The following is a 67,908-nucleotide window of genomic DNA, read 5'->3' on the forward strand; positions in this document are numbered from 1 at the left end:
TGTGGCATCTGGCCATTCAGATCACACTGTACCAGCGAACCAGTAGGAGCCAGTCTTTCATCTATCTGCTTGCTGTGGAAACTGTGTTTGTGTCAGGGCCACATGCTGGGATGTCAATCACTCATCCCCCCCCCCTCATTCCCCATTGGCCCCTCAGAGCAGATTTACACCCTTGCCAAAAAGCCTTACGTGATAATGCCTGTGTGGCGTGCCTGCTAAAACAGCACTCATGACTGATCAGTGAAATATGAGGAGAGTGGAGCCAAAGAGTGTGGTCAATTCCATTTCAACTCTGTTAGCGCTAGTGGAATTAACTGAGGTTCAATTGATCAATGTGACATTTCCTCTGTTTTTCCAGTTCACCAGCTGCATTTAAATTCTTCGTAAATCGATTGGAATTCAAATGGAATTGACCTTAACTCTGGGGCAAAACGATGCACTCCTACAGCTTTCCATATACACTGACTATACAAAACATTAAGAACAACTGCTCTTTCCATGGCAGACTGACCAGGTGAATCCATGTGAAAGCTATAATCCGTTATTGATGTCACTTGTTAAATCCACTTCAATCAGTGTAGATGAAGGGGAGGAGACATGTTAAAGAAGGATTTTCAAATCTTGAGACAATTGAGACATGGATTGTGTATGTGTGCCATTCAGAGGGTGAATGGGCAAGACAAAAGGTTTAAGCGCGGAGGGATCACATGACCCTTGAACGAGATGGCCTCGTGAACTAAGTAGTTTTGTTACACCTGCATTGCTTGCTGTTTGGGGTTTTAGGCTGGGTTTCTGTACAGCACTTTGAGATATCAGATGATGTACGAAGAAGGGCTATATAAATAAATTCCTAATCTTACCTCCACTTCAAGTTCAAACTCATTTAGCTTTAGTCAAAAAGTCATGGCGGCTACAGAAGGCGACATTACAGGTGACATTTTTACCCGGACTCGAGCATTAGCGACGGAAAAAGCCTCCAAGAAGAAGCTAGCTTCAGAAAAAGCTAGCGCCATTAGCCAGGAGCAAGAGGACCCGTTCCCCCCCCGAGGCCCAACGAATGCCAACCTCGCACTCTGTCGAAGACATCCTTTCTGAGTTGAGATCCCAACGTGGGGGTAATAGATCCAACGGGATGTGTCGAGTTGTTTGGGAACTCGGCTGGGGTGTTCAGAGATTGTTATTTTATGTACACCATTTATTTTCCTTTTATGTGAACGCAGCTGGAACTATTATCCACTTTTACCCAGCGATGACTTGCACTAAAGTACCATTACTGTTCGATGACGACGACTAGCACCTTAAATCTATTGACATGGAACTGCCATGGTCTAGGGATGCAATAAAACGGAAAAAGAGACTATGTGCTCTATAAAAGGAAAAAGCAGGCATCGCGCTATTACAAGAGACACACATCTGTGATGCTGAACATGCCAGACTCCCCAGAGCTTGGGTGGGACAGGTGTATTTCTCATCTTTCAAATCAAACAGTAGAGGTACAGCCATACTTATCCATAAGAATGTTCCATTCATAATTGACAAAAACATATCTGATCCAGAGGGGAGATTTATTTTGATAACTGGGTCACTGTATGGTCAACCAATTACTATCTTAAATATATACACCCCTAACACAGATACCCCTGCTTTCGTGTAAAAAATGATAACCCTGTTCAATGAGCATTGTGTTTCCTTTGGCGTGGTGGCCGGGAGATTTTAATTGTATCCTTAACCCAACCCTAGACAAATCATCTCAAGTCCCCACCACAAATCCTAGATCTGCAAAGATGTTGAACTCTTTACTAAACAGAAATACCATGAGTATAGTAATAGGCCTAGTAGATTGCTTGCTTAGCAATTAAAAAAAGAGCAGTCAGAGCATACAATCATGGCTATCCGAACAGCAGAGGACGAGGTCACATATGACCCAAAAATATCAATTTACTGCAAACTATATACCTCTGAGAGAAAACACACGGAGGCAGAACTCCACTCCTTCCTAGAGGGAATCTCGCTACCTAAGCTATCAGAGACCGACCAAGAAGATCTCAACTCCCCCTTCACTCCTGAGGAGATCCTGGAGGCAATTACCTCCATGCCACCTAATAAGTCCCCAGGCCCAGAAGGATTCCCCAGAGTTCTACAAAGCTTTTTGGCCCCAGCTCAGCCCTATCTTCATGCCAATGCAGGAGGATTTTTGCATAAACTGAGTTCTCCCACACTCAAGACAAGGACCCTCTATCCTGCTCGTCCTTCCAGCTCATAACCTTGCTGGATTTCGACTACAAAATAATTACCAAATTGCTCGCCAAAAAACTAAACACTCTTCTTCCCAAAATGATTTATTAGTGACAGATACTCTTCTGATAACATTCGCCGTATTTTTTATATTATTGATCAAGTAAACGCACAGACGCACTCTGTCCTGCTGGCTTCACTGGATGCTGAGAAGGCGTTTGACAGGATGGAGTGGAGCTTTCTGTTTTCAGTCTTAGAAAAGTTCAATATGGGCCCAAATTTTATTAAATGGATCAAATCACTATACTCTCATCCAAATGCCATGGTGACTACTAATGGACTGAACTCTGACAGATTCCCTCTGGAACGGGGCACAAGACAAGGGTGCTCGCTGTCCCCCCTGCTCTACTTGTTGGGGACGGAGCCTCTGGCAGAGTTGATAAGGAGCAATCCAAGTATTATGGGTGTCTCTGCAGGCGTCCTGTAGCACAAGATTTCACTTTACGCGGATGATGTCTTGCTCTACATATCCAACCCTGAGAAATCCCTCCCTCCCATTTTAGACAGATCTCCAAACCTGGATCTCCCTCCCAATTAGCTTAGTAGGAAGAATTAATGTCATCCATATGAACATCCTCCCTAGACGGAACTATTTATTTCAGATGCTCCCATGCTATCTCCCAGTTTCCTTTTTCAAAACAACTAACCAAAGCATCACCAAATTTATATGGGGCAATAAAAAACTTAGGATCAAGTTCTCCACTCTGTTCTTGCCCTTCCCTCCATTCAATTGTACTACTGGTCTGCCCAAATCCGCAACATGCTAACATGGATCACAAACAGACAAGAGTCAACGTGGATTCAGATAGAAGCCCAATCCTGTGGTTCATTGCCCCTAAGCTCAATCATATTCATTAATAACTTTAGTGAAGTGGGCAACATAGCCAAAACCTTTGTGATTTACTGCACCCTACTAGCACAGAGGGACTGTAAGAAATACCTGGGCATTTCCTCCCAAATGTGTTCTCACTCGCCTATAGTAGGCAACCCAGACTTGCCAAAAGCCCTGAGGGATGCCAACTTTAATCTTTGGCATACTCTAGGAATCAGGACCTTTTCAGACCTATTTCATTAGAAAATAGGTACACTCTGCAGTGAATTCAATGTGCCAAGATCCCATTTTCTTTTAAATATCTGTCACACCCTGACCTTAGTTTTCTTTGTTTTCTTTATTATTTTGGTTAGGTCAGGGTGTGACATGGGTGATATGTGTGTTGTTGTCTCATCTATGGGTGTTTCTACTGTCTAGGGGTTTTTGTAGATTTATGGGGTTTCCATCTAGGTGTTTATATAGGTCTATGGTTGCTTAGATTGTTTCTCAATTAGAGGCAGGTGTTTATCGTTGTCTCTGATTGGGAACCATATTTAGGCAGCCATATTCTTTGGGTATTTTGTGGGTGATTATTTCCTGTGTCAGTGTTTGTGCCACACGGGACTGTTTCGTTTCCATTTACTTTGTTATTTTGTATTTGTGTCATGTTCAGTCTTTTCTATTAAAACATGGACACTTACCACGCTGCGTATTGGTCCAATCCTTGCTACGGAAATCCGTTACAGAATCACCCACCAACCAAGGACCAAGCGGCGTAGTAACGGGCAGCAGCAGCAGCAGCAGCAGCGAACACAAGACTCCTGGACTTGGGAGGAGATATTAGACGGCAAGGGATCATGGGAACAGCCGGGTGAATATCGGCGTCCCAAGGCAGAGCTGGAGGCAGCGAAGGCAGAGAGGCGCAGATATGAGGATGCAGCACGGCAGCGCGGCTGGAAGCCCGAGAGGCAGCCCCAATCATTTCTTGGGGGAGGCACACAGGGAGTGTGGCGAAGCCAGGTAGGAGACCTGCGCCAACTTCCTGTGCTTACCGGAGAGAGAGAGGGAACGGGCAGGCACCGTGTTATGCGGTGGAGCACACAGTTTCCCCAGTGCGTGTGCATAGCCCGGTGCGGTACATTCCAGCTCCTCGTATTGTATTGGCCGGGCTAGAGTGGGCATCGAGCCAGGTGCCATGAAGCCGGCTTTACGCATCTGTTCTCCAGTGCGTCTCCTCGGGCCGGCGTACACGGCACCAGTTTTACGCATGGTTTCCCCGGTTCGCCAGCACAGCCCAGTGTTGGCCCAGTGCCCAGTGCCCAGGGCACTGGTCGGGCTACGGGGAGCATCCAACCAGGTAAGGTTGGGCAGGCTCGGTGCTCACGAGCTCCAGTGCGCCTGCACGATCCGATCTATCCAGTGCTACGCACGCACCAGCCCTCCGATGGCAGCCCCCCGCACCAGACTGTCTCTCCGTCTTTTGCCTACAGGTGCTCCCGCCTGTCCAGCGCTGCTAGAGTCTCCCGCCTGTCCAGCGCTGCTAGAGCCTTCCTCCTCTCCAGCGCTGCTAGAGTCTCCCGCCTGTCCAGCGCTGCTAGAGTCTCCCGCCTGTCCAGCGCTGCTAGAGTCTCCCGCCTGTCCAGCGCTGCTAGAGCCTTCCTCCTCTCCAGCGCTGCTAGAGTCTCCCGCCTGTCCAGCGCTGCTAGAGTCTCCCGCCTGTCCAGCGCTGCTAGAGTCTCCCGCCTGTCCAGCGCTGCTAGAGTCTCCCGCCTGTCCAGCGCTGCTAGAGTCTCCCTCCTCTCCAGCGCCGCCAGAGTCTCCCGTCTGTCCTGAGCTGCTAGAGTCTCCCGTCTGTCCTGAGCTGCTAGAGTCTCCCGTCTCCCACTTACCACGCAGCGTATTGGTCCGATCCTTGCTACACTTCTTCAGATGAAGAGAAGGAAATACGTTACAATATCTTCAAATTAGACATGTGTAGGATCCCTTGCCATTCAAGATGTCCTCCCATGTCCATTCCTCCTTTCCACCACGCTGCTTGGTCCTTTGGTGGTGGGTAGTTCTGTAATGGCCGTTGGTGGAAGAAGGTGAGGACCAAGGTGCAGCGTGGTATGTGTTAATCTTTTATTTATGAACTGAACACTGAATGGGAAAAAACAACAAAGGAGTATGAACAAAACCGAAACAGTTCTGTCTGGTACAGAACACAAAAACAGAAAACAACTACCCACATACACAGGTGGGAACAGGCTACCTAAGTATGGTTCTCTAATCAGAGACAACGATAGACCGCTGCCTCTAATTGGGAACCATACCAGGCCAAACACAGAAATACAGAACCAAACATAGAATGCTCACACCCTGACCAAACCAAAATAGAGACATAAAAAAGGAACTAAGGGCAGGATGTGACAGAGCTAGGTCTGACTATCAGTGATGAGTTATGGGCGGAGGTTTGCAACAGGGTATACTGCTCCTCTACTAATGTAAAAGTGAAAATCTAATTACACATTTTTGTGCAAATTTTATTACACTCCTTTGAGACTCCATAGAATGAAAACAGGCATGTCTCCTAACTGTAAAAGATGTACCTCTGAAAGTGGAACCTATATGCATGTATTTTGTAGCTGTAGAGAGATTGCCAGATTCTGGCAATCTATACGTACTGCTGCACAGAAAATACTAGCTGTACAGTTTGATATGACCCCGTGTATCTATTTTCTTAATGCCCAGCAGGACTTTGTTCTTGATCCTGACAGAGAAAATTTGCTTATGACTATTACATACTTTGCTAAGAAATTTATTATCCTATTGTGGGCCTCTAATACCTCTCCTACATTTAAAATCTGGGGTGACCAGATTGTTGACTTTCTCCCTCTTGAAAAGCTCACTTATGACCTCCACAAGAGACAACCCAAGCTTTATAGACTCTGGTCTCCACTACTCAACTGTATTTCAAATTGGACAGAGTGAATGGGGAGATTAGGGAAATGAGCAGATACATTGCGTAAGGTGCTGTAAAATCTAAAAACTAATTATTGGCTCGCCGTCTCAGCGAAGGCTGGAAATAGCTAATAAGAACCTTGATAGTGCTGCTGCAAGTTTTATATGTATGTTTATTTTTGTTCTTTGTGCGTATGTGTATGTACATGTATGTAGGATGTGTGTGTGTGTGTGTATATATATATATATATATATATATATATATACTGCTCAAAAACATAAAGGGAACACTTAAACAACACAATGTAACTCCAAGTCAATCACACTTCTGTGAAATCAAACTGTCCACTTAGGAAGCAACACTGATTGACAATAAATTTCACATGCTGTTGTGCAAATGGAATAGACAACAGGTGGAAATTATAGGCAATTAGCAAGACACCCCCAATAAAGGAGTGGTTCTGCAGGTGGTGACCACAGACCACTTCTCAGTTCCTATGCTTCCTGGCTGATGTTTTGGTCACTTTTGAATGCTGGCGGCTTTCACTCTAGTGGTAGCATGAGACGGATTCTACAACCCACACAAGTGGCTCAGGTAGTGCAGCTCATCCAGGATGGCACATCAATGCGAGCTGTGGCAAGAAGGTTTGCTGTGTCGGTCAGCGTAGTGTCCAGAGCATGGAGGCTCTACCAGGAGACAGGTCAGTACATCAGGAGACGTGGAGGAGGCCGTAAGAGGGCAACAACCAAGCAGCAGGACCGCTACCTCCGCCTTTGTGCAAGGAGGAGCAGGAGGAGCACTGGCAGAGCACTGCAAAATGACCTCCAGCAGGCCACAAATGTGCATGTGTCTGCTCAAACGGTCAGAAACAGACTCCATGAGGGTGGTATGAGGGCCCAACGTCCACAAGTGGGGGTTGTGCTTACAGCCCAACACCGTGCAGGACGTTTGGCATTTGCCAGAGAACACCAAGATTGGCAAATTCGCCACTGGCGCCCTGTGCTCTTCACAGATGAAAGCAGGTTCACACTGAGCACATATGACAGACGTGACAGTCTGGAGACGCCGTGGAGAATGTTCTGCTGCCTGCAACATCCTCCAGCATGACCGGTTTGGCGGTGGGTCAGTCATGGTGTGGGGTGGCATTTCTTTGGGGGGCCGCACAGCCCTCCATGTGCTCGCCAGAGGTAGCCTGACTGCCATTAGGTACCGAGATGAGATCCTCAGACCCCTTGTGAGACCATATGCTGGTGCGGTTGGCCCTGGGTTCCTCCTAATGCAAGACAATGCTAGACCTCATGTGGCTGGAGTGTGTCAGCAGTTCCTGCAAGAGGAAGGCATTGATTGATGCTATGGACTGGCCCGCCCGTTCCCCAGATCTGAATCCAATTGAGCACATCTGAGACATCATGTCTCGCTCCATCCACCAACAGACTGTTGCACCACAGACTGTCCAGGAGTTGGCGGATGCTTTAGTCCAGGTCTGGGAGGAGATCCCTCAGGAGACCATCCGCCACCTCATCAGGAGCATGCCCAGGCGTTGTAGGGAGGTCATACAGGCACGTGGAGGCCACACTCTACTGAGCCTCATTTTGACTTGTTTTAAGGACATTACATCAAAGTTGGATCAGCCTGTAGTGTGGTTTTCCACTTTAATTTTGAGTGTGACTCCAAATCCAGACCTCCATGGGTTGATAAATTTGATATCCATTGAACATTTTTGTGTGATTTTGTTGTCAGCACATTCAACTGTGTAAAGAAAAAGGTATTTAATAAGAATATTTCATTCATTCAGATCTAGGATGTGTTATTTTAGTGTTCCCTTTATTTTTTGAGCAGTATATATATATACACACACACACACACAAACAGTGGGGCAAAAAAGTATTTAGTCAGCCACCAATTGTGCAAGTTCTCCCACTTAAAAAGATGAGAGAGGCCTGTAATTTTCATCCAGAAAAAAAATCCAGAAAATCACATTGTAGGATTTTTTATGAATTTATTTGCAAATTATGGTGGAAAATAAGTATTTGGTCACCTACAAACAAGCAAGATGTCTGGCTCTCACAGACCTGTAACTTCTTCTTTAAGAGGCTCCTCTGTCCTCCACTCGTTACCTGTATTAATGGCACCTGTTTGAACTTGTTATCAGTCCTCCATTTGCTATTTAAGTGCATAGATGACATGTATTTTTTCCCGCTGCCCCTGCTTCGAGACAGGTGCATGATAATGGTCCATTCTAAATCAAAACAAATTTCACACAAATGTTATTTAGTAAATGTAAAGTGTGAATTAATGATATATTATCACTTGTGAATGATGCCCAGCATAAGGCAAGATACAGCACATGCTTTTTTTTGTGACTTTTTCAAATCATAGTTTGAGAATGTTTTATTAGCGGGAAAATACCATTTGCGCTTATAGCCTACTGCCGTGTGTGCATTACTGCGCTCATAATGTGAAGAAATAGCCTAATAGTTTATCAACATTTTAAGCTGTTGTGTCAGGCTCATTGCTTAAAACTGTTTTTCTAATGCTAGTGGTTCTATTAATTTGGCATCTATCGTATCTGTCCCAGTCTATGTTTGGAATATTTATTTCTCGCACAGAATAGGTCAACATTTGTACTATGGGGGATAGTAGATTGACATAGTCTAGTGATTTTGCTGTTCGTTAGGCCTTCTCATTTTGTTGGCTGACGAAAAGTACATCTGGACAGTTCTTCCAATATCTTCAATATGCGCAGTTGCGTCCCCGATGTGTCTGTCTTCACTTGTATCAGGTGAGAAAGACCCGATCACATTATGGAGAGCCATGTGAGCGAGAGGTGCTTCAGCACGCAGCTGGGAGAAGGGAATTATAATGATTATGTTCAGTCCAAGGGCACAATGGCTACTAGCCACAAAAGGCATGGATTTTTTAGGGGGCATTACGGCCACACAAAGGGGATGCAGCCGGGAAATTCGAGGCATTATCACACTGATGAAGTGTGTACAGCCTGCACAAAAAAACAAAGCAGAAATCATGGCTTCCATGGAACTTTTTTTTAAATCAACATTAGTCGCATCATGCAGCCTCAGAATGTATTAAAAATCAGAACCTATACCACAACATTTGTATCACAACTAAAGTTACATAAATACATAAATATCAGGAGTACCTGAGTACCTGTTTCTTTGTTAACCCATCAACATAGAATAGCCGCATGTGCGGACTCCCTAAAATTGTTTGGAGAAAATATCCTTTCTATGTTATTCAGCTTTTTTCAATTGTATTCTTCATACTATAAAATAATGCTATGGAATTCTAAGCAAATCTTGTCTTCTAAATGAACTATTGTAGCCCACAGCCATATGGCATACCACATCAGTATCTAACCTAAGGACAACTCAGAGTATGCTATTCTGTTCTTCTGAAATAGACTACATTTTCTTCATATCTTATCATGTTTCTTTAGATTTACTGTGAAGGTGTAGGCTATATTAAATGGATTTGTTATACTTTTTTAAAATGTAGATGTTCCAAAGGTCTGCATCAGTGGCTTGTATGTTATGCGTGGAAGCCAGGAGATGCTAAATGCGTTTGTCACACCCTGATCTGTTTCACCTGTCTTTGTGATTGTCTCCACCCCCCTCCAGGTGTGTCGCCCTTCTTCCCCATTATCCTCAGTGTACTTTTACCTGTGTTCTCTGTTTGTCTGTTGCCAGTTCATTTTGTTTCGTCAAGCCTACCAGCGTTTTTTCCCGTACTCCTGTGTAACGTCCCGACCTTAGTTATCTTTGTTTTCTTTATTATTTTGGTTAGGTCAGGGTGTGACAAGGGTGGTTTGTGTAGTTGTATTGTCTAGGGGTTTTTCTATGTTTATGGGGTTTTTCTAGTCTAGGTGTTTATATGTCTATGGTTTTCTAGATTGGTTCTCAATCAGAGGCAGTTGTTTATCTTTGTCTCTGATTGGGGACCATATTTAGGTAGCCATATGCCTTGGATAGTTTGTGGGTTATTGTCTATGTGTAGTTGCCATTGTCAGCTCTCGGTTTATATAGCGTCACGTTCGTTTTGTTATTTTGTAAGTTTGTTTAGTGTTTCTTCGTTTATTAAAGAGTATGTATTCATATCACGCTGCTCTTTGGTCTCCTCCTTATGACGAACGTGACATCCTGTCTGTCTCTAGTTCCTATTTTCTAGCTTTCCCGGGTTTTTAATCATTCTGCCTGTCGGTCTGTACCTTGTTATACCACCCTGGATTACTGTCGAAACTGTCTGCGTCTTGGTCTTCTCCCGAGCCTTGATAATTTATGTTAATTAATGGTCAATTACCGTGAGACCAGCAGTTATTTGCTTGACAATCACCGGTTGACAAAATTTCATGACCGCCACAGCTTAGATGCAACTCAATGTTAGGAAGGTGTTCCTAATGTTTGGTATACTCAGTGCATATGTAGGCTTTTGAGAAAACCAAAGCAACCTAATGGTCACCTGAAAAGACAAAGGAAGGCTCATACTGGATATTGTATCAACTGGAGCTGTTGCACTGTGGCACATTGGCTCATGATAACTAACAGTGGATGACTCTGTAAAACACCAAAAGCCCCGTTTTGCGTGGTAACTCCTGTGGGTTACTGCTGCTAGGTTAACAACACCCACTTCCAGGGAGGTCTGGGAGACAAAGAGCCATCTCCCCAAACATGCTAATCTGGGCTGAGATCCAAGACAGTGTTAGGTGGATTCTCTCTCACTCTCACCCGTACATTCTCAAGGTCCATGTCTATTTTTTATTCCATATTTAACACAGATGTCTGCTCTTCCCCGGTCGATTCTCTGTCAGGCACGCAGAATAATAAATAAAAAAACGTACAAGGAATCCAATGCCGCCTTCTCTACCACATTTATCACTGTTTTGTGGGACTGGGGGTAAGGGAGAGAGGGACATTCGAACGATGTCTCGCTGCCTGGAACATGGACTGGAATCACCCACCAAGTGGCTAATAGGGTCTTAGTGACTCTAAAGTCATTTGAAGGTGACAGGGGAAACAGGGGAAAACAATGCAGTATAGCCCTGCACTCAAGACCCCAATTACACATCTCATCAGCAATATAGACAACAGTGATGATTGGGAGGTATTATATACAAAATTAATCACACACTTTCACCAACAAGAAGAACTTCCACTCCTTATCCATTGTAAAGCTACTAGACCACAGCACACAGTCTATGAATGATGAACTGTGAATTGCTCTGAAAGGACTAGTATTAATGAGGTTAGATTGAGAAGCTGATTAAGTTAATTGGGTGGCTGTGGGAGCGTAGTGAAAGCCTCAGGGCACTCTATGACCATTGCAGAGCAGCCCCAAATCCTTGTGGGCTAATTCCTCTTCTTAGCACGGCACTTAGTGAAAGAAATGGCCTTTCCTCTGGTGCTCCGTATACAGTATAAGTGCGAAGCATGAATTAAATCGGGAGCATAGTGCATGCACTTAATGCCTGCAGGGGGCTTTCAAGGAAGAGTTATACTGTGGAGATATAGCTATTTGTTACGCCTTCTCAAGGCCGAATTAATGTCAATGGGCTGATCAAATACTAGGCGGCAATAACAATTCACTCACATTGACAATTCCCCTAAGATAGACTAAAACTATAATAGATTAACATTCTCAAAGGGTGCTCAGAGAATAGAGTCCTGCATTTATAATTTGTTAAAACTATTCTTGAATTCTGAGCCTTTAAATGAGATATAGGGGAGATGTTGGGTCAGATGTAATACCACAACCGGTATCAAGAAATGGAACCATCGTCCTGGTGTAACATGTAGTGTCCATTATGATGTTCCAGTAGCAAATGAAAGTCTTACCAGTCTACCACCAGTGGTCCAGTGCAGGCACGCCAAAACTCCTTTTGGCCCAGTTCAGAGTCTCCACGTCACAGCGCTCTCCAGCCAAGAAAAGGCTCTTCAATCTGGAGGAGCAGAGAGAGCAGTCAGGCTCTATAGGCCAGGACAGTGTAATAGAGTAGTGGCAGATCTATAATGAAGCAATAAGGCCTGGGGGGGTGTGGTATATGGCCAATATACCATGGCTAAGGGCGGTTCTTATGCATGACGCAACACGGAGTGCCTGGATACAGCCCTTAGCCGTGGTATATTGGCCATATCCCACAAACCCCCGATGTGTCTTACTGCTAATATAAACTGATTACCAACATAATTAGAACAGTAAAAATAAATGTTTTTGATACCCATGGTAGACGGTCTACGGCTTCAGCATTCACAGTTCGAACCACAAAGTTCATAAAAAACTATTTAACAGCCAAGGAAGGTTACAACTGTGTTTTCAAGTTATATTAAACTGAGTTGTGCCAGTAGCAAGGTGAAAAAAAGCAATAAACTGGAGTTTTCCCATTAGACTATAATTGCCTTACGAGTCTCAGACAAACTTGCACAAAAACGTGTACACAAAACAGTCCATATGGTTTCTGTTGATCTGAGTAAAAATCCCCCTCTAGCTGTGGTTATATACAGTTGAAGTCGGAAGATTACATACATTTTAGCCAAATACATTTAAACTCAGTTTTTCACAATTCCTGACATTTAATCCTAGTAACAATTGCCTGTTTTAGGTCAGTTAGGATCAACACTTTTTTTTAAGAATGTGAAATAATAGTTGAGAGAATGATTTTTTTCAGCTTTAATTTCTTTCATCACATTCCTCCAGAGGGTCAGAAGTTTACATACACTCAATTAGTATTGCCTTTAAATTGTTTATCTTGGGTCAAACGTTTCGGGTAGCCTTCCACAAGCTTCCCACAATAAGTTGTGTGAATTTTGTCCCATTCCTCTTGACAGAGCTGGTGTAACTGAGTCAGATTTGTAGGCCTCCTTGCTCGCACACGCTTTTTCAGTTCTGCCCACAAATGTTCTATAGGAATGAGGTCAGGGCTTTGTGATGGCCACTCCAATACCTTGACTTTCTTGTCCTTAAGACATTTTCTTGCTGAGCGGCCTTTCAGGTAATGTCGATATAGGACTCGTTTTACTGTGGATACAGGTACTTTTGTACCTGTTTCCTCCAGCAGCTTCACAAGGTCCTTTGCTGTTGTTCTGGGATTGATTTGCACTTTTCGCACCAATGTGCATTCCTCTCTAAGAGACAGAACGCGTCTCCTTCCTGAGCGGTATGACGGCTGCATGGTCCCATGGTGTTTATACTTGCGTACTATTGTTTGTACAGATGAACGTGGTACCTTCAGGCGTTTGGAAATTGCTTCCAAGGATGAACCAGACTTGTGGAGGTCTACCATTTTTTTCGGAGGTCTTGGCTGATTTCTTTTGATTTCCCCATGATATCAAGCAAAGAGGCACTGAGTTTGAAGGTAGGCCTTGAAATACATCCGCAGGTACACCTCCAATTGACACAAATGATGACAATTAGCCTATCAGAAGCTTCTAAAGCCATGACATCATTTTCTGGAATTTTCCAAGCTGTTTAAAGGCACAGTCAACTTAGTATATGTAAACTTCTGACCCACTTGAATTGTGATACAGTGAAGGATAAGTGAAATAATCTGTCAGTAAACAATTGTTAGAAAAATGACTTGTGTCATCCACAAAGTAGATGTCCTAACTGACTTGCAAAAACTATAGTTTGTTACCAAGAAATTTGTGGAGTGGTTGAAAAACAAGTTTTAATGACTCCAACCTAAGTGTATGTAAACTTCCGACTTCAACTGTAGATAAAGCCATGCTAATCTTCACTCGGGGACCTTGACATGGTCTGATAAAACAGAGAAGACTTCATTTGCTGCCAAAACGTCTGAGGCCATACAGTTTCCATGGCCTCCTGCCACACATAACAACTCGAGGAATTCTAATTCAAATAGGCCTCAGAGGAGGCTGGTGGGAGGAGTTATAGGAGGACAGGCTCATTGTAATGGCTGGAATGGAATCAATAGGACATTATCAAACATTTCCATACTTTATATTCTCTTCCGGTAATTACAATGAGCCTGTCCTCCTATAGCTCCTCCCACCATCCTCCTCTGATTGGTCTGTTATCTGGGTCAGGGTGAGGGTCTTGGTGTAATCTGAATGAGAATGGGTAGAAGAAGCAGGGTCACAGAACTACAGAACATCCAGAGAATCACTCTGCTGATCTTTTCTCCGTATTCTACACAGCACACCACTTAAATTTAAATCTCACTCGTGACACCTTGCCCTGTGTTCCCTGCTCCTACTTTGGAACAATCTGACTTCAGATTTTGGGAGAAGGGGAGAGACAGGCAGCCATGGATGGTTGGATCTGTGTGTAATTTATGCAAGTGGGTGGGTGAAGGCCAAGCACATTTCTCCATATCTTCAGAGGCCCAGATTCAGCCTTGGACAGGCAACAATAGTCCCACAGTACTATACCTAACATAGTCCCAACTGGGGAAGTTTGTGTCTCATTAGCAAGAATGAGAGAGGAAACATTCGCCCCCATAATTGCATTTAGTATGCATGTGCTTGTGTGTGTCTGTATGTGCACCTTGTACGTGTCACCTTGCAATGAGAAGGTATATCAATTGTACATATATTCCTTGAAAGATGGCACATGACATCCCAGATAATGGATGATATAAATCCTGCAAATGTTAAACAAACAGGCAGAGTGAGTCACAAGCCAAGCTTCCTGGTGCTACAAGCTGGAAATTGTTATTGGCTGAAATCATGAACGTTGTCCCCCATAAGTAAAAGTCTGCTCTGCCTGTGAGCATTGAGTTAGTGCTCCGGGCTATGTTAATAAGGGCTATGAAATGGTGCTTGCTCCATGGTGCTGTGATTGTTCCTCTGAGTGGGTTGAACGGTAGAGCTAGACGCGACTCCTACACCAGAGAGCTCCAAACCCGCTTTTCTATTACTTTTCTGACATCTGGGGTGACGAGTGAAATTGCTCAAGCTCGCTGATAATGCTCCAAGGCCATTACAGGAAGCAACTCATGTGTTGTAATAACAATAGTCATCGTGAAGTACCCAGCGAGAATGAAATACGGGGCTGAAAATGGCAATTTTGTGGTTTTGGCACGTCTGCACCTTTCAACACTTGGAAAGTGCTACACAGGAAAATCAGATTTTCTGAAAATCAGCACATAGGAAAGTGCATTCATAATGACTTTGTGGCACTGGAGGAGGCAAGCCCTCTTGCCGTGCCCTTCCAGCGCCTTCTTCTTCTTCTTTAAAAAATGTTTGCGAATCGCAACCAACTGACAGGTGCATACACCACTACCTACTGTACTGGCATGTGAGGCCGGTCACGACCTATCTATCCTTCCAGCAACTTTCCGGCACTTTCTCTGTTGGGAGGCTAATGGATAATAAGTCAATCAAGTGTGTGATTGGCTGGACAATCAGCCCCGACAGTTGATTAGGCTGCTGCTGCTCACATTCGAGGGAGAGGACTGGAGATACAGTAGCAGCCGACAGTTTGGGGCTGAAAGGTTATCTTAAACTGAGAGTCTTTGTTATTGGAAGTTATACTTTAAGAGTTTTATTTGTAAGCATTTTTGTTGGTAAGTGATGTAATAAAGCCTGATTTATGTTGGTAAGTGATGTAATAAAGCCTGATTTCTGTTGGTAAGTGATGTAATAAAGCCTGATTTCTGTTGGTAAGTGATGTAATAAAGCCTGATTTCTGTTGGTAAGTGATGTAATAAAGCCTGATTTCTGTTGGTAAGTGATGTAATAAAGCCTGATTTCTGTTGGTAAGTGATGTAATAAAGCCTGCTTTCTGTTGGTAAGTGATGTAATAAAGCCTGATTTATGTTGGTAAGTGATGTAATAAAGCCTGCTTTCTGTTGGTAAGTGATGTAATAAAGCCTGATTTCTGTTGGTAAGTGATGAAATAAAGCCTGATTTATGTTGGTAAGTGATGAAATAAAGCCTGATTTATGTTGGTAAGTGATGTAATACAGCCTACGTTTGAAGCGTTCACTCTGCCTCACTGACCCTCTGTACCTGGAGACCCTCTGGTCCATGGCAGTGGCTTCTCCCCAGGCTCTGTCACGAGCGGCAATAGTTGTTATGGGCTCTGTGGTATATTTTAGCACAGGATTTGGTGCAATTAGCTACCCATGTGGTGTTACTGAGCTAGGAGCTGAGAAGAGGCTACTGCAGTGAGCTTATCAGAGAGATCGTGATGAATATTTCATATGCTATCCACCCACATCATATTACTACCAAAATGTCTATGACCTACTGATAACGGTGCCATACACTGAGGAGATGCCAGCAACAACCCGTTCATAGGAGTAACCATCCACACGTGAACTAAGGCGTTTTAGTGTCTTAATGCTTAATAAAGTGTTCTCAAAACGCTTGCCTTTCAAACTACAAGTTCATAATCAATTCATGACAAAGAGGGGAAATAGAGTTGACGTTTTAATTGACATGGATTGCTATTGTATTCAACTTTCCTGGATTGCGTTATTTTTACATTCACTGAGAACATCCTATTTCCTGAGCTGTAAAATTACACGTCTAGTGTCTGCTTCTTGACTGTTAACATTGCTAGTAGAGAAGGGAGAATAATAGTTTTGATGGTTGTCTGTTTTGTCTCCAGGCAAGGAAACAAAGGTCAACCGGATGTTCGACTACTGTCTGAGTCTGTCTGGATTCTGGAAACGTCTTACATTGTGGTTGTTGTGTTTGTGCATCAATTCTCTCTCAGTGAATTGCTGTAGTCTTTCACTAACCTGAAAGACAGTCATGGAAAGATGCTGCATGGCACATGACGAAACCAACAACTGAAGCATAGTCCATCATAACAACTAGCAGAAAGAATGTCATGTTATAGTCCAGGGAAAACAATGAATTCAATCCCTTTGGGATTTGTGTCTCAGGTCTGCCTGGAGCAGTCGAGGCAAAACACGGTTCACCAACAGCACACAAAATACCTTCAAATTCCCCACATTCAGATTATTCCACGGCAAACTATGACCAAAGATCAAAGCCCCTGTTCTATGACGCAGGTATGGAGAAAAATCTAAATAAGTGGAGTTACCACCACTCCCCCTCTATTTTCACATTATACCTGATCAACTGTGATTCTGTTTCAAAATATTAAGGAACCAAAACTGTACCTTCCACAGATGCATTATCAATATAAATGATGACATTTCCCATGGGGATAACAATCACTCCAGTCCCTGGAACCAGGCACCATCAAAGATGGCATTGCCTGAGGCTCTCTACAGCACTCAGTGATTCCCTGTGTGTTTAGCAGCGTGGCAGCAGCACAGTATTATGTAATAGGAATGAATGCCCTGCCGGTGTTTTATCCATCCTGATTAAACCTCAATCAGGTCTAAATGGGAACACAGGTTGTGAGTGATGAGCCTGGGCCAGGCAGGGACACTGCTCCAGCAGATGGACAGAGACTAACAAGAGAGTGGGCAGGCAGCGCCAAAACCTTCAGCCAGTGGGGGACAACACCGGATATGGATGAAAGGTACCCAGTCTCTGGACGTTGATAGGACTAAAGAGTAGGTCTACTTCAAGTGGGCAGAAAAGGTACAAAACAGAGCTAGCCACGACAGTTGTTGAATCGTCCATCTCTGCAGTGTTATGCCAATATGTGGGGATTGGGTGGTGAGGGTACCTGGTGAGGGGGTACTGAGCACCTATGGCGGAATGGGTGTCCTGCTGGCGGGTGGCTCGGATGGCAGTGGGCGCGGTGAACATGGAGGAACAACCATGCTCTGACAGCACGCGGAAGAGCGCCCCGGCATCCGGTGTCCCAACAGGCTTGCCCTGCATAGAGAGAGAGAGAGATCCGTTACAAACCCGAACCGCCTGAGGACATAAGCTTACATGAACACGCCAATTGGGTATTGAAGTGTAGCGGTACATTCAGAGCAAGCTGTTTGTAGAGGCTTGCGGTAGTAATGACTCAGCCAGCCACCTATCAAACAGAAGAACAGTACTAAGGCCATCAAGTTTTCTTACTATTGACGTTCCGCACCATTAACACTTCCACTGTGCCGAACAGAATGAATATTCATGAAAAGATGTGTTTGAAATGGAGACAAAATTATATTTGGAGCCCAGACAGATGGGCTGAAACTGATGAATGGAAACAAGATTACTCTATTGAGAAAGTATTGTGCACCAACAAAAGTCGCAGTGAGGAAGAGCCCACGGGCGAGCGGAACCGATATTCATTCTCTAAAGGTTCAGTCGGCGAGGTTGCTCCACATGATAGGAGAGAGAGAGAGATGAGGCGTGAGAGAGACGAGGCGTGAGAGAGAGAGAGAGAGAGAGAGAGAGAGAGAGAGAGAGAGAGAGAGAGAGAGAGAGAGAGAGGGACAGATTAAAATGAGCTGGGAAATCAACAACAACAGACTCGAGGGCCTTCATTTCCTCCCAGTGTGAATATCCATGACAGTGTATTAATCAGTGAGAGGACAGAAGGTATTGTGTGGAGCAGGGTAGACAGGAGCAATGCATTCCACAAGGAAAATGCAGCCACAGACAACAGGTTCTGGATGAAGCCAGGCTGATGAATTCAACACCCACCTCCAATCCTCCAACAGCCACAGAGACCAAAAGTCTAATTAGGCAGATAGCCTCCATGAGCAGTCCTACCTCCCCACCCCTCTACTCCCAAACCCTGGGGTCATTTGCCCAGGGCCCAAACACAGCAGAATCACCAGCTGCTCTTCATACAAATAACTTCCACAAACCAACCTAACTGGGCCTTTTCGAGCCAGTGAATATTAGTTTAATGAAGCCGGGGTAAATTTGTAATGATGATCATGTGCATGAATATCAAAAGGCTGGTTGTCTGAAATCTCATATATTCATGCGTCATTAGGAGTCAATTTTTCTTGTGCTCATTGTCTTTAAATAGAGTATTCTGCGAAGCATTTGGAATCACTGAGTGAAAGGGACAAGTCCTTGAGAAAGTTGAGTTTGTGTGTTTTTCTGGAGTTAATTGACCAATAGTGACCCGTTCACAGGTCATTATAATAGGCCTATGTAGGCTACGGTACATACCTCGTATAGAATGGTGGTGTTGCCTAACATATTGTTATGGCTGTGTGATGGAGGTGAAGTCAGGTGCAGGAGAGCAGAGTAGAGTAAACTTTTATTCCGGTCAAAAAATAGGCACAAAATGACAAAATCTAAGTGCCCAAAAACACAGAACAATAAACAAAAGTACAGCGCATGAACATACACCATTAACAATAAACAATTACACACAAAGACATGAAGGGGAACGGAGGACTAAAATACATGTAGTGTGATTATGGAATGAAAACCAGGTGTGTATGAAACAAGACAAAACAAATGGATATATGAGAAATGGAGGGGCGATGGCTAGAAAGTTGGTGATGTCGATCGCTGAACGCCGCCCGAACAAGGAGAGGAGCCCACTTCAACGAAAGTCGTGACACAGATGTAGGAGTGGCCCACTACCCAGCACAGGTACTTCACCAGGCTTGAGGCCATAAACATTTGCCATGGACCCCTTCTCCTGTTGCAGATGATCAACCAGGAGAGATGGATTCATTTCCATGACACATTCAAGAGACACACATTCAATCATTTTTACCACGTGGACACAAAAGACAGATAAAAACAGATTCATTAGTTGTGCACAACTCAACAAGGCTCATCTGACCACCAATGCCATATTGCTCAAGAAACGTTTTTTTTATAGTCGTCACAACTTGGGTTTTCAATTGTGCATTTTTCAATAAGTGAGCTTTGGTGATGCAGAACATGCCTTATGGGTGGGGTTTTGAAGTCCACTTCTCTGGAGCCACTCGCTGCCTTTTCATAGTGATTACTAGAGTGGTTTAACATTCACAAGAGCGGCAATATACCAACGACTTCAACAACAAAAAAAGGGGGACATCTCATATTCTCCAACATCGGAGGTATGGTGATTTGCTGAGACAGTTTCCATGACAACATACAACGTATCACCTTAACAGTATCCCCCCCTGTGTAGCATAATCAAAAATAGCTACTAGGGTAACTGTGCATAAAGGTAGCACAGCAGCAATCAGGGTGCAAAGCCCCAGACTTTGTGATACATTCCAAACATCGGTGGTACTAATAAAATAGGTGTGAAAGATTGCCTGAGCAGAGTGATTGCAATACTTTGCAAAGCATTTTCAGAATGATTTCCCTGAGCACAGATTTGTCTGTTTTTATGTACGAGTTGAGAAGAAACTCATTTCAGTTTCCTGGAGTGCCAACACATTACTGTAAGTGGCTGCTGGCTGTTTTGGGGGAAATGGACTTTTATTCTACCGGTTCTGCCTGGTTTCACTCTGACCCTGTGCCAGGCTCCCCGCCACAGCCTAGGGGCACGTCTCAGCGTTGAGTGTGTTGCGTGATTCAGTCCCTCATGCGCACCGTTTCTCTCTCCCACCTTTGTTTCAACAGGCCGTTTAGGAGCGACAGATCTGTCGAACCATCCATCTATCCATCCATCCATAACTCCATACAAGCTCACGGCTGAAATAATCAGATTCATATATACACTGGAACCATATTCGTGGTCCAGTCAGGAAGTAATAGCATTAAGTAACCAACAGAGAGGATCATGTAAAACTATTGCATGTCAGCAGAGTTATTGTCTTTGGGAAATGGCAGGCATCTCCCTGAAAGAGTTGACGTTAGTGAGTTAGGCCTTACCACAGAATAACATAGAACAGTATTCTATCTCTATGGACCTCACCATGCCGGGCCGGTTGTCGATGAGGACCTTGGAGGGACTGTGAGAGCTGAGCTCCAGGGCTTTCTCCACCAGGGGAATGTACTCCACTCTCCTGCCAGGCTCAATGCCAAAGGAGGCCGTCACTATCATCTTGGGCTGGAAGACACAGCATTCACACAGTGTGCTACCGGGGGCCTCTTAAAAGAAACAAGACTTAAGAGATGTGATACAACACAGCTCAAACAAATGCATTGGTCTGAAATGTACGTCAGAACATTCTGAAAGGCCATGTTCTGACTATGTAACGTGCTATCAATATGACCGATGTTACCTCTCCATTACTATCTGCACACCGTCATACCTTCCTCGGGTTACTGATCAAATGTATTAAGGGATCTGAAATGACTGTCTCATTCAACATAGAACGAGTGTCTCTAATTTTTCATTCATTCTAATGCAGTATAAAACAGGCTAATCAACTCTAACCAAATGTTTGAGGAGGAATCCTCTCTGAATGTTATATAAGCCTAGAACGTAAAAGGCTTGAAGGTCTGGCTTAAATAGCTTAAAAGGATTTCTCAGTATATGCAATTCAGCGTCAGAGTCACATACTGGCTAATAGCCCTGCTGCTTTGATGAAATCCCTCCATCAAAGTGCTTCACTTGGCGTCAGTGAGACCTTTATCTACTGCAATATTACGATCTCTGTGACTGTGACAGTGGGCCATCAACTCTTCTATAAACAGTCCTATAAATGTGGCATGTACATTTCACATTTAACCATTCAACCATTAAACAGATCGGACAGTGGAGAAAATACCAGGTGGGGAAGGGGTTCAAGCTGCTTAGGGGAGGCTATACTATGTTACAACATATGAGTGAAAATGTATATTTAGAGGGACGTCCTACAGTCTAAATGAATATGTACAGTGTGAAGAGTTTTTCAAAAATCATTACCTGTTCCTGTAGTTCTCTAAAGTGGTTGAGATCATTACCTGTTCCTGTAGTTCTCTAATAGTGATGGTCTGCTTAGTTCCAGTCACTGGACTGTCGTAAATGATGGCCGGTTGATCTCCTCGTCCACTCTCGACATGGCGATCCACCACATTGTGGCAAACATTCAACTTCCACCCGGTGAACCTTACAAAGAGAAGACCCCATATTACAGGAAGCATATTGTCATATTGTCATTGTCATTAATAAATAACTACTGTAATACTTTCACTATAGATCTATCAATGTTATGAAATAACATAAAGATAACAGTAAGCACATTGTAGCTTGGTCTACAATTAGAGAATGTGTATGATAAGATAAGGGCTGAACACAGACAAAAATGACAGTTTTTCCTGCAATGTACAGGATCTATGTACAACCCCAGATCTTTTGATGAAATGGGACTCTCAACTCATTATGAGCTCTGTTGAGGTACTGAGGTGCTGAGACAAGCAGATGGTGTCTGGATTCCTGTTGTTTTAAATATGCACGCACACAGAAAGATGAGACATCATGCACCGTCGCTCACTAGCCATGCCTGGATTTTAACACTATTACAACACAGAGGTCAATCTAGAGAGCATATGGGATCTTTACCATGCAGAATTAAAGGTTCATCTTGTGAGGTCTGCCATCAAATACCTTGAACATGGTTTAATAATGTGACCTTGGTGCACAAAATTATTTATGACAACCATTACAAAATATGAGACAATTTTAATTAAGCTCAAGTGCATGATATTTCACTATTGGATAGTCATAAAATACTAACTGTACGTACTGTGTACCTAAATGTATCGTCCACACATCTAATGCTTTCAAGTAGTAGGATAAATTGTATAGCTCCAAAGTAGTAGGTGGCGGTAGTGCACAGATCACGTCATCGGGTCTAAAGGTTGTCTCGCGCCGAACTGCGCATGTGCAGGCCGTCTCAAAGCCACTCCTTCAATATATAAAAATGACAAAAATTGACAAAAATTTACAAAAATGAAAACGTGTCACTTTCACAAGGTCAAATCAAATTTGATTAGTCACATGCGCAGAATACAACAGGTGAAATGCTTACACATGAGCCCCTAACCGACAGTGCAGTTTTAAAATATGGATATGAATAAGAGATAAAAGTAACAAGTAATTAAAGAGGAGCAGTAAAAAATAACAATGAGTACAGGGGGTTGCAGGTACAGAGTCAATGTGTGGGGGCACCGGTTAGTTGAGGTAGTATGTACATGTAGGTAGAGTTTATTAAAGTGACTATGCATAGATGACAACAGAGAGTGGCAGTGGTGTGGAGAGGGGGGGTGGGGGGACGAGCAGTTGCCATACCAGGCAGTGATGCAACCAGTCAGGATGCTCTCGATGGTGCAGCTGTAAAACCTTTTGAGGATCTGAGGACAAATGCCAAATCTTTTCAGTCTCCTGAGGGGAATAGGTTTTGTTGTGCCCGCTTCACGACTGTAATGGTGTGTTTGGACCATGTTAGTTTGTTGGTGATGTGGACACCAAGGAACTTGAAGCTCTCAACCTGCTCCACTGCAGCCCCGTCGATGAGAATGGGGCGTGGGGGGCGTGCTCGGCCCTCTTTTTCATGTAGTCCACAATCATCTCCTTTGTCTTGATCCCGTGAGGGAGAGGTTGTTGTCCTGGCACCACATGGCCAAGTCTCTGACCTCCTCTTTGTAGGCTGTCTCGTTGTTGTTGTTGAACAGGCCTACCACTGTTGTGTCATCAGCAAATGTAATGATGGTGCCTGGCCGTGCAGTCATGAGTGAACAGGGAGTACAGGACGGGGCTGAGCACGCACCCCTGAGGGGCCCCTGTGTTGAGGATCAGCATGGTGGATGTGTTGTTACCTACCCTTACCACCTGTGGGCGGCTGGTCAGGAAGTCCAGGATCCATTTGCAGAGGGAGGTGTTTAGTCCCAGGGTCCTTAGCTTATTGATGAGCTTTGAGGGCACTTTGGTGTTGAACGCTGAGCTGTAGTCAATGAAAAGCATTCTCACATAAAGTTGAAGTCGGAAGTTCAACACTTAGGTTGAAGTCATTAAAACTTGTTTTTCAACCACTCCACAAATTTCTTGTTAACAAACTATAGTTTTGGCAAGTCAGTTAGAACATCTACTTTGTGCATGACACAAGTAATTTTTCCACCAATTGTTTACAGACATATTATTTCACTTATGCTGAGGTCCTTTAGGGTAAAGTTGATCTTAAATGATCTATTGAGGACTCAGATTAATGGCAAATATTGTAGTTAGCAGCTCCTAGGAAAAGCCCTGAGGGTATTTGTAAAATGGCCATACGAAGTCAAGTCTTGTCTCCTCAAGCGCAAGAGTGAAAACACTTAATGTGCTTTATTATTGATCATGATTGCTGTCTCACTTCCCATGGCACTTGCAGTCTTTATTAACCTACTAGAGTGAAGAGCAATGCAACGTGGGAAGTCTTGCAAACATGTTGATTGAAGTGCTTACACAAGACTTGCTTGTGCACATCTTTATCTCGTCACACTGCCGGCGTCTTTCGTTCATTGACTGCTGTCGGCTCAGATGTTTTCACCCACGGCCCCTGCACTTCATTAATGTCATCGGCCTGTCTCTGGTAATTACCCACAATGCTGCTTACTCCCCAGAAAGATTCCTGTCTTGAGTTGACTCTGGTACCTGGAAACAATGATTGAGCAACTCATCAATCTGGCTGGCGTTTGAGTCCAATGTGATTTACAAATGCCCTGACCAATGTTTTCCATGTGGGTTTTTCAGGCATCAATCAGTGCTAAACAGGTCATTCCAAGTAGTGCCGTGTAAGAGGATAAATGCATCTCAATTCAATCACCTTTTGACAGAATCCCTTTTGATTTGAACGAAACCTTTCATATATATTTGACCATTACAGAAGTGCTCAGAAAGGGACTTTTTGGATCTGAATGTCAAAACATTCAAGAGATGAAGGTGCTCGAAGTTGACACATTTTGCATACCCCACCATATCACAAGATATCCATGTTTTCATCACTGGAAAAGATAACCAACAGTTGAGATTGATATTATTTAAAGGCTAACAACAGTGTTGTCAAACTATTTTATAATGTTTTAAGCTTTAATGTCAATTATCCAAAAACGTGTAAACTAAAACATCATATTCACATACAGCATGTTGTAGCTTAGACCCTATTTTACACCATCTAAGGTTGGGCGTCATGTTGTGGCTGATAAATGTACTAAAATGGGAATAAATATATATTTTAACATTCAAACATATCAACAATTCCCTCTAGGAAAGTCTGGAGAATATGTCTAACGATAACCACACAAAATTTGGTGAATGCAGATGCTGTGTGGGAAGATGCTGTGTGGGTCTTTCGGGAAATGGCAGTTAAAGGCAAGTACACTAAATTTAGACTACCAAACGCCAAACCCCTATTTAGACGCAATTGCCATCTATTAAAATAAGTTGCTAAACATAGTCCAGTTTCTAACATTCTCTAAGAAATGGGCTTTAAATTGTGTAATTTAATGTAGTGAGCTGAGCTTTGCAGTTATTGATGTATGTCCATTTTAAAGTGGTTAAAAAGCATTCAAATGTTGATGACAGTAGTGTGAAAAACAAAAAATATATACATTTTAATCGATTTTTTTCAAGTGTTATGTTTACTTTTTGAAAATATTAATATTAATGGACAAATATACCAACAAATCTCAAAATTAATAGTTAGATGCAAAAATGGCATTTCAGCTTGTGGTGCCTGGCCTTAGTGCAGTAAACTCTCCATAGCTGGTTTGTCTGCATGGCTCAACATGATAATGGATTTGTACAGGTTTCTGATCAACCACTGTGATCTGTACCTCGATTGTACCTCTGCTTGCTTGTCATTAATTAATTACTACTGTCGTGTCTTTGGCTATGCCGGATTAAGTGATATGACATTCTATTCTATAAAATCCTTTCTCTGTAATTAATATTACCTGATTGAGCTAATCATGTAAATGTAATTAACTAGAAATTCTGGGAATCACAAAATAATATTTATAGAGCAGTTATCTTCCATATAAACTCTTAAAGACCTAGTAATATTTTATATCAATAGCAGTCAATATTAATCGTCACCTTATTTCAGGCTCATCTGACAGTTGTAAATTCTTGGTTATCTTCACGAACCCTGGCTAACAAGTTTGATCAGCAATACAAAATTGGGTTAATTATTTATTTACTAAATACCTAACTAATCACACAGAATTACATATACACAGAATGAATCATACCTTGATTACAAATGATGTCATAAAGGAAAATGTCCCTAGCGGACAGAACAGATATGACAGCTGGTTACACAAAGAAAAGGGGGTTGGCTTTGAGTGAAAGAGCGGGAAGACTGAAGAACAAAGGGAGAGGCTGAGATTTGGTGTAATTACAGTGATTGTAATTGTATACCCTACTGTGTGACTGGGTTTAATGTAGCACAGCAGTAGATGTTTAGTTTCATTAATCTAAGTAATTTGTCAGAAGTCATTTTGAAGTAGCTACTTCTTAACTATTTCCTTACCGTTCCAATCACATTTTTATTTTACCTTTATTTAACCAGGCAAGTCAGTTAAGAACAAATTCTTATTTTCAATGACGGCCTGGGAACAGTGGGTTAACTGCCTGTTCAGGGGCAGAACGACAGATTTGTACCTTGTCAGCTCGGGGGTTTGAACTCACAACCTTCTGGTTACTAGTCCAACGCTCTAACCACTAGGCTACCCTGCCGCCCCACATGACTGACTTGCTGTGACTGTGTTGGATGGTTGCCAGTTTATCTCGAAAAAATGTTGGCTTCTCAAAAATCAGAAATGGAAACTAGTAGGCTACATTTAACATGTTTAAATAGTCATTTAGCAGACACTCTTGCTCAAGTCTTGCATGTTGGAGCTCGAAGCCTAAGATGTTCACTGTACCCTGCAATCACACCTGCAACCCTGTACATGACCATTAAACACTCTGAATCTGAATCAAAGGCATCAATAGTTTTTTCACCTAGTCGGCTCATGGGATTCGAACCAAGGACCTTTTGGTTACTGGCCCAACGATCTTAACCGCTAGTACTAGGTCAAATGTCTGATTTATTCTCATTTGACACCTGGAAGTGTTACCTGCCTTTTCTGCCGAGACCAGGCTGGTTGAATGAAAGTTATTGAAAGCGTAAGGTAAATGCCTCATGTGTCTGTCATAGTACCACTATACAGGATATGTAGATGGCATTTCCCTCCCTCTCCATAGGGAATAGGATACGTTTTCCAGAAGAGCTGACATGCAGTGCCAGCATAACACCCACATGTTGACACTGATTTCCCCACTGCTCTCTTTGATCAGCTGTCAACAGCTGCCTGTTGGATGGATTTGAACAGTCTGGACCACTGCGATGGCAAAGCAGAATGTCAAATCAAATCACATTTTATTTGTCACATGCTCCGAATGCAACAGGTTGCAACAGATTAGACCTTACTGTTAAATGCTTACTTACAAGCCCTTAACCAACAAATAAGAGTTAAGAAAATATTTACTAAATAAACTAAAGTAAAAAAAGTAACAATAAAATAACAACAACGAGGCTATATACAGAGGATGCCATCCTCCTCCTGCTATAATCTGCAACAGGGAAACGTGGAGAATTGATCCAGTAGATGGATGCATGGATCTCCTGACTCTTGTCCAGGCAAGAATTTCTTATCTAGCAGTTATTAAAAGCAGCAGAGTTATCAATTTGACAAGAGGACACCTTCTAATCTTGTTGCTGTATTCACAAGTATCTGTGACATGTCGCACACACACAAGCACCAGGGAAACATTGGCAAGCTTGTCAAATAAAACCAGTAGCCTGTAGACTACAGTAGCTTTTTTTGTGTGAACTAGCCTACATTGTTTTTGGTCGGCTCTGGCTACGTTTGTGACAGCAAGCGGTACTGGAGCGTCAAGTCTAGGTCCAGAAGGCTCCTTAACAGCTTCTACCCCAAGTCATAAGATTGCTGAACAATTAATCAAATGGCTACCTGGACTATTTGCATTGACCCCCCCCCCCTTTTTTTAATGCTAATGCTACTCACTGTTTATTATCTAAAAATAGTCACTTTACCCCTATGTACATATTACCTCAACTAACCTGTATCCCCGCACATTGACTCGGTACCTGTACTTGTACTCGTACTCAGCAACCAGCTTCAGTGTATTGTGTTGTCACTGATGTTGTTACCTGTTGATTTCAACCTCAACAGCCCCAATAGCAATTTATCATTCCTTGAAAATGGGGCTTGATCAGATCATCTCTGCAACCCTGAGCCTTTTACCTCTTGGATGGTGCAGTCTGCACACAAGCAATGGCATTTGTTTGTTCCTGACGTCCTTAAGTGCTCTCTTTATTTCTCTCTCCCTCTATCTCTCTCTCCCTCTTTCACCTTCTCCCCTCTCTCTCTCTCTCTCTCTCCCACCCCCCCCTCCCCTCTCTCTCTCTCAAACACAAACTCTATCTCCTGAAGTAGAAAGTATCATCAATTTAGTAACCAATTCACTCTCAGTTCCAGGGCCTTAAGAGCACTGCAGTCTAATCCCGTCCTCTTTTTAAAAACAGAAAGGTTTTCCAAACACTAGCAGCCCGTATGGATGTGAGTGCATAATCTTCCTGTGTCCTCCTTCTCACTGGCCTTAAGCCCTCCCTCCATCCCACCACTTACCACCCGTATACAACTTGCATCTGCATGCAGCTGGGTGGAGCTGCTGTGCGGCTGTGATTCGCCAGCACATGTGGTCTGTGTGGAGTTGATTACAAGTGCAAGTCGAAAAGCACTTTAAGATGAAGGATACAGTATGGAGTGGGTTGCAGAAATGCAATCTTGACAAATGGCACAGCGGTACACAGTAGGCTGCAGAGTCATATTTTCTTCCATTGTTACACTTTCCCACATTAGAATGGAAATCTACCTGAAAGTGAGGTCATTGATTTTCTAAGGTATAAGTAGACTTCGCTGAGAGGAGCCTAGACATAATTAAAAAAGAAATGGAATCATTTGAAACTTAAACACGGTTGTCTAGTTTATAACTAATTGTGCACCGAAAAGTCAGCCAGCTAAATACATCTTGAAAAATGTCCCTCATTTGCTTTAAATCTATAATAGCATTTACAACTGAAAATGTTCAGGCCTACGAAATGTAGCCTACAGTGTGATCTGTCATCTTGTTTAAATCCTGCTTCCTCCATTCTGAAGGATGTACGCACGGCCATGGGATTGAGCACAACCTCTATGGAGAGGGCGGTATTACATTTTCCTTGGTTTTTGGCCACACTGCTACAGGCCATGCAGTAGATTTGCCACAGCTTTAAGCTGTAGTTGCAACAGGCATTAGTAAAGGCAACAGCGATACAGAGAGAGCCCAGCTCAGAGCCAGTTCTTGTCTATGCATGGGTCTCCTTTCTACAGTACTATAAACATGGGGATTAATCTATAAACCCTTCATCAGCTGCGGTTCCATGCCATCATTGAAATCTGTTTATCACTTTGTGGTTACTGTAGACTACTATGTCAGCCTTAGGCTGCAGGACAACAAGAATCCCCTGCCATAAGCACACAGGTTGCCAATGAAATTGTCAGTGAAGAATTGAATATCAAAATGTTCATATCAGCTAGTCAATTTGGCTATAGGTCAATCCAGTCCCATCCACTCTCAATTATTTGCATAAAGATATTAATCCCGCGGTTGTTCGGTTTGACAGGACCATTGGGTTAGTCCGATGGAGCAGCGGCGCGGGAGGTAATCCCCTCTCCCTTCCAGCCACTCCCACCGACGGGCTCTGTGCTCTCACTCGCCCGTTTAGCTTGAGTTGCTTCTGATGCTGCAGCTACCGTAGTCGCTATATCTCCCCATAACAGCAGTCATGGCGACAGAGGTCCAACCGCTCACTCTGGATCGAGGTAAGACGCACAATCGTCGGATTCGCTTTCTTGTTGAATTATTTCTGGATCCCGGAACTTGAGCGAACCACATTTAAGTTGAAACTACTATAGGCTATTATTTCATTTTTAAATTCGTCAGCTTATATTTCTCTCTCGCTGGACACCGTTATTTGCTGGGAATAAAATGTATGGACCGTTTGGTGCGCACTCTGCAAAATATGGATAAAACGGCTTAATTAAATAATGCTGTTCAGCAATATTACAACGAATGTGTTATTAACCCACAGTATTACATCCCACTGCATATGAATAGAGCGCATTTATCTCTGTTATGTAACATCCAATAGAATATTATCTCGCTATATTCTTCACTTCGTGATTGGGAGAAATAATTTATTGCGCGCAGGAATCCAATCACGCTTAAATCCTTACTTCTCAACACATCAGACAACTTTTGGATGGTTAGGCTTAAGAATATAAAACAAACAGCTTTTTGAATTGGTTTATATTTTTCTTGAATCTAATGGTAATTTGGACAGTGAACAAGAAAGGGGTACAGGTCTTCACCCCATAGCATACCTGTTGTCGACAGTGAAAAATGAATTCACCTGCGGCATTATTTTAAAAGGAAGGTTGAGTCCACAATGTAGTCTACCTATAGCCTACTTCATATTTCGGAGTAGTAATAGGTCGACTTGCACGCGGACTTCAGGTGATATTGCTTTCCTACAGTAGCCTGCCTGTCCAATGATAACAGATGGATAGCTTCTGATAGCTTCTCCTGACTATTCTTTCATTTTGATATTCGAAACGGGGACTATGGGGAAATCAGATTAAATGTGTAGCCTATAGAGTGTTTAAAACGAATCCGGTAGTGAAATGCATTAGTGTGGCTGCATGGCACAAACGAAAGGGGTGGTGTTAAAAATAGAGAAAGATGATACATCTGGGAAAAGTAATGGGCATGGGCCCACTTTGAATGATTGCCACAACAGTTAGTGACCGTAGGAAAAACTGTAAACGCCGTGGAATAAACAACTCGCGGGGATGTAGAAGGCAAGAGGATATAAACATCTGTCTAAATTGGAAAATGACAAATGGTGACCTCTCTACGTTGTGTTGAACACAGCATTGCGCATGAGTAATCGAGCCTGGTTGTTATCATGAAGGATGGAATGGATGTAAACCGAACGAGGATCATCAGCGAGTGACCTGTCTTTATACCCAAGGAATAACGGATAATATAACGGTTTTATTCCCATTTTTTAAACATTGGCTCATTTTAATGATTTACAGTCAATTCAATGCTCAGTGGCAATTGGATTCATTATTGCGTGACTGCAGCAACTGTATACGAGCTTGTATACGAGCTTGAATGGGGAGTGGGTGGCTGTATACGAGCTTGTAGTGGCTGTATACGAGCTTGTAGTGGCTGTATACGAGCTTGAATGGGGAGTGGGTGGCTGTATACGAGCTTGAAGTGGCTGTATACGAGCTTGAATGGGGAGTGGGTGGCTGTATACGAGCTTTAATGGGGAGTGTGTTTCTGTATACGAGCTTGAAGTGGCTGTATACGAGCTTGAATGGGGAGTGGGTGGCTGTATACGAGCTTGAATGGGGAGTGGGTGGCTGTATACGAGCTTGAATGGGGAGTGGGTGGGTGTATACGAGCTTGAAGTGGCTGTATACGAGCTTGAATGGGGAGTGGGTGGCTGTATACAAGCTTGAATGGGGAGTGGGTGGCTGTATACGAGCTTGAATGGGGAGTGGGTGGCTGTATACGAGCTTGAAGTGGCTGTATACGAGCTTGAATGGGGAGTGGGTGCAAGGGCAAAAACATGATACAGGGCAAAATGATAAACAAGAAGCTGCGCTCTGTTCCATGAGGGGAAGGAACATTTCTGGCATTGAGATTCTATTGATAAACAAGTCATTCATTATATGACACATTGGGGAAGAGTTTTGTTCTCCCCAGTTAAACTGAAATATATGTGCCAGTATAGGCTACTCAACCCTTTCAATTGGGTTTACATAGGTAGACTAGTGAGTCAGAGCCCCTATAATTTCAGAGAGAACATTCAGGTGGCTGCTGTATCCACATGCTCATTAAGTGGTCACTGCCCCGCAGCAGTGATCATCTAGGGGATCATAATGATAGCTTTACAAGAGCTGTCATTGTCTTTGCACAGAGTCCTTTGTCGCTACTGCCACTAGCGAAGAAACACTGTAATTGATATTGAAAAGAAGCCTGTTTCTTTGTTAAAAGCAGGATGTGTTAGGGATTTGTCACACACACGAAGAGGCGGGAAACTCACATTGTGCTTTGAGGTCATGACTGCACTTCCTGCTATTGTCTCAGGAAATGACTCAAACGCCACTGTCCTGTGGAGAAACAGCCTGTGTTGGAACCTCCCTGCCCATGGCACCAAAGTTCTCCTTCAACGATTGACTCTCATTCAAACACTAACCGGCACCAGGCATGCCAAGACTATTGAAATTGCTAGAGATACTGAGAGAGTTCTCATCAACTGTATGCCATGAAGTCCTAATAATATCAGTCTGGCTGAGGCTGTACAGTAATCACAGTGAAATGCGTTAGTGCTCTTTCTGCCAGATATTTGCTGATGGAGAGGAATTTGAGGCCTTTGTGAGCAGAATTCCTATATATTTGCTGATTGAGCGGTGAAGTAAGACACAGATGCTCAAACAGGTTTCTGTGCCGTCTGAAATTACAGTGGATTTACTAAGATTCCAAACATCGAGGGAGAGCCGAAGCTTGAAATCTGGAAGTCAATACTTTTTTGATGCTCTCCGTGCATGGTTTATTGCCGTAATAAATATAGAACAACCGCACATTTCCTTGCAAGTTATCGCTGATCCTTTGTTTGAGTCTATTCACAGGGGAGAAAGGGCAACACACCGTAGCCTACTCAGGGCCCTAAGCATGTTGTCTCACCATACTGCAGACAGGCTTTGCTTTACTTGCAGAGGTCACTGGATTTGTTCGTTGTTGCGCAGCAACCTTCCTCTTGTACCTTGCTTTGGGTGATAACAGAGAGGAGGGATTACAGGTGAGGTGAACAGCCAGCTCAGCAATTTCATCAACGGAGAGCTGTTTAGAATGGCACAGCTCTGGGTAAGCTCTCATTAGAACCACAGTGAAAAGAAATGTCATTTGTTTGGGATGGACATCTGCCAGGTAATCAGTCAGAGGAAGGGAGACAAAAACAAAGTTCAGAGTGTTATCCGCTTCTGCCTTAGGCTAATGAGCCCTGATGGGGACAGTCTAAGGAGTGATTCATTTTCCCAGGAATGTCACAGCAGGGCCATTTAGTGTTAATTCACTCGGTTTATGGGGGGATTGATAAAGTGAGGTGCGTCCATTTAAAAAGCTCTCCTGTTGAGGAGCTGGCCTTGTGTCTGGCAAGCCCCTGCTGGCCTGTTCCTCTACTCATCCAGAGAATGAGCACAGTAGAGGTTTTTTGTGTGGTCATTTCAGCGTGGTTGCCAACGGCAGAAAGGACACGCGGGTCAAAGTGGGAAGTGGCAGATGGCTTGGCCTCTCCGGGGCAATTTATTCTGGCATGTGTAAGTCAGCCATTCTGGTAGTGACAGTGTTAGGGCACTGCTCTGGGAAACATTACATGTGGGAGTGAGGAATAGCTCAGACTAGTCTTGAATCAATCAGCTATGAAACGATTCTCTATTAGGACCTTAGACGTCCCAGTAGAGATGGAGAAGATGCACCTGCGTTGCAGTCTCTGTTTTCATCAGCCCCATGTCTTAATGAGCCAGCTGAGTTAATTGGACATGCTTATTTACACCCCACAGCATTTGTATTGAAACAACGTGCAGATATTGGAAAATATATTCTATTCAGCTATGCTCTTTATTATCAACAGGGCAATCATGTGATGATATTGGAGCACTGCCCAGTTTTTCAAACAGCTCAAAATCATGTTTAGACTTTTACTCAAGTGTAGAAAGCAGTGAAGCACTCACTGTTTAATACTGCGGCGTCGAAAGGCTTGGACCCCCAGGAAGAGTAAAATAAGCCGTGCCTAAGGCAGGACAGCACAGACCTGGTGTGTTTCAGCACAGCAGCATTGCTAGCTGCTTGTTGTGGTCTTCACATTTATTTATGACACATCCAGAGTGATGGCTCCATTAGTAGATCCAGTCATCAAAGCAGAGCAGAAAGGGAACTGTGTACTTGAAAGGCTGACTCATTCTGGAACTGGTGATTGTTTTAGACACCATGCTGTTCATAGTTTGAACGTTGTGTTTCATCAACATAATACCATCATTTCTGTGGTCACCCGTCACTGATTACATTTTAGGAAATCTCAAGGTAACACACAGGACAGGATATTATAGATTTATCACTAAACGTCTTTACATTGTCAGTCACAGAAACAGATTTATCACTAAACGTATTTACATTGTCAGTCACAGAAACAGATTTACCACTAAACGTCTTTACATTGTCAGTCACAGAAACAGATTTACCACTAAACGTCTTTACATTGTCAGTCACAGAAACAGATTTACCACTAAACGTCTTTACATTGTCAGTCACAGAAACAGATTTATCACTAAACGTCTTTACATTGTCAGTCACAGAAACAGATTTATCACTAAACGTCTTTACATTGTCAGTCACAGAAACAGATTTATCACTAAACGTCTTTACATTGTCAGTCACAGAAACAGATTTACCACTAAACGTCTTTACATTGTCAGTCACAGAAACAGATTTACCACTAAACGTCTTTACATTGTCAGTCACAGAAACAGATTTACCACAAAACGTCTTTACATTGTCAGTCACAGAAACAGATTTACCACTAAACGTCTTTGCATTGTCAGTCACAGAAACAGATTTATCACTAAACGTCTTTACATTGTCAGTCACAGAAACAGATTTATCACTGAACAGATTCACCACAAAATGTCTTGACATTGTCAGTCACAGAAACAGACTGTAGTGGACTAATAGCTTCTTAGATACGCACTATTAATTAATTGATTCCTCTTGGAAATGGCGCTTTAGAGGACACTGCTTTCAGTAACACTTCAACAGCACTTTCAGAATATTTCTCTCCCAAAGTTGGGCACCCTCTAAAACACCTTCATCGTTGCCTTAGAACATGAATTAGAATGAGCATAAATGTTTTATTTGTTGGCTGCCTCAAGAATTCTTTCCCACAAAGAATTCAGATATAATTTTTATTGGCCTTTGTTCTATTGCTTTTACTTCTGTCTTTATTACTGTTAGGGACACATACATCGCCCCATTAGGAATGTATTATACGTACACTGAAGGACACACAGTATAATTTTGGTTCAAGTTGGCCACAGGGATTTCAGTAAACAGTCAGTTTGCTTCACTCTCTGTTGTAATTGGAGACGGATGATAAACCTTTCAAATAGAGAAATGTGTCATTAACCAGTCAGGGGTGATTGTTGAAATAGAAAATGGTAGATGAGAGCCCTATGTGACCGCCCCAAAGAACACGTCTCGTTACTTTCAGCTCATCCAATCAGGCAATGGTAATGTGTTCTCACCGCTGTGTGGCAAAGAGAAGTTAAACTAGGTCAGATGTTTGGCTAGTAGCATCAACGTTCCTGACTACTCAATGCATAGCAATGCACTGGTGTTTCATACTTTATTTAGTTATAGAATACCGAGGCAAGAAACATGCCTCTCCAACTTCACAGATTGAATAAATGTGAATTAGGAGTTGTATGTTTCATTTTTAACAACCATTGTTTTGTATCCCATCTCTAGCTCCCATCCTTAATTACACCTCCAATAAGAGCAACAGTATCACCTTGACACCTTTGTCTTCCCTTGAAAATATGTGTCAAATGAAACAGAATATTTATTTTATTTTATTGCAAACAGTGCTCATGCCTTGCAGAGGTTCTAAACACACAGTAACTGCTCTTTAAATATGTTCATTTTGAGGCGGAGGGAGGAAGGGTGAGTCCCACAGATGTTGCAGACATCTGGACCCCCTGAGTCCATCTCTAGAGTTGGTGAAGCGCCAAGGGGGCTGAAGTCTCATTGGACTGTGGAGAAGAGGAATGACAAGCAGAATGCTAATGGTTTAGTGGTTGAGTGAATCCATCTCAGTGGAGTGAGGACAGTGGATTGAGGACAGTGGAGTGAGGACAGTGGAGTGAGGACAGTGGAGTGAGGACAGTGGGGTGAGGACAGTGGAGTGAGGACAGTGGATTGAGGACAGTGGATTGAGGACAGTGGGGTGAGGACAGTGGAGTGAGGACAGTGGGGTGAGGACAGTGGAGTGAGGACAGTGGGGTGAGGACAGAGGAGTGAGGACAGTGGGGTGAGGACAGTGGAGTGAGGACAGTGGAGTGAGGACAGTGGGGTGAGGACAGTGGGGTGAGGACAGTGGAGTGAGGACAGTGGGGTGAGGACAGTGGGGTGAGGACAGTGGAGTGAGGACAGTGGAGTGAGGACAGTGGGGTGAGGACAGTGGAGTGAGGAAATCCAAAGAGAGGTTTTCTAATGAAGTGGAATAGAGAGAGAGGGCCAGATCCATGCATACTCTCAAGCTCCTCTCTCAGATGGGTTGGAGTGTTAGTTAGTAAGGCAGGCCAGAATCGTGTTGGCTGACTGTGTGTTACCCTCCAGATGTACTGTAGTTATTCATGGAGTGGCTCCGGCTTGGTAACGGGCCACGCCATGTGGGCGGTGAGGGTATTCTTAGTGGTGTGTAGAGCTACTCTTTCAAAGCGGTTTGCCTTTGTATTAGTATTGTAGGCTGAGGGATTTGCTGTTGGTGGTGTAGCTCAATATTACCATGGTTTTACTGGTCTGTGTGTGTCTACATAGCCAACTATAATAAGGACTTAAGTTCTCAGCAGTCTCCTAGGTGATGTGGCTGAATGCACCACGCAGGGATTTGATGTGACGCGTGTCGTTGTAACGTGTCTTATTTGGGAGTCGTTGCAGACTAAGCTATTTGGATGTGACGTAACTCTGTGCCTGGATTCCCATAGTCATTGAAACTGCAAATCACCCAGGGCCGCCAAGTCAATCTTATACCCTGGGGGGTTTATACCCCTTAGATCACACACAGAGGAAACCATTTGATGTCTCACTCCTCCCACCATAGACAAATTACAGTATTCCAGCAGAAATGCCTGACGTAGGCAGCTCCTCACAGGACTGGATGGTGTTCTATTACTGCTGCATGTTCTACACCAATTATCACACGACACTATCCACGGTCTGTCCAAGACATTCTGTCCACAAATAGCCATCTACTTATTGAAACAAATCGACGCGGCAGTGCTTGCAGAGGGGATGAGCTAGCAGACCAAGGGAAGCAGGGTGGATGATGGGCATGATATGTGTCGCGATGCAGCAAATGAAATGCAACTGCTGGAGAGGGGAGGCTTTTATGACCGATTGATTACCTGTAATAACTCTAGGAGCAGGAGAGGCTCTGCTGTAGTCTAGCCCTCATCACTGGTCTAGGGGGATAACAACTGTCACATCTTGTAGCAACAATCCCTGTTCACTGCTGGGGTGTTGGCTGACTGGGCTTAGACACTGGACAGTCTGAAGGGGGGAGATGGGGCATGACAGTTTTTTTTATTATTCAAATATGGGTCTAAAAAACTGCCTTTGACGGCTTGTAGCCTAAGACTTTTCAAGACTGCTTTCTCCCTTTCCAACAACTTGATACCTGAAATCCTTCCCTTTCGCAATCAAACACGGTTAGCTTTACTTTTACAAAATAGCTTCTTAGCCTATAACCCAGTTTATTTCAAAGAATGCATTTATTTAATTCCCCAGACCGAAGTTGAAAGCCAAACTACTTGAAAGTGGTGCTGAACAGGTGGAGAATACCAACTATTGCTTTTGATCAGTGTAGGGTCAAAGTACAAAAACTGACCTCCCGAGAAATCCCATCTATCAACAAAAATGTTTTCGAAATCTTAAATCTTTGATGTGTTGCTCGATGTCGGAGGCCTCGTCAGAGACCTTGACGTGGATGAAGAAATTGGCGCTAATGAGAAAATGAGAGCAGGCAAAAGCTCTCCTGATCTGGCTCTGACCTCGCTATAATGAGAAATAAACGCTCATAAAACTACCCAGGCTGCTTGGAATAATACCAGCAGATTACTAGCCACTCATTAGTGCAAAGCTAACTGTTTTTTACAGGTATGGTACAGAATATTGTACAACCTCCTTCACCTTAGGGACTCATTGGATGCTTATTAAAGCTGATGGAAATCCTGTACATTAGCTACATTACCATTGTAGGGGTAATGTAAAGTAGTAATGAATACTGTTAGATCCCTCCATTCACACTCACAGGTTCAGAGAAAAGTGTCCTCTTTCCTGTGTCCGACTCTCTATGGACCAGCTTTAATTCCGCTCTCGTCTCCCCGTAGCTTAGGGTTCTTACCAGAACAGGCTGCCTCTAGGGTAGACTACACCACCCACGCCTAGACTTAGATCGTTGGGCCAGTAACTGAAAGGTCGCCGGTTCAAATACCCGAGTCGACAAGCTGGGGAAAAAATCAGCCGATGTGCCCTTGAGCAAGGCACTTTAACCCTAACTTGCTCCGGGGGCGCCGTACTACTATGGCTGACCCTGTAAATAAAAATACACTTCACTGCACCTATCCGGTGTATGTGACAATAAAACATGTTCTTTTTGTACATCCTTTAGAACATTCTATGTGATATTATCTGTGCCATACAACACCATCATTACAGAAGATGCTGAGTGGAGTCGTGGAGTTTGATGAATGCCCTGTAAAGATCTCCCTGACAACACTTTGTGGCTTGCAGTAACCAATCCTGATGGAACTCGACCCCACCATTTCTTCTGCTTTAATGTAATCCACGCTGGTTCTCTGGGTGTCATGTTCTTTGTCCATGTATACTTGTGTACTAACAGTAAATGTTGTGCCCTTGTATGTCTGTTTGACTGCCTAATACAGGCACAAAACAAACCTGCCCAAACAACCCCCGGTTCTATGTATGCAGTTCCCCCTCCTCTTACCTAGTTCGCCCTAGGTCTGTAAAAGGTAATAGCTTTTCTGTCTCCTCTCTGCCTCACCGGGTTACACTAGATTGTCTTCCGTCTCAGTCCAGCCTCCCTGGGTTCGGCGTGATGTTTATAAACACGGTCGGTTGTTTACCTCTCTCTGTTGGTGTGGTGCAGAATGTGGTGCTAGTTCAACACCAGGGTAAAGGTGTTTAAGATGATTGTTTAGAATCCTTGCACCTAGCCTCAGTATACACTTGCTGTTCCGATGTAGTTGGACATTTCTTGCATTAATAAAGTAGACTCACTTAACAACGTTTCATTTTTCACACCTAAGCTATATTATCAACTCCAATACAACATCTTGCAATTTCCCTCCTGGGTGGCACTGTGTCACTGTGTCACTGTGTTCGACATCAAGCTCGGTAGGAAAAATATCAAATCTGTAGCTGATTACAAGTGGTTTGATTATTTTCGAGCGACTCGCTGATCTTTGCACATGCTCAAGGGAAAAAGGGTTGACAGATGCACATTATCCCACCAACTGCTTTTTATTTAGTTTCTTCTAGAACAACTGACCCAACGATTAGGCTGAGCACCAAATCCCTCCTCTCCCCTTCCAGCATGTACTCTCAATTCTTTCATTTTCCCTATTTGTCTCTAAGAGTGTGAAAATAATCTGCTTTACTCTGGATTTCTTCACCGGATGATAATTAGTAGTGGAGAGTTTACTAGACACAGGAGTCTTTAACTCAGAGGCATCATGGGTTTGTTTTCAAGGATCTAATGCTCGTGGTGCCTGCTCCTGCCAGGAATCGTTCGCTTTGAACGGAACAATTCCCTTCCCCAAAGTCCGCCCCCCATTTTCTCATGCATGGAGCAGGCCTAATGCAAACTACGCTGGGATTGCTCTCTCTCTCTCTCTCTCTCTCTCGTTCCCCTAGGCCTTGACTCAGTTTTTTTCCATTATCCTCTCTATCGATTCACTCCGGACTTATTTTTCAAGGCTGAGGTTAATGTAATTCAATGGGGCATTTTTCCCTTCTTGTCATTTCACTCTCTCTCTCTCTCTCTCTCTCTCTCTCTCTCTCTCTCTCTCTCTGACTTTCTCCACCTCTCTCTACCTCTTCCTCTCTCTCCTTCTCTTTGCCTCTCCCCCTCTCTCCTCCCTCTCTCTGCCTCTCCCTCTCTCTCTCCTCTCTGTCTTTCTTTCTCTCTCTCTGTCAGATGTGGCCAGAGCGATTGAGCTGCTGGAGAAGCTACAGGAGTCCGGGGACGTCCCGGGTCACAAGCTGCAGTCCCTGAAGTTGGTGTTGCAGAGTGAGTTCTGCACAGCCATTAGAGAGGTGAGTCGATTCCCCTGCACCACGGCCCCAGGGTCCTTTTGATCCTGCCAACACAGGGAAATTGACCACAGGTGACTGATGGTTATTTGAATGAATAAATGTGGCTACACAACAATGCAGACTTTTAGGGGTGTTTTCCCAGACGTGGTCAGCTCAGACACACAGACTGAAGGGTAAGAGGGCCATCAATACAGACTGAGGTCATCTAGTAGGAAATGTAATCTACCAGAGGAAATGTCAGAGAGGGCTGGCCCTTTCATTGGACTGCAGGATGAGAGAAGCCTGGCCTGGGAGTCAGGCAGAGACACTGGAGCCTGGTGCTGCCTGGTGGTGGGGGAGGCGTCATGTATCTGCAAGGAGTAGCAGCTAGGCAGCACCCTACAGACTAGGTTACAACAGCTGGCCATTGAGAGGGAAAGAGCGAGAGAAACACTTCAACCACCAACAACACATCCAGTCACCAGGGAAACTAGAGAGGATCCGCTTGGATTAGATGCAGAGGCTGACGTGGCCATAGTTTCCAGTCAATTACGTCCTTGTGTGAGCTGACACTTTGCCACGGTGCAGAATGGCTCTTTCTCGTAGAGGTCTGACTGCTAGAGGAGCTGGAGAGTGAAGATGAGTGGTCGTGGCCATGATGATGATTGCTGTTATTACAGAGATCGTTATCAGCACACACAGTTACGCTGCAACATTCAACAGCTGTGGTGTTCACGTCAGTGGTTATTGGACTGACAGACTCCCAAGGCGATAAATGCTCCCATGTCTCTATGGAAGATCAGAGAACATGGTGTTTATGTGAATGGAGCAATACCTTGCCATGCGTGAGAATGTCACATGTGTTTACAATCCAGCAATGCTGTCACAACCCCTGTATTCACTTTCCTAGCACATGCACATTTTTCCCAGACTACGGACAGTGACGAGCATCGTAAAACACTTCCCCGCGGCTCGCTCTTAATACCCTGACATAGCAGGACTAGACCGCTGAGCCTCTTTGAGCCACATGGGTGAGTTAATCGTAATGCAATCACCCTGTTCTGTGCTGCAATATGTCTGCAGATGGGAAATCTTTGTCGTTGAGAGAGCCACGTCGTAGGGGTTCTAACCAAAAGGAGAGAGACTGTATTCTTCAAAACAACTTTATTATTAGATTTGCAAAAATGAAGCAATCGATAACAACCACTCAAACATTGCCACCATTTTGTCCGTTCCGTCCTGCATGTTTCCACACGTCTAAGTTCCTGTAGATTGTTAAAACAGAATGTCACATACTGCAGTCACACCTAAACGGCTCTTATCTGTACGCCCAGACAAATGACTAAGTCACACAAGACAAGCCTGTATCAGCAAAATACTAACGTATAACAATGGACAACTCTCCAAGTAAAAACAGCATAGTATGTTCAATTAAACAACATAGTGGGTCATTAAATCATTTCCTCCACAGCTATTACAGGAAGATTAAGGGTTGCTTCAGAGCCATATATTGTTGTGCGGTATTGGGATTCACCTGCGTGTCATTTCATTAATGCAGATGACCTATACTGCATTAAGCTGGGGCCACCAGGTATTATAATTGAGCGATTTGATTTGTTCCCCTCGTCTCATATCTGCTGGTGAAGCTCATTTCATGGTCTGATGAACAGACACAGAATCCCACAGACACAGGGTAGCTTGATCATGTCTCTACTGTAGAAAGTCACAGAGGTGATCCGGCTGAAAACCTTCTTCACAGTGTCAATAGTATTTACAGCCACATGAATCAGCCTAGCTATGGGTGAGGGGGTTAACTGGCTAACTGTTGATAGGGGAAATTGATGGGGGATGGAAATGCCTGCTAAGGTGAAAGACCCACAATTACAGAGAGATGGAGTGAGGAGGAGCGTTGCTCTTCCCAACCTTGTCTATCAATGACATCTCAGAGCTCAGGGAATGTCCCTGAATGAGTTGTCAGAGTCAATCTGCTTTGCAAATGGATAGGGAAGGACACCAGGGAAGACGACTGGGAGCGCTAACCAGCTGGAAATGATGGAGTTTATGATGATTTCCAGCCACTCTGTTGGCTTGACTTAAAGCGCTATGCATATCAAGAACTGGTCCTGATGAAAATCATCCGAGAGGCCCGAGCAAACGATTCATTCCACACATGAAATCGAATCATGACTTTCATTAGTCAGAAAACAATGCAGGTCATTTTTCCTTGCAAAAAAAAAAAGCATAGTCTGTTCCAATGAACTGAATCAATTATGTGATCATAGAGTTGTAGTAACCTGATGATAATGGAACAGGGCATATGAATACGGGTCTCACTTTGAATTCATATAAAGGAAAGGATTTGTGTGCCGCTCCATTGAGGGCAGACCTTAGTCTCTCACTACATTTACTGTGAGCTGAAGGCTGAAAGCCACTTCATTTAATTATCTCTGTGCGTTTAATATTCTCTTTTTGTGTCATGCTGACAGAGCTAGGGAGGTCTGTGAATGAACAGCTATTAAATCCCATTTTGCTTCTACCAAATGACCCCTTTAAACTCAGTCAGCTAGAGAGAGGAGAAGGAGAGCTCTTCAAGCTCTCTCTCTCTCCGTCTCATCCTTCCCCATTTTCCTCTCCACTCCCCGTCTCAGTAAAGAGAGGGAGACGGTCGGGGAGCCATGGTTACACGCGTTGTGCCAGGCACCTTCCGGGCAGCTCTCTCCACTATCAGGCATTGTGTCGTCCTCGTAAGGCTGGCGGTAGACTGGTAGCCCCCAGCCCATCAAGCACAATGAGCCTTCCACAGAGGTTAAATAGATCTGGGTTAATGAAAGCCTGCCGTGGTTTACGCCCAGTGAACTGGAGAGTCAGGAGAGAGGCGGAAGAGTGAGAGAGAGAGAGCGAGAGAGAGAGTATATTCAGGAGGGACAGGAAGAAAGTAGAGTTCGGAGGTAAAGATGGATGCGTAGTAACAGGAGGGGGAATGAAGTAGAAATGATGTCTTCAGGAGTGCAAGTCTTTCAAATCTCATTCTCTCTCTCTCGCGCTCTTTCTACCTGCATGTATCTGTATGTATAACACAGCAATTTGTTCCATGTTGTGACTGTTTTCTTTATGTTATTGGAGATTATTTTCCCCCAATGAATTATCAGAACAGAAGGTTAAGTTCATTCATTAACAGTGTTGTCAGACTGAGTTCAACTGGGTCAACCTAAAAAGCTCCAATATCTTATTTTTGTAAGTGAACTACTTGCTCAGAACAAAATGCAATTGATTTATTTGGTTGTTGGGAATTGTGAGCTTGAGGTTGTTATTTTATTTTCACATCAACAATGGACTTTGTTTTTCATCAGTCGGATATACCAAGACTTCACGAAACCACTTGTTTTATTGTTGAAACACAGATGAAGCACGTTGAGGTCGCAAAGAGGCAAGGGCCTTGTTTTGCTCCAGCTCATCATACAGAAATATTGAATGGTGGTTGAGCCCAGAAAACACATGCTCTCCTTTGTAGAGAGTAGAGACATACCGAGGTGTGAGCTGATGAGTAAAATCCCTATTAGTTTTCATTCCAGCGAAAAACAATACCATGAAAAAGCTTTCAATTCACTGCACAGGAGAAAAAAACAAAGTCAATGTTGTTCTTCAAGAAGGGTTTGAGACGTTACAATTGAATTTGGTTTGCTCGTTGAATAATTCAGCAGTAGTTAGTGGTAAATCCAATTTGCACTTCAACTCGTGGATGTTTGTGCATATAGTTAAGCAAATTACAGATTGAAATAGCTTGACCTTTATTGTTATTCACGTGTTTCCTAGACGCAATTCTCCTGACTCACAGCAAGGCATCCACTGAGCCCTTGAATACACAACAGTCCATACATCTTAAGTGTATTTAAATCAGGCTCACAATGATGGATGGATGCTGTATCTTTATGTGAAAAGCGATGCACTGAAAAAAATGTTAATAGAATGGACCAGCCGCAAGCCTCTTGGCTAAAACACACAAAGGATGTGGGATAACATGAGTCACATCAAACAATTACACGACCCCGTATGGGGATTTAGGCCAATGTCTCATGTAATGTTCAACAATGCACCACTAATCAGAGCATTCATAATGTTTCTGTTGGATCACCAGAGGAAGGTGTCATTTTTAAAAATGTATTTATTGTACCTTTATTTAACTAGGCAAGTCAGTTAAGAACAAATTCAAATTTTCAATGATAATGTCATACTGTACACTGGGGGTGCTATTGTAAATGGTGTCGAAACAGTATGTCATATTCTGTATAGAAACGACTATGTATAGAAACGACTCTAGAAACGTCTAGAAACGCATAGAAATGTATAGAAACGACTATGTATAGAAACGACTCTAGAAAAGTCTAGAAACGCATAGAAACGTATAGAAACGACTATGTATAGAAACGACTATAGAAACGTATAGAAACATATAGAAACGACTATGTATAGAAACGACTATAGAAAATGGCTCTTTTACACCTGAAAGCTTTCCGTTGGCACATAATGCTGACTCCTCTTTAGAGGAGGTTAGAACACACTGTAGATGTGGAAGAGGTGTCCTGGAATAAGGTCCCAAGATGGTGTTCAATATTGGAAATCAAAGAGTCGCTCAGCTGAAAAACAAAGAACTGCTTTTTGACTTTAACACCAGAGTTCCACTGGTGTATACACCCTTAAGTTATACTAGGGACATTGTGATTCCATAGCTAGGGCCGACAGTGAGGACTTGTGAAGAGCGGAGTCAGCAACCTCTGCATAATCAATACAGTTGCTTTGTAAGGTGTTAAACATCATTCACAGTTAGCCATTGTTATGTATTACTGAACAAAAATAGAAACGCAACATGTAAAGTGTTGTTCCAGTGTTTCATGAGCTGAAATAAAAGATCCCAGAAATGTTCCATATGCACAAAAAGTTTATTTCTCTCAAATTTTGGGAACAATTTTGTTTACATCCCTGTTAGTGAGTATTTCTCTTTTTCCAAGATAATCCATCCACCTGACATGTTTGGCATATCAAGAAGCTGATTAAACAGCATGATCAGGACACAGGTGCACCTTGTGCGGTGGACAATAAAAGGCCACTCTAAAATGTGCAGCTTTGTCACAACACAATGCCACAGAGGACTGAGGGAGCGTGCAATTGGCATGCTGACTGCTGGAATGTCCACCAGAACTGTTGCCAGAAAATGTAATGTTCATTTCTCTACCATAAGCCGCCTCCAATGTTGTTTTAGAGAATTTGGCTGTACCTCACACCGCAGACCATGTGTAACCCAGGACCTCCACATCCGGCTTCTTCACTCGTGGGATCATCTGAGACCAGCCACCTGGACAGCTGATGAAACTGAGGATCATTTATGTCTGTAATAAAGCCCTTTTGTGGGAAAAATGAATTCTGACTGGCAGGTCCTGTCTCCCCAGTGGGTGGGCCTGGCTCCAAGTGCCCTCCCAGGACCACTCATGGCTGCACCCCTGCCCAGTCATGTGAAAGCCATAGATTAGGACCTAATGAATTTATTTCAATTGACTGACTTCCTTATATGACTGATTTCATTATTACTGTTACTCAGTAAAATCGCTGAAATTGTTGCATGTTGCGTTTATATTTTTGTTCAGTATATAAATGATGCCCGAAAAGCCCCAGTGGCCTTGCCTCGGCCCCAAGTCAGGTCAGATCCACTGAGCCATGGCCCAGTAAGTACCAGGAGCTGGGCCATGGAGCTGGAAACAGACAGGTCTGATGCTTTTTGGTAGAACACCCGGGGGAAATCCTCAGTGGAAATTCACCTACAGTACCAAGAGTCTTAGCTCCACTCGCTACTCCGTTCCAAACTCCACTCTCTTCAGTGTATTTACTCAGTGCCATGTGTTACCCACATGAGAGAAAACCAAAAGGGGTAGTAAGCGCCACAACACAGTGTGCTATGAGTATTTTGTACTTACTGATGCACCACGGTTTGCTTATGCTAATTGTCGTAGGGACCAGATGTTTGAGCAGCCTTACGGGCAGTAAGTAGCAGGAGGCAGCAGGATCAGGCGCCAAATAGTGTGCAGTTTATTAACAGTGAGAGGTGGATCCAGGTAGATGAAGAAATCCAATGGATATCTACATAATCTTCGGAGGTATTTGCAAAATAAACACTCTCAAAATACAGGTTTGAATTGAAATCAAAAACCTAACCCTGCCAACTACCAAGTCTGGTAGCCTACGACATGGATTGAACATGCAAGAGACTTGGAGAAATGTAGCAGACAATTCAAAAGGTACTGAGAAAATACGCTCATGGTTAGTCCATTTTTCTCTCTCTTTCAGGTGTACCAGTACATGCATGAAACAATCACAGTCAATGGCTGTCCGGAGTACCAGGCACGGGCTACAGCGAAGGTGAGCAACATCTCAGACTGGCTTAGCTGTATTGATCAAACCTGAGGCTGAAAGATACTGTACAATGTAGCCTAGATACACAAACAGCCATCATGTCTCCTTCAGATGATCAAAGACTGGAGCCGGTTTGGTGTACAATGAATTACTCATTAGCAGACCTTGGATGTAAACACTTGAGAGGTTCTACCAATGAGTCCCTCCGCCACCACTCATTCATATTCCTTCTGAGGAGAGCTTCTTCTGTGGAGGAGAATAAAGCAAGCAGATCTCTAACAGTGAAAGGGGGACAGGAAAAGAGGGAATCAAGAGGGAGGGTGAGATGAGAGAGAGGAGTGCATCTCCGTCCTCCCAGTGTTCACAAAACATCAGAGAGGGAGTGAAGAAGACATGGGGCAACATAGGGAGGTACGCACACTGACTGATTCAATTGGCTGCTCCTTCCAGAGACTTGGCACACAGAGGAGTAGGACACGGATTGATTGACAACACTGGGCAAGCAGGATGAATGGATAAGTAGGCCCGGTGTGGAGTACAATTCCAAAGGGCTCTTTTTTTGTCAGCGAAACGTCGTCTCTTCAATCGCAAATGGTTTGCAAAACTTTGACTGTGGTTCAGTCCCTTTCTCAAGGAGAAGTAAACGGGGTAACCTTTTTTTCCGACTTTAATCAGACTGTGGATTGTGTTGTGAATTTCCACCTTGGATGAAAGGTATGCAAAGACATAGCTTAGGCCTATTGAAGGACACCACTGTATCTGATGTTGATGGAATATCAAAATACTCTTTCTAGCCTGCTCAGATCAAATGGTTTTGAGGTTGATGGTATATGCTGCTGTTACAGCGACGTGTCCTTTTCATTTCCCTTCGAATATCCATAATTTGTTGAATATTCAAGGTCCCTGTTCAACATTATAAAGTACATATTCATAAACAAATCATTTTAATTTCAAAGCTTATTCAAAGGCTGTTTTGAAAGAGAGAATGTAGATAGGTCTAATCAAACTGCTTTACAATTCATGAAAGAGGCCTTGGGGCTTGTATTTAACAGTGTTAAAGTAAGCCAGATTGTCCATATGACACTGTTTACACAAGAAAGCAATGGCGACAGCATGAAGTGCCTTTCAACTTGTCCTTGTCCATCACCAGTCTTTTCAAAAGCATATTAAATGTAGCCACCAGCGGAGCAGCAATTAACATAGAGCAAAGTCCGTTCACTGGCTTCCACGCCCACGGGAGTGATTTCAATCGATGACATCGAAATGAGATGGTGCGCTGTTTTTGAAAGTGCTGCCCTCCTGAGAGTTTCCGTTTAGCTGAGCCGGTGCTTGTTTCATCAGCCTCCTCTCCAAGTACATCTCAAGTACATCACTGACCAAAGGTCTGGAGGGCAGCACTCAGGGCATTTCACATGAATCACTTTAAGTAGGACACCGGGGGCCTAAAAAACGTGTTATAGTCCTATGGAAAACCAGGGATCCCTTGATACACCAGCAATCTTGAGGCATTAGCAGGGAAGATGTAATTTTAGATGCCTTTGCTGTAGTGTTGCTGGTGAGCGTTTACCAATTAAAATGTGTTCCACCTGAGAACATGAGCACTTGATTCAGTTTATTACCCAGTTAATTGAATCAATTCCAGACTGTAATTCCTGGCCTGAGGTTCTTATCTTTTATCTTCTAGAGATGGGAGACCACTTAGTCTATGGTGCTCCAGAGAAAAGACTGAGCTGAACTGATGGCTAATGATGATAACATTTTATGAAATTAAGTAATTTCCATACGGTACTGTGACATTACTTGGGCAACTTCCCAGTAAGCTGTAATTTTTGTTTGGTTCGCCCCAGACACGTTTTTGCATTTGGAGGAGGCAGCCATATGCCATCTAGTTTCTTCCTCTCGGGAAGGGAGATACATTTGTGAAGGTCGATATGCCGTTAGCCAGAGAGGGGATGGTGGCCTACTGAACACAGTGCTTCTTTACCTCACAGTGGGAGAGAGAGATGGAGAGAGAGATGGAAAGGGGGGGACGAAAAAGTTGAGGATCTCAGGGCTTTCACCTGCTAGGGAAAACTTTGGATGCACATACGCCAAGCTTTGAAACAGAGGCCTTTTTCCCCTGCAGTTTCCCGAGAAAGTATTGCTGAATAATAATGAGACAGACTTGACAGACCGGCACCTGTGGCGATGTACATCTGCTGTTCCTTTCCCAGGCTGGGCTAACAAGCTCCTGCACACTTTGTTTCAGACGACAAGGCGAGAAGAAGATTCGTCTAGAACTTGAAAGCCATCCCAAGCCAGTGGAATTTAATGAAGCAGGCTCACAGAGATTTAGTTAGTGGGGGTGGAAGTTATCTCGCTTCTTCTTCTCCAGCTGCGACAGATATGTGCTAATTCATGTTCTTACAGAGCCAGAAAACATCTCACATGGCTATACGATACATCACCATCATCACCTTGGCTCTGACTTTGTTATTCTCAGCCCTACTGGACGTCTCTAAGCCCCATTTAGAGAGAGAAGTCAGAAGGTCCCACCCTCAGAGTGAATTTAAGTCTGTACACTTTGGTTCTACATTGCTCTTGGGTATGGGAAAGTTTATTTGGCTGTTGGGAAATGCAATCCCAGTTCACTTAGTATCGTCATTATCTAATCTATTTGTGTGGTAGACAGAATAGGGTGGTATAGGGCTTGGAGTGCTGAACACACCAATAATGGTCTGATCGTTACCATCTCGCCTGTCTCTCTCTGCAGGCCACAGTTGCAGCCTTTGCGGCCAGCGAGGGTCACTCTCACCCCCGAGTGGTAGAGCTGCCCAAGACGGAGGAGGGGCTGGGCTTCAACGTGATGGGCGGCAAGGAGCAGAACTCTCCCATCTATATCTCCCGCATCATCCCAGGGGGCTTGGCTGAGAGGCACGGGGGCCTGAAGCGAGGGGACCAGCTCCTGTCTGTCAATGGTGTGGTATGTATTGCTTATTTACTATTACCGCTAGGTTTGGTTACATGGTCAGATCTTCCTGACCACGTGAACCAACCAGGAAAAACTCTGTACCCTATTTATGATATTCGGTGAATTTGCATCTTCTAAATTACGAATTCCAATCACAGTTGTGTGCTGTTGTTAATATTTCAAGGTATTCATTTTCTCATCTTGCTTGACTTTTTCTGACAAGCCACATCCGAACAGGGAAGCAGTATGTCTAAACCTTGAGTCAAACTTTGAGAATATTGATAGGGTCATGCAGAGTGATTGGTTTTCTGAAGCCTAAATAAAAAGAGGCTTATAGTGAGCCAGCGTCCAAGATAAAGGAGAGCTATCTATGACTAAATGACTAAAGCAATGGGCAACAACAAACGCTATATCAAAGCGACCGTTTTTTAGAAGAAGCAAATGTCACCACGAGCAAAGTGTTCCAAACTTCACACGGCTTAGCGGTTTGGCCATTCAAAGTCACTCCTTGCCGAATCCTATTCCGTAACTCTCCATTTACACCATCAAATGAAAACCAATTTACATGGTAAAGTCAGGATGTGTTTGGAATTAAAACTGCCTTCAGACAAACACTAATCAAACGTGTGCTTTAAAAAGCAATCTTCATAAAGGAGTCATTTGATTTCCGTGACATCCAGAATTTTAATGTGAAAACATACAGTACCAGTCAAAAGTTTGAACACACCTACTCATTCAAGGGTTTTGCTTTATTTTTACTATTTTCTACATTGTAGAATAATTGTTGAAGACATCAAAACTATGAAATAACATATGGAATCATGTAGTAGCCAAAAAAAGTGTTAAACAAATCAGAATATCTTTTATATTTTAGATTCTTCAAAGTAGTCACCCTTTGCCTTGATGACAGCTTTGCACATGCTTGGCATTCTCTCAACCAGCTTCACCTGGAATGGTTTTTCAATAGTCTTGAAGGAGTTCCCACATATGCTGAGCACTCGTTGACTGCTTTTCCTTCATTCTGCGGTCCAATCCCAAACCATCTCAATTGGGTTTGAGTTCGGGTGATTGAGGAGGCCAGGTCATCTGATGCAGCACTCCATCACTTTCTTTCTTGGTCAAATAGCCTTTTCACAATCTGGAGGTATGTTGGGTCATTGTCCTTTAGAAATAGTTTCTTTGCAGCAACCATAAAGGCCTGATTCATGCAGTCTCCTCTGAACAGTTGATGTTGAGATGTGTCTGTTACTTGAACTCTGTGAAGAATTCATTTGGGCTGCAATCTGAGGTGCAGTTATCTCTAATGAATTTATCCTCTGCAGCAGAGGTAACTCTGGGACTTCCTTTCCTGTGGCGGTCCTCATGAGAGCCAGTTTCATTGTAGCGCTTACTGCTTTTTGACATTTTCCAGATTGACTGACCCTCATGTCTCAAAGTAATGATGGACTGCCATTTCTCTCTGCTTATTTGAGCTGTTCTTGTCATAATATGGACTTGGTCTTTTACCAAATAGGGCTATCTTCTGTATACCCCCAATACCTTGTCACAACACAACTGATTGGCTCAAACGCATTAGGAAGGAACGAAATTACACAAATTCACTTTTAACAAGGAACACCTGTTAATTTGCTTCCTGTAGTACTAATTCCCAAACGTTTGGGGACACTAAAGTCCATGGAGAATAAGAGCACCTCCTCCCAGCTGCCCACTGCACTGAGGATAGGGAACACTGTCACCACTGATAAATCTACGATAATCGATAACTTAAGCACTTAGACAATAAGCATTTTTCCACGGCTGATCATGCTTTCCACCTGGCTACCCCTAACATCTCAGCCCCCCCCCCCCCCCCACTGCAGCAACTTGCCCAACCCCCCTGCCTCTCCTTCACCCAAATCCAGACAGATGACGTTCTGTAAGAACTGCAAAATCTGGATCCCAACAAATCGTCTGGGCTAGACAATCTGGACCCTCTCTTTCTAAAATTATCAGCCAAAATTGTTGCAACGAGAGCATACAGGTTGCAGTGGTGGGTAATACAGTTGAAGTCGGAAGTTTACATACACCTTAGCCAACTACATTTCAACACTGTTTGTCACAATTCCTGACATTTAATCCTAGTAACAATTCCCTGTCTTAAGTCAGTTAGGATCACCACTTTATTTTAAGAATGTGAAATGTCAGAATAATAGAAGAGAGAATGATTTATTTCAGCTTTAATTTCTTTCATTACATTCCCAGTGGGTCAGAAGTTTACATACTGTGGGGCAAAAAAATATTTAGTCAGCCACCAAGTTCTTCCACTTAAAAAGATGAGAGAGGCCTGTAATTTTCATCATAGGTACACTTCAACTATGTTATCAGTATAAAAGACACCTGTCCACAACCTCAAACAGTCACACTCCAAACTCCACTATGGCCAAGACCAAAGAGCTGTCAAAGGACAGCAGAAACAAAATTGTAGATCTGCACCAGGCTGGGAAGACTGAATCTGCAATAGGTAAGCAGCTTAGTTTGAAGAAATCAACTGTGGGAGCAATTATTAGGAAATGGAAGACATACAAGACCACTGATAATCTCCCTCGATCTGGGGCTCCATGCAAGATCTCACCCCGTGGGGTCAAAATGATCACAAGAACGGTGAGCAAAAATCTCAGAAGCACACGGGGGGACCTAGTGAATGACCTGCAGAGAGCTGGGACCAAAGTAACAAAGCCTACCATCAGCAAGGGCATTGAAGATGAAACGTGGCTGGGTCTTTCAGCATGACAATGATCCCAAACACACCACCCGGGCAACGAAGTAGTGGCTTCGTAAGAAGCATTTCAAGGTCCTGGAGTGGCCTAGCCAGTCTCCAGATCAAAACTCCATAGAAAATCTTTGGAGGGAGTTGAAAGTCCGTGTTGCCCAGCAACAGCCCCAAAACATCACTGCTCTAGAGGAGATCTGCACGGAGGAATGGGCTAAAATACTAGCAACAGTGTGTGAAAACCTTGTGAAGACTTTGACGTTTGACCTTTGTCATTGCCAACAAAGGGTATATAACAAAGTATTGAGAAACTTTTGTTATTGACCAAATACTTATTTTCCACCATAATTTGCAAATAAATTAATAAAAAATTCTACAATGTGATTTTCTGGATTTTTTTCTTCTCATTTTGTCTGTCATAGTTGAAGTGTACCTATGATGAAAATTACAGGCCTCTCTCATCTTTTTAAGTGGGAGAACTTGCACAATTGTTGGCTGACTAAATATTTTTTTTGCCCCACTGTACACTCAATTAGTATTTAAAGGCATTGCCTTTAAAATGTTCATCTTGGGGCAAACTGTAAGGGCGTTCGTCTGTAGGAGGAAGAGAAGCGGACCAAAGCGCAGCGTGGTGGTTATTCATGTTTTAATAAATCACTACACATGAACAAACTAACAAAAACAAGAAATGTGAAAACGCAAAAACAGTCCTATCCTGTGACAACAAACACAGTGACAGGAACAATCACCCACAAACACACAGTGAAACCCAGGCTACCTAAGTATGATTCTCAATCAGAGACAACTAATGACACCTGCCTCTGATTGAGAACCATACTAGGCCGAAAACATAGAAATGCCCCAAAACATAGAAAAACAAACATAGACTGCCCACCCAACTCACGCCCTGACCATACTAAATAAATACAAAACAACAGAAATAGAGGTCAGAACGTGACAGTACCCCCCCCCCAAAGGTGCGGACTCCGGCCGCAAAACCTTGACCTATAGGGGAGGGTCTGGGTGGGCGTCTGTCCGCGGTGGCGGCTCTGGCGCGGGACGCGGACCCCACTTCACCATTGTCTTAGTCCGCCTTATTGTCCGCCTCCCTGGCTTACTCACCATGGCCACCCCTCTCAATGACCCCACTGGACAGAGGGGCTGCTCGGGACAGAGGGGCAGCTCGGGACAGAGGTGAAGCAGCTGCTCGGGACAGAGGGACAACTGCTCGGGACAGAGGGGCAGCTGCTCGGGACAGAGGGGCGATAGCAGCTCGGGACAGAGGGGCGATAGCAGCTCGGGACAGAGGGGCGATAGCAGCTCGGGACAGAGGGGCGATAGCAGCTCGGGACAGAGGGGCGGCAGCTGCTCGGGACAGAGGGGCGGCAGCTGCTCGGGACAGAGGGACAGCTGCTCGGGACAGAGGGGCGGCAGCAGCTTGGGACAGAGGGGCGGCAGCAGCTTGGGACAGAGGGGCGACAGCAGCTCTGGACAGAGGGGCAGCTGCTCGGGCGGCCCCTGGCTGACTGACGGCACTGGCGGCCCCTGGCTTACTGGCGGCCCCTGGCTGACTGGCGGCCCCTGGCTGACTGGCGGCACTGGCGGCCCCTGGCTGACTGGCGGCACTGGCGGCCCCTGGCTGACTGGCGGCACTGGCGGCCCCTGGCTGACTGGCGGCACTGGCGGCCCCTGGCTGACGGGCGGCACTGGCGGCCCCTGGCTGACGGGCGGCACTGGCGGCCCCTGGCTGACGGGCGGCACTGGCGGCCCCTGGCTGACGGGCGGCACTGGCGGCCCCTGGCTGACGGGCGGCACTGGCGGCCCCTGGCTGACGGGCGGCACTGGCGGCCCCTGGCTGACGGGCGGCACTGGCGGCTCCTGGCAGACGGGCGGCACTGGCGGCTCCTGGCAGACGGGCGGCACTGGGCAGACGGGCAGCACTGGCGGCGCTGGGCAGACGGGCAGCACTGGCGGCACTGGGCAGACGGGCAGCACTGGCGGCGCTGGGCAGACGGGCAGCACTGGCGGCACTGGGCAGACGGGCAGCACTGGCGGCACTGGGCAGACGGGCAGCACTGGCGGCACTGGGCAGACGGGCAGCACTGGCGGCACTGGGCAGACGGGCAGCACTGGCGGCACTGGGCAGACGGGCAGCACTGGCGGCACTGGGCAGACGGGCAGCACTGGCGGCGCTGGGCAGACGGGCAGCACTGGCGGCGCTGGGCAGACGGGCAGCACTGGCGGCACTGGGCAGACGGGCAGCACTGGCGGCACTGGGCAGACGGGCAGCACTGGCGGCACTGGGCAGACGGGCAGCACTGGCGGCGCTGGGCAGACGGGCGGCACTGGGCAGACGGGCGGCACTGGGCAGACGGGCGGCACTGGGCAGACGGGCGGCACTGGCGGCGCTGGAGAGGAGGAAGGCTCTGGAAGCGCCGGACTGACGGGCGGCACTGGCGGCGCTGGGCAGACGGGCGGCGTTGGCGGCGCTGGGCTGACGAGCGGCACTGGCGGCGCTGGAGAGGAGGAAGGCTCTGGAAGCGCCGGACTGAGTAGCTCTCGTAGCGCCGAACAGGCGGGAGACTCCGGCAGCGCTGGAGAGGAGGAAGGCTCTGGTAGCGCCGGAGAGGCGGGAGACTCCGGCAGCGCTGGAGAGGAGCAAGCCCCTGCAAGGATGGGCCGGAGAGACAGCCTGGTACGGGGGGCTGCCACCGGAGGGCTGATGCGTGGAGGTGGTGACGGATAGACCGGGCCGTGCAGGCGCACTGGAGCTCTTGAGCACCGAGCCTGCCCAACCTTACCCGGTTGAATGGTCCCGGTCGCCCTGCCAGTGCGGCGAGGTGGAATAGCCCGCACTGGGCTATGCAGGCGAACCGGGGACACCGTGCGCAAGGCTGGTGCCATGTAAGCCGGCCCAAGGAGACGCACTGGAGACCAGATGCGTAGAGCCGGCTTCATGGCACTTGGCTCGATGCCCACTCTAGCCCGGCCGATACGCGGAGCTGGAATGAACCGCACCGGGCTGTGCACCCGCACTGGGGACACCGTGCGCTCCACAGCATAACACGGTGCCTGCCCGGTCTCTCTAGCCCCCCGGTAACCACAGGAAGTTGGCTCAGGTCTCCTACCTGGCGTAGCCATACTCCCTGTTAGCCCCCCCCCAAGAAATTTTTGGGGCTGACTCCCGGGCTTCCTTGCCAACCGTGTTCCCTCATATCGCCGGCTCCTCTCTCCGGCTGCCTCTGCTCTCCTCGCTGCCTCCACCTGTTCCCATGGAAGGCGATCCTTTCCCGCCAAGATCTCCTCCCATGTGTAGCAACCCTTGCCGTCCAACACATCATCCCAAGTCCATTCCTCCTTGTGACGCTGTTGCCCGTTACCACGCCGCTTGGTCCTGTTGCTGTGGGTGATTCTGTAAGGGCGTTCGTCTGTAGGAGGAAGAGAAGCGGACCAAAGCGCAGCGTGGTGGTTATTCATGTTTTAATAAATCACTACACATGAACAAACTAACAAAAACAAGAAATGTGAAAACGCAAAAACAGTCCAATCCTGTGACAACAAACACAGTGACAGGAACAATCACCCACAAACACACAGTGAAACCCAGGCTACCTAAGTATGATTCTCAATCAGAGACAACTAATGACACCTGCCTCTGATTGAGAACCATACTAGGCCGAAAACATAGAAATGCCCCAAAACATAGAAAAACAAACATAGACTGCCCACCCAACTCACGCCCTGACCATACTAAATAAATACAAAACAACGGAAATAGAGGTCAGAACGTGACACAAACGTTCCACAATAATTTGGGTGAATTTTGGCCCAGTCCTCCTGAAAGAGCTGGTGTAACAAAATTGACAAAATTGAAATGCATTCCAAGTGACTACCTAATGAAGCTGGTTGAGAGAATGCCAAAGCTGTCATCAAGGCAAAGGGTGGCTACTTTGAAGAATCTCAAATCTCAAATATATTTTAATTTATTTAACACTTTTTGATTCCATATGTTATTTCGTAGTTTTGATGTCTTTATTATTTTTTGAAAATAGTACAAATAAAGAAAAACCCTTGAATGAGTAGGTGTGTCAAATGTTGCTTGGTACAGTATATTACTCTGGGCTTGAGGAGGAAGTACTAATTATACCAAATATGCAATGCTTGTTGAACTAAGTAGCAATACATTTGGACTTCCATTTCAAACCTAATTGGTAGTAACCATTTAGAAACTGAAGCTGCTGCTGTGTAACTGTGTCATTGTTGCTTACATAGAAGTCTTGGCGAAGTTTCTTTATTTCTCTGTCCATGCCAATTAAGAAACGGAGGCAGACTTCAGAGACCATATCACTAAAACACTAAAACATTGCCACCACATTTCTTAAATGTGCTGAGTCTCTTCTCTTTCACTCTTTCACTCACTCTTTCCCCAGAGTGTGGAGGGGGAGCACCACGAGAAGGCAGTGGAGCTTCTGAAGGCAGCCAAGGACAGTGTGAAGCTGGTGGTACGCTACACGCCCAAGGTCCTGGAGGAGATGGAGGCGCGCTTCGAGAAGCTCCGCACGGCCCGCCGCCGCCAGCAGCAGCAGCTCCTCATGCAGGCCCAGCAGCAGCAGAACCTCACTACCCAGCAGAACCATATGTCGTAGGTGAGGCTTTTCATTGCTTTAAGGGTGGGGGACCATAGCCTGGTGCCAGATCTATTTGTACTGTCTTGCCAACTCCTATGGGCATTGTCACAACAAGGATGACTGTAGGTGTTGGCAAGACAGCACAAACAGATCTGGGACCAGGCTAAGGGGCCACCAAGGAGAAGGACCACACAGCTGAAACAGTAAGAATACCAGTCCTCTAAACTGGCTACATATTCAACAAACTATGATTTAATTCAGACTCATACTGTTTTAAGGATCTGACAGAGATTTTTCATTTCCGTCATTTAGCAGACACACATATCCAGAGCAAACATTTTCTCACTTTGTCCCCCTTGAGACTCTAACCCACAACCATGGTATTGCAAGCGCCATGTTCTACCAACTGAGCCCCACAGGACTCTTTAGCACCTCAAAGGTTTTTGGGGAATAGGGTGAACTGACGGAGGCTGGCATTGTCTGGAGATGCACATTGCACATTCGAAACAGCAACAACGTTTAAAACGCAACGAATGCCTTTGAAAACGGCCTATGTGGCATCGATATGAGTCAGAAACAGTTATTCTATTGTCAGAATTGACTACAAAGTGTTTGGAACATGTGTGTATCACAACAGGTAAATGAAGGATTAGACGAAGTACATTTGCCCATTAACATGGGGTGAACAGCTGCAGTGATTGCTCTCTATTCAATAGCATACAGTGAGACAGACCTGCCCAGCAGCCTGGCTTGGTTTACATAAGACAACATGTTACGCATTTTTTAAACTTGAGAAATACTGCAACAAACACCTTAGTCAGATGTAAAATTGCGCAAATACAACATGAAATAGGCTTCTGCAGCTACAGTGTCTCATGGGGGACAGACATCATTAACCAAGCGTGGAATCGGTCTGGAAACAAACCTCCAAGACTGAAATCTTGTTTTTCTAATGAGCAACAGAAAAAACAGAAGTGCCAATCGACGTGTTCAGTGGTTCTTTAAAACCCATTGGGCTCTTTATACCCAGAGAGAGTACCAGAGAGGCTCCTGTCAGAGAGGCTCCTACTACAGAATGATACCAGGCCTTGTCCTTTGGGTAAAAGTTACAGAGGATTACATCAAGCTTTTCATTTTTTCATTAAACATATGCTTGCTGCACACATTAAGTTCCTGGAATGAGCGCTTAATCTATTTCAGGGTGTTTGTTAACTAAGCAGTTGCAATCCCCTGTACAGTCATAACCGTCTAGGTTGTGTAAGTAATTCAGCCGCGTGGCTTGTGAATTATTTTAGATATGGCTGAGCAAATAAGAGATCACGCTCATGGGATGCTACATGTTTTATAACACATACCACAGAGCAACGTTGAGGCAGACTTATGGTATACAAATATACCCCGTCGTTGCTTAGATTGCTGGAGGTGATAAAGCAAAAATAAGGACAACTCTGAAAATAGGTAGTAGTAATACCAAGCCTGTCTGGGCCACAGATGAAGCTGTTGCTGTGGCTAATTCAGCTGAGCATTCTTTAAAGTGTACCCTTGACATACCTCCTCCACGAGGCACATCACAAAAGACTTAACACCACCCGCAGGCTAAGGAATCCTCAGTGGCACTGATCGTCTGATAGTAACCCTCCTCATGTAGCCCTCGTTTAGCTCGGGGAGGTATGTGTGAGCTTGTAGACCTGTGCAGTAGAGGCATGGAGTGGGGACTGAGCAGGGATCATGTTGTATCAACCCTGGCATGCTGACTACAGGGCTTTGCCACAGTGGCCAAGAGGCCGGTGGCCAAGCAAGCGACATGCGCGGCGAACAGGCTGCTAGGTGGCAAGCACCATGGAATCTGTACGTCATGTAGCCTTCCTCTCTGACACGCTGCCCGGCCATTCTGTCTCCTCTCGCATACCTGGCCAGGCTGACCAAGGCCGAGGACACAATAAGCTCTGCTATATCTCTATTCTCAGTAGTGGGAAAGCCACAGACATGTAGCCATTTCCTGCTGTCAAATGACCTAGTGGCCTCATGGGTGGAATGTTATTCATATTTTTCATAATTTCATAATTAATAAACATTATTTCTAAAAAACCGACCGAAAATCCTGTTTTTATGTCAGACGGTTTTGTTATATTTCAGTCTTCTGTGATGTATATAAAGTGTAATATTGGGATACAAACTCAAAATTGTATATATTTAAACTCTATATCTGACATGGTACAGGTGTCTTCCTTCTTAAAAGTCCATACCCATTTGTGTGAGGTGTACACTTTTGTTTCGAAGTAGATTTGTTTAAGACTACCAAGAAACACTCTGTGTGACCCTGATTTAGCCCACTGCAGTAGAAGGTTAATTCACAATCATTTTTAATTGGCTTTTCACAGTTCATTGTGCTTTTCTCAATTCACAGCAGAGTACACTACACTTTTTTTGTAACTAATTCTACCAGAATATGACATTAGCATCCCACTTTACTGACCTGTCAAAGTACTGACTTGTCAAATGGTTTCAAACATTGCTCTCAGCTGTTCTTACATCTATCCCCCACAGGCTGTTCCAAAAGAAGAAGTAGTGAAGGACACTGAAAGCAAGGTCCATATCTGTGTGGAGGATCCCGAAGGAACCACCTGGTAGAGGAGAATATGATACTGTTAAGCAGTGAAGACTCTCCCTCGCCCTTCAATGTACTACCAACAGAAGGAAGCAAAACTGAATGATATGTGTTCTGAAATGTAAACAACGGTGCTTGTGACTTGAGACATTGGAGGCAAGCACTGAAACCCATCCTTTTGACTTTTATTTTGTTTGTGTTCATTTGAAGTTGTCCTCTAACAGTTGAAAGTTGTGACCCTCCTCAATGTTCCTCCTTGTCATTTGTGATAGTTTATTTTTGTTATCTGTTTTGAATTCATTTCACTTGTTTCCTGACTTTGGTTTTGCTATAGCTTTGTACAGTGATATTGTTTCTTCTATGGGAGCTTGTGTCTGTGTGTGAATGAACATTGCTTTTTTTGTGTCAAACTTGTCCTGCTTTGGATAAATGTGAACTCTTTTTTTACCTTATATATTGCAGTGAGAAAATATTTTGTATGGAAACTTGTAGATTTTAGCAATAACAGACTTTCGTTGGTTTTACATTTCACATAAAAGTAACGATTAGAGATATATAGTATGTGGGAAAGATACAAAAGTGAACCATGTAAAACTCGGTCAACTGTATCTTATGCACTGTGTGTCATAAGGCAGCTTCTGCCATTAAAATCAAATGGCTGTTAAAAGAGGAAGAGACTGTGGAATGTTCTAGTCGTCTTATCAATAAGGGACCTCTGTTTTAAACTCTCTCCTTCAACCCTCTACCTATCGTCTGACGTAGTATTCTCATGACAATTAACCGTCTTTAAGTATAACAAGTTGCACTGTGGATTCATTCAAAGCTATTAGAAAACCAGTTGATGGTCAAGACTGATCAAAAGGAGTCTTGTATCTGTAGTACTGTCAGACAAACAATACATTGGATGGTTTTCCCAGTAGCAAACTCTAGTATGTATGTTCTATATAGGCCTAGTTCCTTTGTGGGTGGGTATTGAAGTAGTGCAAGATCATTTGACAGGCATACTGTGTGCAATGTGCCATCCTGATAGTCCAACCAGATTGGGCTTTGAACGTGTTTTGTCCCTCAACTTTTGAGCAGTTCATCTTGCCTCTGACAGATCCCTTTTGTACATTTACTTATTCTCTTTCTAATTGACGATTTTTTTAGGCTGGATGTACTGTACTTCCTGATTCGACGTACTGTACTTCCTGATTCGATCTACTGTACTTCCTGATTCGACGTACTGTACTCCCTGATTTGGCGTACTGTACTTCCTGATTGTACAGAAAAAAAAGACAACACCAGGTGATATGCAATTGTTATACATATTATATTTGTATAAATAAATATATGTGCGTGTGTACAATGACAACTTTATTGACCCCAAACTGATTCTTCTTCTACTGTGTCGATTGTGCTTGTCTGAAATCTGGGGTAAGGGGACTAACTCGTGTCCCCTGTCTGTTTGAGCTGTGAATGGGAGTTACAGGGCAGCAGTGTAGCACTCTTCAAAAGCAATTAAGGTCTCTCAGTGATGGGGTCACTGGTTCTGACATTGCCTTCCACTGACAGGTGCTGAGATGAAGTGCCTGTGGATGACGCTTTTACATCATAATTCCCCCTTGAATTGAAGCATCTGAATATAAACCCAATCGCCAATGGACGTCAATACAGAAGGCAGACACAGAAAGTAATGCCGGAGCTCAGTGGTCCTTGTAAGATGGTGGAAGGAAACTCAAGCTGAGGATGTGGATTTGCTTGCCCCAGCTACACTGACTATATAGAACATAGTGTGTATCGGCCTACTATTGTGTTTGTCAAAGGGAACACAACTAGACAAACCAGGCTGTGTGTGCTATTATAAACTGGGTGGTTCGAGCCCTGGATGCTGATTGGCTGAAGCTGTAGACCGTATACCACGATTATGACAAAACTTTTATTTTTACTGCTCTAATTACATTGGTAACCAGTTTATAATAGCAACAAGGCACCTCAGGGGTTTGTGATATATGCCACGGCTAAGGGTTGTGTCCAGGCACTCCACGTTGCATTGTGCCTAAGAACAGCCCTTAGTAGTGGTATATTGCACATATACCACACCTTTCTTCGGGACATATTTTTTAAATATATTCCCCTCAGATAGAATCAAAGGAATATTTCCATCGGGAATGTCTAATTCATAAATAGCGACTCATCCTCGCAATCCATCTATCCATTTAATCACCTCTTTTCTCATTCCACGGGGCTAATGAACTGAGTAGTGAGGATGGAAACGCAAACTCGTAATTAGGCATCACTGATGAGAGATCAGTGAAATATGTTAATATCTGTCATTCTTATTTTGTAAAACGAATAGATCTCAGCTTGAATTAATAAATCAGTAGGCTACACGCTACAGATACCTTCATATAGTCTAGAGGGCTTGTGCACAAGCTACAGAGACTGGGCCATGTCGTGGTTACTGACATTTGAGCCCTCAGGAATGACATTGCATTATATGCATCTAATCTCATCTTTGTGGACATATGAATCCTGGCTACAAGTCATTTCCATGATCACAACCTTTAAATTCAACTGAATGATCTGATGAGTCTAACACAAATTAAGAACAGCATATCTGGCATATGTATTCACTGTATAACACTGTAAGAAATTCACACTTATATGGCTGGTGTGAATTGATGTGTTTCTATGTAATGCTGGAACACAACACTTACTTTATTGCCAGGTGAAATCACATCTTCTCTGTCTCTGTGACAACAGACTTCCAGATGCAGGGGTGGGTGGGGGGGATGCCAGACTTTACTCTGTAGGGTGGGTGCATTGCATGCATGTGATGTGATGTGATACCCTGTTGGTCTGCCGTGGCAACCTAGAGGTAGAAAGCGTTGCTTTTGTACCACAGACATTTGGAAGCAGGTGATAAAACAATACTTAATATGATTCCACATGGAAGCAAAGGAAGAAGGAAAGGGTAGACTACAAAGGTTATGTTAACTTAAATGATGATACAGTCTACTATACAGAGGAAAAGCATGGAAGATTCAACTGAAGCCTTTAGTATAGTAGTCTGTCTGGCACCAGGTCTGGAGGTCTTCCAGTCACACCTCACTGTGTAGTCACGTGGGTCGCGCGTCAGCCAGGCTAATAGAATTGTATAGACCCAACAAAACAAAATAAATACACATTTTTCAGTTAGGCAAGTTAGCTTGCTAACTCATTGATCCTGCTTTGTGGTATATCCCTCTGGTGTCCCAGATTAGAGGGGACTTTATGGTTTGAGGTCCAGATTTGAATTTGAGGGGTATATACTATTATTAACTAGACAACTAGCTATAGCCTAAAATCCCACTGGGCACACACTGGATGAATCAACGTTGGTTAACCAACGTAGAATAGACATCTGTGCCGAGTGGGATAAATCAACATGGTGTCTAGATTACGCACTCAAAAGGTATGTCCTCAATGAAAGGGCGTTGTTCAAGGAAGACCAAAGCGCAGCGAGAGTACATTTTCTTTTATTTGTAAAAATGTCACCAACAAAACAAGAAATAACAACCACGACATTGAGGCGTACAAAGGATATAGTGACCCTAACAAAGACAACTTCCCACAATGACAGACGGGGGGGGGGGGGGGAAGGCTGCCTAAGTATGATTCCCAATCAGAGACAATGATAGACAGCTGTCCCTGATTGAGAACCATACCCGGCCAAAACATAGAAATACAAAAACATAGAAAAAGGAACATAGAATTCCCACCCAAATCACAACCTGACCAAAACAAATAGAGACATAAACAGGCTCTCTAAGGTCAGGGCGTGACAAATAGTTAGCCTTCATAAGGACAAAAGTGTTTGAAATGTATTGAATTGATGTGATTATAAATCACTTAATGTGGTTAAATATGTTTAATGTAAGAGTCTGGCAGCTAGCTAACCTCCTCATAGCCTCCTCATAATTTGAAGGAGGGATTTGCAGTGAACATGAGGACGACATTGGCTCCACTTGAGCACGTGGATTTTGGAGTTTTGATGTAGCCTACAGAGCAATTGATTTGTTAACTGTCTTCCTTTCATCCCAACCTGTCCCGTTAGAAGAGCCCAATGTCTGTCAAAAACCTACAGATGTAGGATCTTAATTTGATCACCCTGTTGCTGGAGAGCTTTTCTGCAATCCAGGAAATGTAAAATGTTTAGTGTATTTGAGGTTTAAAAAGGCTTCTGAAGTTTGTCATTTCCACCATGAAATCGCAGACTTGATTTTCCCTGATGAAAAATGTATCAACCCTTACAAAATGTCCATTAATTTTATAATTAATTATATTAATTATATGCTGCAGAATAATTGTCCTGGTGTGGTAAACTGGCTAAAATTAAGATCCTACATCTGTATCAAATTGTCAGGTAGTTATTGTTCAACTGGAATATGACGCAAACAATATCACAACCTACTTATTAGATAAGCAATTTGAAAAAGCCATGGAGTCATGAGAGCATGAGAAGTGACATCTCAGAGTCAAGTATTAGAAATACCTCCCTCTTGTGGTAATAGTGTATACTCAGTATTGCAAATAATGGCTTTGGCTATTGTGAGAAATGCCAGAGTACTTCACATTAGAGTGATTTGTGTCAGGCTACGTTTAGTCCTTACATTGTCCAGGTTAGAAGAGGAATCAAATTTAAATAGATTAGTGATATCCTAAAAATAAGGTACTCGATGCAAATTCCGCCCGTTTGTAACCTTGGGTCAAACTATCTGTTGATGTGGAAAAAATATGATATATCTTGTCATCTCATGATGTCACATGCCTGGTGCATGAGTGATTTATGAATATATCCAAGGTTCAGCCATGGAAAATGACTTCAATGCGCAGGGAGCTTCGTAGCCAGCGGTGTGGCTTACTGAAATAGAAGCCCTCGCTGGTATGCCTGCTATGCCACAGAGCCATCTAGCTTCGTGCCACAGAGGCAGAGCCAGTGTTTAACTACTAACCCACTCGCCACTGAGTCTCTCCCTCTGGTGTCACAACAGGAAGGTGCTTGTCATAAATATGAAGACTTAAGTGTCTCTCGAAGGTTGTGTCATGACGAGACAGGTTTCTATGTTTTCACATGGTCGTGACTGTGTGCTGTGCTGCCATAGGGCAAGTGATACAGGAGCTACATCACCTGTTGGTTGCTCTCAAACCCAAGTCAAAAAACATTTGATTTCACTGTCTTCTTCTATTATAAATGTGCTATAAATTTTAGCTTAATGGGGTCACAATATATCAGGAAAAAGACTGCAACGGTTTGATTTTATGAGCTATAGGCTTTGATGACACGCAACATATGATACTAGTAACCCCTTCCCCTCCCTTACACACAATTTCAAGTGTTACGTTCAGGCCATTTGTTCAAAACCATAGTGTTTAGGGTGTAGTTAGGGGTGTTAACAATGAGAAACATCTGTTCCTAAAGAAAAAACAGGTACACAAACCCTCTCTCCTCCCCGTCCTATCTCCACCCACCACACCAACACTATGACCAGGAATGGAATGCAAGCCACTCTCTCTTTGGTACTCACTCTATTTGATAGAATAAACAGCATTTACACCAACAGATGTGGGAACTCTAGAATTGTTGAAACGTTTATTGATCATGAGAAACGTGAAGCTAACAAATGCAATAGCTTAAATACAACTTGTTTCAATGATGCATAGGTCTATATTAGGACAGACACATGAAAAGGATCAATTAAATATGTTACAGTTGGTATTTATATTGTTTAAAATAAATGAACATTTACAGTACATATTTACAATCTTATTTACAATACAAAGGTTGGCAGGTGTTGATCGATCTTAGCCATCACCGAAATAGGAAGTCAAAGCGGTATGCGGTTGAAGATCAGGGCCATCAGATTATTTATATTCTAATGCAGGTCATCTTCACAATACGTGGTACACAGGTCTGGTCCCGGGGCTTTCTGGAGTGCAAGGCTGGGAGTCGGTGCTGGAGGGCGAGAAGGTAAGCATATCTCTGAGCCCTGCTGGGGCACTGGCATCCACCGAGGAGAGGCGATCTACTATGCTAGACAGGCAGGCCAGGCTGGAGGCACCAGCACCTCTCTCTCCAGAGCTCACTAGACAGGACAAACAGGGGAAGGACAAGGTCAGTCAAGACAATGAAGATAGCTCATCTTACGGATGAGATCAGTTTACTACCATGTCTCATTGAGTCAATTTATGGTTATGGTGAACTTAAATGGAAAGGCAGAATTATTCACATAACTTGTAACACCATTTGTGTCTTTGTAGTACGAATCAAAACAAATGAAAGTAAACCTGGCAAGTTTTACAATACTCAACATACACAGGTTGTAAGCAGACCATAGCCTTACATAAGCCCCATTACATGTATTCATTAGACTCTGTCTATACGTTTACATGACATTACAAACAAAAAAACATATTCATCCATTTGTCTTACCATTCTTAGTATAGCTGTAGTTGTTGCCATAGCTTGTGTTCATCTGAGGCCACACAACAGGACTGTTACAGTCAACCTACAAGGAAACAAACAGAGCAAACTGACGTTAGCACAGCAGTCATAACAAAGCACGGGACACTTCACCTTTCCACGTTTCAGACATTTTGAAGTGTCGAGTGCATTTTCCTCCACTGAGGTTTGTAAATGGTGCACAACAAAGAAATCTACTAAGATGAGAACATACATATACTAAATAAGATTAAAATATGGGTACATAATGTAATCCTTGGTCATCTTGCCAGACTGATAAATCCACAGTGTTCCTGCCTGTCTGGCTAGGGTTCTTTATTTCACAGCCACCTCAGGGCCAAAGTTGCATGCTACTCCCATGATCTGCCCGGGCTCTAGCCGTGGCGAATCGATTGTATCAGTGGAAGCAACACCAGTTTGTGCAAGATGACACTTTCTCCCAGTAAATCTGCAGAAAATCCTGGCAGCGGAGGAGAACATGCAGTCAGGATGGAATGCAGAAAAGCACAGTCTTTCCTGCCAGACTTCAGTAAGGTGGATTTAGCAGGGTTTATTAGGCTATAACGTGTACAATGGTGGGAAAGCCATTACTCCATCCACCATCATAAAGATCCATTCTATTATTTAGCATTGCATCACCTTCTAACAACTGTTTTGTAGAGCTGATTCTAATCTTGACTGGCCAACTGAGAAAGTATCATGCATGCACTGGGGTAATGTACAGGCACCAAACACACCAATGAAAAGAAAGGATATAATTTCCAGGTGAAACATAAAGCATCATGCATATATAACACTGCAAAAGAGATGTTTGCATTAATGATGCAGCCAAAGAAGATGAAATGCACAAGGGAACGTTGTAATTGAGATCCCCCAACAGCACAATCAGTGCAAGTCTATTCAATAAATATTCTACATTTGAAGTGAGCCTATTCCACCTTCAGGTCCAGGGAGTTACTCTAAATGCAAATTAGATATGGCATTGTAATATCAAATTATTACAATATGCATGCTCAGAGACATGGGAAATTAAGCTACTAAGCTAGAGTCCCAAACAAAAGCTTTTTAACTCAAGATCTTGGGAGATGCAACAAGACAGAGGCTAACAGGAATGTGATCCATCATGCAAATAGAGTACTCTGAATTAGTCCAATGAGGGAAAGCGTTTCAGCAGACACTGAACTAGCAGGACCTGAAAAAAACCTCTGTGTGCTGCACAAAGATGAGGAGACAGTGAGAGAAGCTGTATATGAGTCCGTGTGTGTCTGGTCTCAGTCTCACCATGCTGTCGGAGCAGCTGGACGAGGGGCTCCCAGGTTCTGAGCTGCTCTCCCCAGGAAGGCCGTAGTAGTTCTCCACATGCTCATGGAGCAGCTCCTGGAGGCTCTCGATGTACTGGATGGCGTTGCGCAGGATCTCCACCTTAGGCAGCCTCTGGCTGGGGTTGGCTGAGGTGCAGCGCCTCAGAGCCTCGAAGCCGTGGTTCACCTTTTTCAGCCGGCGTCGTTCCCTCATGGTGGCAGCCCGCCGCCGGTCCACTGTGCTGGACTTACGCTTGCAGGCCTTGCAGGCCCACTGAAGGCAGTGACCCGCCTGGTGAGGTGTCCCAGGGACCCGGACGTGCTCGTCCTCCTCTGAGCCGTCCAGTTCCCTGGGGCCGAAGTCCAGGTCCTCTGGCGAGGAGGCACAGGCGCTGTCATAGAAGACCTGGGACTGGGAGAAGACATCCATGGCTGGGCTGTTGTTGTGGTTGAAGAAAGGAAGGAAATAACTCTCTGCTTTGGGAGAGCAGTGGGGTGAGAGAGGAGACCTCTGAGTGATATGAGGGGGCTGCTGCCATGAGGCCCCCCTTATATGCCCCCAGTCCAGAGCCCAAGGCCCACATTGGCCAGATCTAATTACCATGCCCCATTGGCCCAGGCAGACTGGGGTTAGCTCAGCTCTCCGCCCCACCCGCTCCCTCACCCCCAGTACCCTGTAGAGTTCCCCAAATCTGCACTCCCTGGTGTTTTCCCACTCATTACACCACTACCTTAACCTTTTCTGTAAGAAACAGACCTAT

General features: G+C 44.2%; 2 protein-coding genes across 3 annotated transcripts; one reads left to right on the forward strand and one right to left on the reverse strand.

Annotated features, from left to right (window-relative positions):
- The first annotated feature begins 29,470 nt into the window (after positions 1 to 29,470).
- Positions 29,471 to 60,719, forward strand: LOC110499998 (protein lin-7 homolog A). 2 transcript variants are annotated; one of them, XM_021577093.3, is made up of 6 exons: positions 29,471 to 29,683; positions 39,928 to 40,046; positions 46,362 to 46,433; positions 49,180 to 49,389; positions 56,557 to 56,772; positions 59,302 to 60,719. In XM_021577093.3, the coding sequence occupies exons 1-5, from the start codon at positions 29,647 to 29,649 to the stop codon at positions 56,770 to 56,772; spliced, it is 654 nt and encodes a 217-aa protein (XP_021432768.1). In that variant the 5' UTR covers positions 29,471 to 29,646; the 3' UTR covers positions 59,302 to 60,719. The 2 variants fall into 2 exon arrangements, with proteins under 2 accessions (XP_021432768.1, XP_090069947.1); XM_090213821.1 differs by lacking the exon at positions 46,362 to 46,433 and having other exon boundaries at positions 29,551 to 29,683.
- Positions 60,720 to 64,962: 4,243 nt separating this feature from the next.
- On the reverse strand, positions 64,963 to 67,582 carry LOC100136271 (myogenic factor 5). Its single transcript, NM_001124529.1, has 3 exons — positions 67,128 to 67,582; positions 65,817 to 65,892; positions 64,963 to 65,469 (listed from the first exon to the last, which is right to left on the reverse strand). The coding sequence occupies exons 1-3, from the start codon at positions 67,575 to 67,577 to the stop codon at positions 65,276 to 65,278; spliced, it is 720 nt and encodes a 239-aa protein (NP_001118001.1). The 5' UTR covers positions 67,578 to 67,582; the 3' UTR covers positions 64,963 to 65,275.
- Between the last annotated feature and the right edge of the window lie 326 nt (positions 67,583 to 67,908).

Source organism: Oncorhynchus mykiss, chromosome 21 (assembly GCF_057628025.1).
Source record: "Oncorhynchus mykiss isolate SJ-2025 chromosome 21, ASM5762802v1, whole genome shotgun sequence".
NCBI classification, from domain to species: Eukaryota; Metazoa; Chordata; class Actinopteri; order Salmoniformes; family Salmonidae; genus Oncorhynchus; species Oncorhynchus mykiss.

Bases quoted from the DNA above. Each gene is read 5' to 3' on its own strand.
- LOC110499998 (XM_021577093.3), top strand. From the start codon at position 29,647: ATGGCGACAGAGGTCCAACCGCTCACTCTGGATCGAG. The intron at 29,684-39,927 runs GTAAGACGCACA...TCTCTCTGTCAG, and splicing joins ACCGCTCACTCTGGATCGAG to ATGTGGCCAGAGCGATTGAG. The intron at 46,434-49,179 runs GTGAGCAACATC...CTCTCTCTGCAG, and splicing joins AGGCACGGGCTACAGCGAAG to GCCACAGTTGCAGCCTTTGC.
- LOC100136271 (NM_001124529.1), bottom strand. From the start codon at position 67,577: ATGGATGTCTTCTCCCAGTCCCAGGTCTTCTATGACAGCGCCTGTGCC. The intron at 65,893-67,127 runs GTGAGACTGAGA...GTTTCCTTGTAG, and splicing joins CCAGCTGCTCCGACAGCATG to GTTGACTGTAACAGTCCTGT. The intron at 65,470-65,816 runs GTAAGACAAATG...TGTCCTGTCTAG, and splicing joins CTACAGCTATACTAAGAATG to TGAGCTCTGGAGAGAGAGGT.